This window comes from Cucumis sativus, chromosome 3, assembly GCF_000004075.3.
Source record: "Cucumis sativus cultivar 9930 chromosome 3, Cucumber_9930_V3, whole genome shotgun sequence".
NCBI classification, from domain to species: domain Eukaryota; kingdom Viridiplantae; phylum Streptophyta; class Magnoliopsida; order Cucurbitales; family Cucurbitaceae; genus Cucumis; species Cucumis sativus.
Genome location: NC_026657.2, coordinates 4,472,718 through 4,533,669, shown reverse-complemented (window position 1 = coordinate 4,533,669; position 60,952 = coordinate 4,472,718). Strand labels below are relative to the sequence as shown.

The window sequence follows — 60,952 nt, the reverse complement described above, 5'->3', positions numbered from 1 at the left end:
AGACAATGAGAGTGAGATGGAAATTTGAGGATTAAGATGGAATAGGGATGAAAGTTAGGAAATAAAAAAAAATTGGTGAATTATTATAAAAGATCAGAAGTGTTTGAACAATTGAAATTAAGTTTATATGTATGTTCCGAGAGCCCAACACCTTACAATACCTCAACACCCCACAATTCACTATTTTTTAGTGGGCTTCGTGTCAACACCATATGCAACCACTTACCCCACTAGGAGTTAACGGAATTATTCAACAAAATGGTGGATTTTTCTACTAGGACATCATGGTCTTTTCATATATTAGTTAACAAACTTTAACTTTTCCAACCAAAAGTCAACATTTTGATGTTTTACCATTTTATCCTCCTTGACAAATGTCAACCTCCGGAGCATAAATCTACTTTCATTTTTTTCAAAATTCAAATCACATTTGAATATAGATTCACTCAAAGTTTGACATTTCTTAGTCAAAAGTCAACATTTTATCTTTTTACAACTTTGACAATTTCCATCATTTTTTAGCTTCCGAATATGAATCCTCGGTCATATTTTTTTTATATTCAAATCACATTTAAACATGAAACTTTATCTCTTAAATGGTAACAAATAGTTATATCATATATACTTGTCAATTTTTTTCTCCTTTACTAACTTGAACTATTCAAATTAATTCAACATATCATTATAAGTTTATTCTATATGAGCTAGTAGAGGAACCTAATGAACCTATAGATCATAGACTCCAATGATCTAAGATTAATTGGCTAATCTTTTTTAGTTTGAGCTAATCAACATTCATTAAAACATGGGTCATTTTACTAAAGTCTCGTAGTTTTACTCCTCTCTCTATAGATATATTTGTGTCCATCTGATATAACCATGATTAGTTAGTTAATTCTTCACAGGTTCTTTGTTATCTCGGTTGGGTTAAATTACTGTTTTACCTTAGATATTACATTTTGCTCCTTAAGTCCCATTGATCTTCTAATGAATAGTTGGTTTCATGTCCAACTTATAAAACGAATCCCTTTCATATTAATGAGAGCGTGGTGCTCCTTGTTCAAGACCAAGAATTCAGAACATTAGGAAATAACTTATCTACTAATTCTAAAACGATCAGAAGTGAATTCTGTTTTGCACCCTATGTTTCCAACTAATGCAGATCTACGAATAATCACGTGTGAACAGGAGTTCATAGTTAACTTAGAATTAAGATTAAGTTAACTAGGTCATCAATAGAAAGAAATAGTTGGTCTTAAATACTAAATGGTGTTATAACAAAAGAGTGACTATTTCATGGTTCCAGTCTTATATAAACTCTTTAGATGCCCCCACTTTCATGTCTCTTCATGAACGATTTAGGATCACCCCGTTTGTAATAATTACAAAAGGGCGTATTTATAGTATCCTCAAAATAAGATGTCCAACCTTATTCATATATTATAGATCGTTTAAGTTGTGTACTCAAACTTGATCGATGTCATGTCTCTAGATAAAGTTCAAGTTCATACAAGATAGCATTGGGACCTTAGTTTATTGAATTCAAGATTATAGTATTCATTTACATTAATAATTCCTTAATAACTATTTTATTGAATAGAATATGATTTTAAACTTACAAACTACGAGTTTATGATCTAAATTCCAAAAATATTCGTGTTGGAAATAGAGATTACCTAAGCTAGATGTAACGTGATTGGTTGCACTACTGTGCATATAGCAAGTGGGATCTTGGAGAGTTTTAGGGTAGGCAAGAAGAAAAATTGGTTTTGGTGAAGTACGGTTGGTAGATGGTGGTTTACTTGCAGTTAAATTGTTATCCATCTTGTCTTACTAATGGTAGAAAATAATAGTAATGTGCCTAAGTTTCACCTAAATTTGGCACATGGGACGATTTGTGGAAGGTGAATTTCATCCTCTTCACCTATTGTCTTCTCCTTCTCGATTGGGTGGATACTGAGGTGGTCTATAGGGTTGGTTAGAAGAGGACTTTTCAACTTGGGCAACATTCATAGGAACAGATTCTTATAGGTTTGAAGTCGTTTACAACGTTGTTTGAAAGATAACAACTTAAATTGTATCTTGCTCTAAGAGATTTATTGACTTCTTATAACGCATATTATTAGGTTGTATTCATGATCAAGCCTACCAACAACATAAGAAATACAACCTCTCATATCCATAGGATATCTTGCAAGTTGCTAATTATCAAAATAAGTTTTCGTTGTAGACAAATAACCAAACATTCTCATTGTACCTTTGCAAGTTTCTTGAAGAAGTTGTCGGTTATGATCTTCCTGAGATCTGGATTGAACTTTAAAGTACTCTAGAATATCATACCTCAAGGGTTTTGCTTCATCATGTCCTATAACTTGTGTGGCCAACTCCCGGTGTCATCAAGTTACAGAGCTAACCAACAAGTAACTGGTCTGCAGTAATCTATATAACATGCTCTCTATTGAGCAGCAATAGCACTTCCGGTTCATCCTTACAAGGTGGAATGATGATAAAGTGATCTAGGCAAGGTGTAGTTCTAGTTAGGTGGCCTTTGAGCTTATAACTTTTCAGAATAGGAAGAACAATGCTTTGTCACAAAAGGAAGTTACCTCTCTCTAATTTTATGGAGGTGGCTTGGTTGAATAGGTAGGTGAAGCTAGGGATGCTATCAAACTTGGTAACAAATACCTTCATCCATGGTTTTGCTCATTTAAGCTCCGTTGGTTGATGTTTGAAGATTAGAGTTTTCTTTTAGTTGGGTTTCTTTGGGAAGGATTTGGTTTCAATGTAAGCCATTGTGGCTCTAATACCAAAAAACAATTTGAAGGTATTCTAAAAGAGTGTATTTTAGAGTGAATGGAAGCTTGTTCGTTACATTACTTGTTACACCCCATCCCGGAGCCTCTCCTCATTAAGCCCGAGAAAGAGGCGTGAAGCCGATCGACATGGTTCTTCTTCTAATAATACTTGTCTGCCCTTAACTTGAATCTAAACTATCTCTTTGTAAACATACACACTGCGAAAAACATCTAAAACCTAAAGATATAAGACTTCATAATAGTTTTAGCATCCAACCAATTGGACAACTTGTTTACTCAAGTCTCTTATGTAGACATAAATGAAATCAGAATCCTCAACAATATAAAACTATAGCTTTACGAACTCAGTTCAAGTATTTCTTACTAATCTATTACAGCCACAACAACTATATATTCAATACTAATTTTAACTACAGACCATCATAACGCAAAAATGGAATAGGTCGTGCTAAAAAATTTTAAATCCAACTTCTAGCAGAGTAGGCAGATTTATGTTAGGCGTCAAAACTACAATCTCTACCTATAAGAAAAATAAAAAATTTAAAGGTGAGCTATAAAACCTCGTGAGTGACCAACTTTTAAAACAAAACATGTTTACTAAAAACTATAAACAATAAGTAAAGTTAGCAAAGCAATTCTTTTTCTCAAGCTTAACTTTCAAACCTTTCTCTTTTACTTCTTGCTATACCTTGACTTTTCATGTATCGACGAAACGAAACTCTAGGCGCCAGTAGTATCCTACCTCTTTGAAGCTATTATGATATGAAAAAATGTAGGTGTCCATAGAGGCCTTCATCTCGATCTAGTCTATGTGATGGAAACTCTAGCCATCTATGGATACCCTCATCACATGACTTTTGTGCACAGAACAATTGTACCACCCCAAAAAACTAAGATAATTATCTTATTTTTGTTTAATTAGAATTAACTTATTGGACGTTATTTTCATTTCACATAATGAGAATAATTTGATTTTGTGATATTGGAATTAATTAGATATTTGTTAGATGAATATGTAGTCACCTTTTTTTATCCTACCCATATTTTAAAATAAAATAATATTAGTAATAATTGCTAAAGTTTTATTTATTTATTTTTAAAAAAAGGTAAAAAATTAGTAATAACATAATATCTTATAATATCTCATTTTTATTATTTTAGGAAATAAAAATAATCAATTTATTTTAAATAAAATATTTTAATATCACATTTATCTTATTTGTACTACCTTAAGAAAAAGTAAATGAATTTGTTTTAAATAAAATCTTCTAATATCACGTTTGACTTAATTAAATCATTTTAGGAAAAAAAGAAAATCAATTTTAAATAAAAATATTTTAATATCCATTTGATTTATTAATTTATTTTCACAAAATTTCAAAATATCTTATTTAATTTATTTTAGGAAAATGAAAATTTATTTTATTAATGTAATATCAAATTTTGATTTTATTCTTATTTTTTTTTTCCTAATTTGTGCTACAACTCAAGTTTACAAATAGGGACCCTTCTAATTTGGAAAGGGGAGAGTTTCTTAAAAAAAGAATTATTCTTTGAGAAAGAAAATGGCTTAGGAAAAAAATTAGTTAGAGTGAGTATGTAGGAAGAATTTTTTTTAGAGAAAATCTCTCCAAAATGTGTGTTTTTCTTATTCATTTCATTACGTTAGTGTTTTTACTTTTTTTTTTTTTTTTTTTTTGTTCCTCTATAGAAAATCAAATCTCATGTAAGAATTTACTCCCAAAGATCTGCACCTCATCGACGAGTAGTTTTATTTAGGATTTGAATCTTTCTTTTCTCTCTAAGAAACACGTATATGAATTTTTCTATTATTTTTTGACTTTCTTTTACCTTCCTTGTTATTTTTTTTTAAAAAAGCCTTTCGGTCTTTTTTTCTTCTCTCTAAAAAATAGGGAAAAAGAAAGAGACATAAGATTGTTTTTTTGTTTTCTCTCTCTCTTATCGGGTTTTGTTAAGAAGCACAGCCCTTCACAAGGATGATGGTTTTGAATATGCTCCAAATGGAACTCTCTTTGAGCATCTCCACAGTAAGTGCTTTATTTTTTTTCTTATAAACATGTTGAAGAGTTGTGCATTGTTCTTCCAAAGTTCATGATATCATCCCTCTTGTAGTAAAAGAATCTGAGCACCTGGACTGGGATATGAGACTGAGAATAGCAATGGGAGTAGGATACTGCTTAGACCATATGCACCAGCTTGATCCGCCCGTCGTACACAGACATCTTTGTTCTTCTTCAGTATACCTCACTGAAGACTATGCTGCCAAGTTGTCAGATTTTAGCTATTGGATTGAAGCAACAGCAGCGAAGTTAGGATCAGCAACAGTCGAGGAACATAATGTTTTAAAGGTGCATACCTCATATAATGTAAAGTTAGATATTAGAGGAACATAGAATAATTTTTACAGAGCTAGAAAAGAAAGAATGGTGTACTCATTTAAAATTCTTCAAGATCGAAGCTCCTTCTCATGGATGTAGCCTCTAGGCATCATGGAAAATTTTTCTACGTTTATAGGAATGTTGAATATTTGGAAAATATTCACTAATTTATTTTCAGTATTTTCAGTCTCTTACTACATAAATGTACTTTTTTCATTTTCCTAAGGGATCTTATAGTTTACGAAACTGCTAAGATGAGAGCTTCAACATTGTTGTTGAAAGGAACAAGAAACGGATGTCATGACTAACCCACTTAAGTTGGTAATAACAACAGTAATAGTAGTGGAATATTTATCAAAAATAATAATGAAAGCTAGTCATATATATAACTTTGAATACCAAATGCAATTTTTTCTTTTTTAAAAAAAGAATGATATAATGTTACCTTTATATAGAGTGAGACAAAGAAAAAACGTTGAAGAGCGTATTAAAAAATAGAGGACAATAACAAAAGTCTCAAGCATTCAAAGGCAAATTAATTCAAATTTTTTGTCGTTTTAGTTAAGTAGTCGAAGCCTTGCAAGGAAATGCCTAGAAGAGCACTGAGAGAAAGCTGGTTTCGTAGCAATGCGAAATGGTGAACTCTAGCTCCGACGCTCAGAAAAATTGCAGCCTTGCTGGAGGGGGATCGAAAAATGCCCCTAGTGACAAAGGAAGCCGTCAGTAAATCTCAGAGTCTGCGGGATAAAATTATGGACAAAAGGGGAAGAAATGAAACAAGGGAAGAAGAAAGGAAAGAACAAACAAAACGTGAAAAATAAACTTTTTGAAGAGAAAAAGAACAAACAAACTTAAAAGTAATAAACAAAATGGAATAAATGAAAAAAAAAGTATCAGAAAAAAATTCTCAATAAGACGAGTGATGAACACAACACTCTCATTTCTCCATTTTCTCTCCCATAGGTCATCCTTTATAAGTTTTTTATAATGCATATTCGAATAAATCATCCTAATACCCTATTTTGTAAACTTTAATATGAAAAAAAAAATCAATTTTCATTCCCTAAATTTTGAGTTGTATTATTTTTAAATCTGAACTAATAATGGTATCGATCTAAATTTTGACATTTTGTAGAAGTATCAATTTACACCTTTAAATAATAAGCAATTTTTATAATATTATCAATTAAACTCCTATAAAGTGTAGTAGTTGAACCCATGAACTATTTTCAAATGTAATCTCAATAAAATCAAATTAGAAGTTTAATTAAAATAATATATTTTGTATGCTATTTGTTAAAGTTTGAAGAATGTGTTAATTGATCCACAAAAAAAGAAATTGGGTGTACATAAAAAAGTATGGAAGTGGAAGATAAACCTTTGAAACTTATAGATTTAGTTGAGAAATCTAATAATTTGTTGTTACATTCTCATGTTAATTTTCAAATTTGTTACACTTCTTAAATACAAAATTTAATTGAACCAAATACATACAAACACAAAAATTAGGAACATAAAATCTAAATTCAAATGAAATTTATTTATAGAAAAATTAGAACAAAAAAAAAGAAAACGAAAACGAATCATAAGGTTTTTTCTTCTCTTTCTTTTTTCACATCTGACTTTTGAGAGGTGAATAAAGCAAATTTGAGCTGTTCTACTTTATCTTTTGAAAAATTGGAGATAAACATATTTTAAAAAATAGCTCGTGCCATTTATTATTATTATTATTTTATATATTAAAAAATTAATAATATCATATGATAATCATAGGGCTATGACAATTATAAGGGTTGTCGGCTTTTAAATTTATTATTTTTACAATTTAGAAAATGTAACCTTATTGTCATAATTTTTTTTCTACTCTGTTCGTGTAATCGTATAAGATGGAATATTTACCATTCCCTTCAAAAACCAACCAATATGTTACAGGGAAGTAATCAACGAAACATGTCATTTTTCCTATAGAATATTATGGTTATTCTTGATTAACAATAGTCGGCAATTTTAGGTATAAACATGTGATTCTCGAGCCGTAATTTTCCATGCAGACTCATTTTAGGTATAAATATGTGATTCTCGAGCCGTAATTTTCCATGCTTTATTCGTCTTTTGAAATTTGCTTAACCGTCTCAAGGTTTTCATCTTTTCATTTTTTTTTCCTCTCCTGCTCAATTAATTTATGTTTGAATTCATTTTCGTAATTTTTGTGAAACCATGTTACTAATACGATCCATGTATTCAATTAATTGATGTTTGAATTAATTTTCGTAATAATTTTTGTGAAACCATGTTGCTAATACGATCCATGTATTCAATTAATTGATGTTTGAATTAGTTTTCGTAATTTTTGTGAAACCATGTTACTAAATACTACTAATTTTCTAAATGGTGTCGCGACGTGATCGCTACGCGGAGCGGCCGACCTCTCCGTTTATTTTATTTTAATAAATAATTTTGGAGTCGCCACCAACCATATTAGGGTGTGATTGGTCACCAAAAAAAAAAAAAAAAATGGTCTACGTACATTCAGAGATTTAAGTTCGGGAGTCAATTGTGTGTAGGGAAGGTGTTAGCACCCTACAACACCCAAAAAATGGTTACCCAATTTTATCTTTTAAATTAAATTATAGAGGTTCACAAAATAAAATTTTTATTTAGGTTTTGTTTAAATGTCCCATGTTTATCAATTCATATCGAAGAAAGTAAAACCTAAGCATGAATTGATTGATTATGACTGGCATAGGAGCCATTAGAAAAATTAAGTTTATTTTTTGTTTTAAAATATTTTTATTCACCTTAAGAATATTAAGATACCAACACTTGATATTTTAATCTCTATCATAGGTGTTTAATGAAAAATTTCATATATCTAGAATTAATAAATTCATAGAAAATACTACTCAGTCTCATTTAAAATATGAAATGTGTTAATTTAAAAAAAAAAATCTATTAATTAAATTTCAAACGGAAAAATTTCATGTATTTATGGATTTTAAATTATAAAATCCATAAAAAACAATACTTTTTCTCCAATTTACATTATTATAAAAAAATAATAACAATGACAAAACATTATGAAATTTGAAAAATACTTAAGTGTAATATGCTGAGATAAAATAAATACATTGATAATATATGCAAAATGTAAAAGATATTAATGTAGGATGCAAGATAATTAATTAATACAACACATGCAACATAATTAATTAGTTCAAAATGATGCAAAATAATTGATTAATGCAGGATGCAAAATAATTTATTAATGCATAATTAAACGAGGCCAAATGGATATCAAATAATAATTAACAGTTGAATGCTAAAGTAGGTTTGGCCCAATATGCAAATAAATAATATTGCGAATAAATAATCACACCAAAATAAATATCAAATAATTATAGCCACATATGCATACTGATTAATTAATACATCATGCAAATAATTAGAATGAGGGAGTGAAAATGTCACATACAAGTTGCTAATTAATTAATAGGCCAAATGAAAAATGGTTGTTGCCAAAATTTAATTATATCATGCATAATTATTAACATGGATAATATATGGATAACAGTAATTATTAACAGAGTATGCCATATGGATACATGGATAAATAAAGTAATTAACAAAAACTGTAAAATGGATGCCAATGAAGAATGAGTATCCAAATACAAATATATGATGCTAATTAATTAAAAAGAAATTAACACAGAATGGATGCCCAGTAATAAAAGAAAATTAACACATAACAGAATGCTCAATATTTAAAAATTAACACAGAATGGATATACATAATGGATACACAGAATGGATACCCAACAATTAAAAAGAAATTAACACAGAACAAAATGTTCAATATTTAAAAATTAACACAGAATGGATATACATAATGGATACACAGAATGGATACCCAACAATTAAAAAGAAATTAACACAGAACAGAATGTTCAATATTTAAAAATAAAAAATAAAAAATTTAATATAGAATGGAAGGTAGAATGCTCAGTATTAAGAAAGATACAAATAATAAAATTAACATGTTAAATGATGGTAAAATGATGAACACGATAGTTCATAATTAAAAGCAGTATATCAAACAAGAAGAAAAAAAAATCATTAAACAAGAATAAGAATAAAAAGAGGAAAAAGAAGAAAAAACTTACCAGCAGGTCTGCCCTTCAATGCCAAAGGTTATTCCTTTTTGATCTTCTTTCACTCTTCCCCTCTTTCTAAATCCTCCAATAATAAAAAAAAAAAGATCCCCTTTTCTTTTTTCCTCTTTCCTTTTTATAGGGCAAGCTCCATCGTTTTTTTTAGATCACGAGATGGAGTGCAGACTACAGAGAAATAGGAAGAAAGTGGGAGAGTGGGAGAAAGTGATAGAGTGGGAGAAAGTGGGAGAGTGATGACGAAGAAAAAGGGATGGTTGAGAAAAAATAGGAAGGAAAATCAAACATTTTATTTTTATTTTTATTATTTATTTTTAAATGTATTTATTATTATTATTATTGTTTTTTAAAATATAAATTTAAGATTCAAATTCAAATTCAAATTCAAATTTAATTTCTTTTTCTTTTCTTTTTTCTTTTATAATAAATAAATATAGGACAAAATACGGTATCTACAGTTTGCCCCCCTTTGTCCATCCTGTCAATATTTAAAGGTGGACAAAGGAAATAGATAAAGTATTTGGCCGATCTTTTTTATTTTTAGAGAGAGAAAAAGAAAAAGAAAAAGAAAAAAAAAAAAAAAAAAAAAAAAAAACATCAACCTTAGCTCTAGGACTAGGTTTGATAAACGAGAAAGGACCTGATAGACAGGCTTCGGCCTCAGCTTCATATCTGGGCTCGATTTAACCAAATTTGTTTATATATATATATATATATATATATATATAAAAAAAACATCAACCTTAGCTCTAAGACTAGGTTTGATAAATAAAGTAAATGACCTGATAGACAGGCTTCGGCCTCAGCTTCATATCTGGGCTCGATTTAACCAATTTTTTTTTTTTTTTAAAAAAAAACATCAACCTTAGCTCTAGGACTAGGTTTGATAAATGAGAAAGAACCTGATAGACAGGCTTCGGCCTCAGCTTCATATCTGGGCTCGATTTAATCAATTTTTTTTTTTTTAAGAAAAACATCAACCTTAGCTCTAGGACTAAGTTTGATAAATGAGAAAGGACCTGATAAACAAGCTTCGGCCTCAGCTTCATATCTGAGCTCGATTTAATCAAATTTGTAAAAAAAAAAAAACCAATCTTAGCTCTAGGGCTAGATTTGATAAAGTGGACTCATACTTCTTTTAAGACATATTTGAAATTTAATTTAAAAATATTATGCTTTTCAAGGAATAAATAGCTCACTACTCCATTTTACCAATACCATTAACAATCTATCTGCATAATCGTCGTAGGATAGAATAAGACATGTATCACGAGAACTTTTTAAGCTGTAGAACTCGCCTCTCTTCGTATCAAACAAATGAATCCAAACTGCGAAAGATTGTACTATGTTGTAATGACATAATGTTGTTTTCGTCTTGGACTTCACAAAACATGAATCCTTTAGGATTCAGACTTCCAATTGCAGCAACTCACAATCATAGAGAAATTTGTCTGGACTTGTAAACACTTACAATTCCTTAAGTCTTAACAAGAGAAAATCATAGCTTTTACTTGGTTTGCAAATACAATAAGTTGTACTGAATCATTGTTAATTAACAAATAGATAGAACAAATAGACTAATGAATAAATTGATGTTTACTATAAGTTGATGATATTTAAAAAAAAAAGATGAAAGAATGGATTGACAAATAAAGAAGTGTTTGATAAATATGATAAGAAATGAAAAGATAACAACGATTCTTGGAATAGGAGTACAAAGAGAGGAGGTAAGGGATAATTTATACATATGAAATAACATTCTAAGAACTAAATGTAAGTTTCCTATAAATACCCTTGACTTCTTTCAACACTACGAAATTTTCTATGAAAAGGCCTCACGCATAATATCTTCGAACATAATCTGAATTCACATGATTTTTTTAGCTTAACACCATCCATATTGGTTAAAAGCAAAGCTCCTCCTGGAAAACTCTTTTCACCACAAACGAACCTTCATAATTAGGAGTCCATTTTTCTCGATGATCCTTTTCAAATGAAAATATCCTTTTTAATGCCAAATCTCCTTCTCAAAAACTTCAAGGGTGCAATTTTTTATTGTATGCTCGTATTAGTCTTCTTTGGTAAAGTTGTCTGTGACTTAATGCTGCCAAACATTTTTTTTTTTCAATGAAATTCAACTGCTCATAACGACATTCAACTTCATATAACTTAGCTTCCATGATAACTCTCAATGAAGGTATCTTAAGTTCTAAAGGTAGGACAACTTTTATACCATAAACCAAATAAAATGGTGTTGCCCCTGTTGAAGTACGAACTGATGTATGATATCCATGCAGTGTAAATGGTAAAATTTCATGTCAATCTTTGTATGTTGTTGTCATCTTCTCAATAACTCTTTTAATATTTTTGTTGACTGCCTCAACTGCCACATTCATCTTGGGGTGATATGGAGTCGAATTTCTGTGATTGATCTTGAATTTCTCACAAAGTTCGTCCATCATTTGTTATTAAGGTTCTTGGTATTATCTGTAATAATACCCTCTGGTAGACCATAACGACAGATCAACTCTTTTTTGATAAACTTGAGCACCACTCCTTTTGTAACATTGCAGTAAGATGTTGCCTCTAATCATTTAGTGAAGTAATCAATCGCCACAAGAATAAAATGTTGATCATTTGAGGCTTTAGGATCAATAGGTCCAATAACATCCATTCCCCATAAAGAAAACGACCATGGTGCTGACAAGACATGCAATGGAGATGCTGCTGCATGAATCTTATCCATATAAATTTGACACTTTTTACATTCTCTTGCATATTTTATACAGTCTGATTCCATCGTTGTCCAATAATAACCAGATCTAAGTATTTGTCTAGGCATAATATGTCCGTTCGCATGTGTTCCACATATTCCTTCATGAATTTCTGTCATAATTTGTTTTGCTTCTTCCACATCAACACATCGAAGGAGTACCATATCATGGTTTCTTTTATAAAGAACTTTACCACTTAAGAAAAAGTTCATGGCCAACCTTCTTATTGTGCGCTTGTCATTCTCTGAAGCTCCATATTTCTCTACAATTTATGTATTGCTTGATATCAAAATACCATGGCTTATTATAATACAGGTGGGCTCTGCAAATACTGCTTAATTTTGTTGAAAGCTTCTTCACAATCCTCATTCTATTTTCTTGGATTGTTTTTACGTAAAAGCTTGAAGATTGGTTCGCAGGTTGAAGTTAAATGCGAGATAAATCTGGATATGTAATTTAGTCTTTCAAGAAAATCTCGAACTTCTTTTTCTGTTTCAGGGGATGGCATGTCCATGATAGACTTCACTTTATCTGGGTCTACTTTGATCCCTTCTTCACCGACAATGAATCCGAACAGTTTTCCCGAGGTTGCCCCAAATGTACATTTGGATGGATTTAATTTCAATTGATACTTTCTCAACCAATTAAATAATTTTTGGAGTATAGTTGTATGATCTTCATTTGCTTTGGATTTTGCAATCATATCATCAACATACACCTCTATTTCCTTATGCATCATATCATGAAAAAGTGTAACCATTGCTCACTGATATTTGCCCCAGCATTTTTTTGAACCAAAAGGCATTACTTTGTAGCAGAATGTTCTCCAACAGGTAATGAATGTTGTTTTTTTTTTTTTATCTTCTTCAGTCATTTTAATTTGATTATATTCTGAAAAACCATCCATGAAGGAGAAAGTTGAGTATCCTGCAGTGTTATCCACCAACATGTCGATATGAGGTAAATGGAAGTTGTCTTTGGACAAGCTCGATTTAAATCTCTATCCATACACATTCTCACTTTTCTGTCTTTTTGTTTGCTTTTTGGATACTGGAACAATGTTTTCCACTCGTTCAGGATATTTGGAGACTGTGAGGAACACTGTTTCGAATTGTTTAAGTACTTCCCATTTTATTTTAAACAATATATCAAGCTTCATTTTACGTAGCTTTTGTCTTACTAGGTTGCATTCTGGCTTCAAAGGAACACGATGTACTACAATATCCGTATTTAACCCCGGCATATCCTGATAACTCCAAGCAAAATATCTGAGTACTCACGTAACAAATTGATTTTTTTTCGAGTTTCACTGGTCATTGATGTGCCAATTTTTACCTCTTTTAATTCCTCCTGAGAACCCAAATTGATTACTTCAACTAGCTCTTGGTGAGGACCTAAGACCTTATCTTCTTCTTCTACTAATCTTAACAGTTCTGAGGATATTCTCCCAGCATTTTCATCGTCACTCTCTTTGTCAGATTCCATAGTGTATATTAAGGTATCAAGGGTAGAACTGGAATTACTAACATCTTCGTTCTTATGAATGTTGTCTATGAAAAAGTTTGGACTTTTGTGTTTAATTTGCAAGATGCAAGAAAGAAAGCAGAGAGAAGAAGTTGGAAAGAACGAAAGGAAAATGCGAAGATTTCATTAAATAACAAATAAAACAGTACATTCATATTGTAAAGCAAATAAAACATTGTGGCCTTGTGTAGAGCCACTATAAAATAAAAGGAATTTGACAAATAAAAGCTTAATCATTACTCTTGAAATTCTTTTGAAAATGTAGGTATATCTACAACATCCCAAGTATTAAGCTCGAAATCAGGTGGACATGCATAAACTGTTTCTCCTTCATTTTTGCACTTTTGAAACAAAGCAATCTACAATGTTCACTTTTGGATTTTCATGATTAGGCAGTGGATTGTTGTTGACATCCGGCTTCTCACCAACTTTTTTGAAGCTTAACCATCCATCATTAATCAAAGATTGCACATTCCTTTTTAAAGCCAAACAATTTTCAATTGAGTGTCCTGCTCCTTCGGCATAATAATCACATCGAGCATTTGAATCATATCATTTTGGATAAGGAGATTGTATAGGATTCATTGGGATAGGAGCTAACTGTCGATTTTGAATTAGATGAGGTAAAAGTTCTGTATATGTCATGGAAATTGGATCAAATTGTCATGTATCTGAGTTGGTCTCGCTACTTTGACCTTGTACAAATGGTTGAGAAGAGTTTGAATTAATAGGCTTTTGGGCTCTAGAGAAAGAGTGAGTTGGTACATAGTTGTTATGTGGGACATGAGAAACATTGCTTATATATGAAGGAAAACTTTGGTCATGTTTTCTTTGGCCAAAAGTTGATTTGTGGTTCCCTAAATTAGGAAAACCAAATGCATGAACCTTATCTTCTTTCTTCTTAGATGTTGTTCCTTTCTTTAATCCCTCATACTCAGCTGAAGCCTCTGCTAATCTCCCGTGCTTTATCGCATATTCAATTCTTTCACCAATAACAATAATGTCACAAAAATTGGTTGTAGCATTACCAATCATTCGATCATAGAATGGAGCCCGCAAAGTATTCATATACATAGACGTCATTTCTTTGTCTGTTAATGGTGGTTGAACCTCCGCGACCATATCTCTCCATCGTTGAGCATATTCTTTAAAGTTTTTTGAATTCTTCTTCTTCATACGTTGCAAGTCTAAACGATCTGGAGCCATATCAATATTATGTTTATATTGCTTTAGAAATGCATCAGCTAAATCCTTCCAAACATGAATGTGTGTATTATCTAATTGAATATACCATCGAGTAGCTGGACCAGTCAAACTGTCCTGAAAGCAATGGATCAACAATTTATCATTACCAATATGCATTGTCATCTTTCTACAATACCTTATAAGATGACTCCTTGGACACGATGATCCATCATATTTGTCAAATTCGAGAACTTTAAACTTTGCTGGAATGATCAAGTCTGGCACTAAGCACAACTGTGTTGCTTCTATATTTCCATAAACATCAGTCCCTTCAATTGCTCGCAATCTTTCTTCCAAAACATCTAGTTTTTGCTTAGCCGAAGTGTTCTCATTTTGCCTTATGTCTTGAATTTTAGCCTGAGCTTCCAATTGTTCTATATCTGGGACAGGAGGTGGAACATCAAAAAGTGGATTCATAGCAACATAGTGTCGAGCAGTTTGAGACTGTGTAACGTTCATGTGGCGTGACATAAATCTTGGGGGATAAATGGGATCATTGGTGTCTTGAATTGGATTGCTTGATTGTGCTGTTTCTATGACGACTTTTCCTTTTCCTATTGAAAGCAATTCCAGTATTTTTGAAACTTGTTCCCCAAGACTATTAATATCTTGTCTCATTTTATCCATGTCTTTATCTTGTTCTTCTTCGATTCGACTTTTATGCATCGTATTGTAAGGATGATGAATTGGAGTAGGGTGAGCTATGTTTTACTTTGATTATTTTGAAAACTTTGAAGACTAAAGAGCAAGGGAAGAAAGAGAAAGAAAAAAAATTAAAAAATTAAAAATTAAAAATTAAAAATTAAAAAATTAAAAATTAAAAATCAAAAATCAAAAATCAAAAATCAAAAAAAAAAAAAAAGAAAAAACATGAAAAGAAAAGAAATAAGAATTTTATGTACTTTAGCTTAATTGTTTTTTAATATTTAGTTAATTTTAGAATATATAAAGGTTTTCATGTACCTCTACAATGTAAACATTACTTTCTTTAAAGTATTGCATGAAGCCAAATGACCCAATTTCTAGGGAACTAAGATAAATAAAATTTAAATATCAAACTCAAAATAATAATAATATAGAAAATACTGTTATTGAAATTCTTTTTTTTAAATGAAATATGTATTATTTAAAATTTTAGGAAAATGTGAAACTTTGTTAAAATAAATAAATAAAAATAATTTGAATATTTGACTTTTGGATAAAATATGTCAAAAAGAAACTGACATGGTGTTGGTATCATCTAAACTCTTAGAAATTAAAGGTCTTCAAACTTATTCTAATGTTATTTAAGAAATAACAAAAGAATTAATCTGAGCGAGGATTTTTCATGTGCCTACACGGGAGTCGAAACCCCTCGAAGGTCAACACTACTCCATCCTCAATTCTAGTCCTATAAGGTTGTAGCCCGGGTAGAGGGCTTGTGAGTGTGTGTAAATGCATGTTGGAAAAAAAATGTACCAATAACATAGTACAAAATATTACATATGAATCAATAAAAAAAAAAATAATTAAGTGAACCAACATATTATAATATAATAAGAATAAAAGATAAAAATGTACTGGCTTGACTCTCTTACACATTGCAATGTCCCCAGTGGAGTCGCCAAGCTGTCGCGACGTGATCGCTACGCGGAGCGGCCGACCTCCCCGTTTATTTAATTTTAATAAATAGTTTTGGAGTCGCCACCAACCATATTAGGGTGTGATTGGTCACCCAAAAAAAAAAAAAAAAATGGTCTGCGTACATTCAGAGATTTAAGTTCGGGAGTCAGTTGTGTGTAGGGAAGGTGTTAGCACCCTACAACACCCAAAAAATGGTTACCCAATTTTATCTTTTAAATTAAATTATAGAGGTTCACAAAATAAAATTTTTATTTAGGTTTTGTTTAAATGTCCCATGTTTATCAATTCATATCGAAGAAAGTAAAACCTAAGCATGAATTGATGATTATGAGTGGCATAGGAGCCATTAGAAAAATTAAGTTTATTTTTGTTTTAAAATATTTTTATTCACCTTAAGAATATTAAGATACCAACACTTGATATTTTAATCTCTATCATAGGTGTTTAATGAAAAATTTCATATATCTAGAATTAATAAATTCATAGAAAATACTACTCAGTCTCATTTAAAATATGAAATGTGTTAATTTAAAAAAAAAAATCTATTAATTAAATTTCAAACGGAAAAATTTCATGTATTTATGGATTTTAAATTATAAAATCCATAAAAAACAATACTTTTTCTCCAATTTACATTATTATAAAAAAAATAATAACAATGGCAAAACATTATGAAATTTGAAAAATACTTAGAAGTAATATGCTGAGATAAAATAAATACATTGATAATATATGCAAAATGTAAAAGATATTAATGTAGGATGCAAGATAATTAATTAATACAACACATGCAACATAATTAATTAATTCAAAATGATGCAAAATAATTGATTAATGCAGGATGCAAAATAATTGATTAATGCATAATTAAACGAGGCCAAATGGATATCAAATAATAATTAACAGTTGAATGCTAAAGTAGGTTTGGCCCAATATGCAAATAAATAATATTGCGAAATAAATAATCACACCAAAATAAATATCAAATAATTATAGCCACATATGCATACTGATTAATTAATACATCATGCAAATAATTAGAATGAGGGAGTGAAAATGTCACATACAAGTTGCTAATTAATTAATAGGCCAAATGAAAAATGGTTGTTGCCAAAATTTAATTATATCATGCATAATTATTAACATGGATAATATATGGATAACAGTAATTATTAACAGAGTATGCCATATGGATACATGGATAAAGTAATTAACAAAAACTGTAAAATGGATGCCAATGAAGAATGAGTATCCAAATACAAATATATGATGCTAATTAATTAAAAAGAAATTAACACAGAATGGATGCCCAGTAATAAAAGAAAATTAACACATAACAGAATGCTCAATATTTAAAAATTAACACAGAATGGATATACATAATGGATACACAGAATGGATACCCAACAATTAAAAAGAAATTAACACAGAACAAAATGTTCAATATTTAAAAATTAACACAGAATGGATATACATAATGGATACACAGAATGGATACCCAACAATTAAAAAGAAATTAACACAGAACAGAATGTTCAATATTTAAAAATAAAAAATAAAAAATTTAATATAGAATGGAAGGTAGAATGCTCAGTATTAAGAAAGATACAAATAATAAAATTAACATGTTAAATGATGGTAAAATGATGAACACGATAGTTCATAATTAAAAGCAGTATATCAAACAAGAAGAAAAAAAAATCATTAAACAAGAATAAGAATAAAAAGAGGAAAAAGAAGAAAAAATTTACCAGCAGGTCTGCCCTTCAATGCCAAAGGTTATTCCTTTTTGATCTTCTTTCACTCTTCCCCTCTTTCTAAATCCTCCAATAATAAGAAAAAAAGATCCCCTTTTCTTTTTTCCTCTTTCCTTTTTATAGGGCAAGCTCCATCGTTTTTTTTAGATCACGAGATGGAGTGCAGACTACAGAGAAATAGGAAGAAAGTGGGAGAGTGGGAGAAAGTGATAGAGTGGGAGAAAGTGGAGAGTGATGACGAAGAAAAAGGGATGGTTGAGAAAAAATAGGAAGGAAAATCAAACATTTTATTTTTATTTTTATTATTTATTTTTAAATGTATTTATTATTATTATTATTGTTTTTTAAAATATAAATTTAAGATTCAAATTCAAATTCAAATTCAAATTTAATTTCTTTTTCTTTTTTTTTCTTTTATAATAAATAAATATAGGACAAAATACGGTATCTACAAATGATAAAAGTAATATTTTCTAAATTTTCAAGGGGATAATCCTCCACGCATCATTAATTTTTTTAGAAATTAAAAATTAAAAAAAAAAACAACTATGTTTTGGTTATCATGATTTTTTTTTTTCTTCAAGATTATTTATACATGCACTGAATCTGGTTACTAGAATTATGTTCTTCGACAGACGTCTTTGATGGCGATATTTTCGATTTAGATTGCATTGTAGGAAATATGATTTGGTACCTGAGTAACGTTTTTCCAGAGTAATCTTGATTACGTGACCTATATTCAATTGTTAATTGACTTCGTTTGACTGGGGTTATGACAGATGCAAATCTTTGTGAAAACTCTCCACAGAAAGACACTAACCCTTGAGGTTGAAAATTCTGATACTATCGAAAATGTAAAGGCTAAGATTCAAGATATAGAGGGCATCCCACCATACCAACAGAGATTAATTTTAGCTGGTAGGCAATTGGAAGATAGTAAGACTATAGCCGACTATAACATTCAAACGGAATCAGATCTCCGCGTGTTGTTGCGTCTTCGTGGAGGAATGCAAATATTTGTGAAGACCTTGACAGGAAAGACCATCACATTGGAGGTTGAGAGCTCAGACACCATTGATAACGTTAAGGCTAAAATCCAGGACAAGGAGGGTATCCCTCCTGACCAGCAAAGACTAATTTTCGCTGGAAAGCAATTGGAGGATGGACGTACACTGGCCGATTACAACATTCAAAAGGAGTCCACCCTCCACCTTGTCCTTCGTCTTCGTGGTGGTATTTGAAACTCATCATTTCAACATGCTTATGTTCTCTGTTTTCTCTTCATGTTGCTTGTATTCTAGTCTAATCTTCTCTGTTCTACAACTCAATTTACAAATAATACTAAGTTCTATCTGCTTCTTTCCGGCTTATGATTATTCTCAATTCATTACATAAACAAGTTCCACTCAAAAACCGTAGCTCTTTTTATTTAATATAAGTAGCAGAGAGAGAAATAGTGCGATTGAGATTGACTGAATTTACTAGTCTTTTTTATTTATTTTAACATAAAGACAAAAAGCACACGACGATGTACTGCTCTCCTGTTGTTTATTGGGGTGGCGTGCGTAGCTTAAGCGCTTAGAAGTAGCATTGTTGTGGGCGCATACCGCACATGGATGGTAAGTTCTTAGCTGTCTGAAGCATCTGCGTTCTTTCTTGGCCTCGTGCTCTTCTCTGTTCTTCCATGGCAATCTCCTGCAAGAGTTCGCACCTGCACTCCTCTTCCACATTCGTGAGCTCACTGCAGCACTCATCGAAGAGCTGTCCTCCTCTCCTCCTTTGGTTGTCGATTCCACGCATCTGCAAAACATACCTGCTCTGCTGCGACAGGTACTGCCCGCAGCTGCCGATCTCCTCGCGCGCCCGCATCTGACGGCACCTCTCCATCCGCCCTGGGTTTTCTTCGTCCACTTCGACGGTGGTGATGGTGGTGCGGTGAGCATCTGCAATCACCAAAGCCAACGCCAAGAGGGCAATGATGCTTGTGAGTCTCGCCATTGTTGAAGAGTTGTATGAAGTAAAAAGAGGAGTGTATTGAAGAAGTTGAGTGAATAAGTGAGTGGTGAATGTGATTTGTATTTATAGGGGATGAGGAGTGGGTGCATGTAGGGAACGTGGAGAGAGGGAATCTGTTGTGGGGTTTTGAAGCTTGTGAAAGTACAGTAATGGTGGAGCTTCGTGATCAGTTTTGGTTGAAGTTCCACGTATGGGTTAGGCATGCAAATGAATGGGAAATAGCATGTGTCATTAGATTGGAGTTGGAAGCAGGATTTTGAATGCAAATGGCTAATTGATTTAGTTTGGGGTGGGTACGTGGTCGTTTTCGAGCAAATATAATGTTGTGAGAAGCCAACGTGTGAAACCCAGTTTTGTTTGTTGTTGGGAAATTGTTGCGTTCAACTGAGGCCGATTATTTCTGTTTCTCTCGACGCGTGTGTTAATGTAAAAATGGCTTCCATAATGGTAGGATTGGAGTGTTTTAAATGTGGTAACAATACGTACCTTTCTATAATATGTTGGTTACCTTAGTTGGGTGGTACAAAATACATACGCCCAATGTACTTCTAAATCAAAACAATACTATCTACATCATTTAGAACTTATCATTTTCTTCCAACCATATATGGATTCAATTTGCAAATTTTGTAGTGAGAATTAGGATAATTATAATGGAATATCAATTTTATAAATAGCAACATTTTAGAAAATGTTAAATATAACAAAATCTATCGATTATAAAGGGTAAAATACTTTCTTATTTTTAAATTTCGGTCAATATGTAAACTTGGTACATAAGTTTTAGAAACCTCTTTAGTTTCCTCATTTAGTTTTTGAATTTCGATGATAGTACACTTTAAGTTAATTTATATAAATGTAACAAAATTCAAAATATATTTACGATCCATGTAACAAAAAATTAAAGTCCATGAAGCTACTATTGTTTTTTCATAAATTTCCAAACTTATCTCTTGTTGGTTCTAAATATTGTGGGATAATTCTTCACTTAACATTTTTTCTTCTTTTTTGCGATTTATTTATCATAATTTCTTCATATTATTTCTTCTCATTTTTCATATTCTTACTTTTTTTGTTCGTGATTTCTAAATTTTCGGTTCGAGAATTTCTTCCTTCTTCTTCATCTCTTATTTTATTTTTTTCTTCTTGGAACAAAATTTAAATAATATTGGTACAAGATCTAAACGATAAGTTGTCTATCCCCGATATAGATAGAGATAGGCCACTATTACTAATAGATCGTTTAGATTTAATACAAGATAGTTTAAATTGAGTACAAGATTGTTTAAATTTAGTATAAGATCGCGTAGACTGGGTACAAGATTGTTTATACTAGATACAAGAGTACAATTAAGTTTATTTAGGTTGAGTGCAAGGGTACAAGATCGTTTAGGTTGGGTACAAGGGTATAAGATTGTTTAGGCTTGGTACGATATTGTTTAGTCTAGGCACAAGATCGTTTAGACTAGGCACATGGGTACAAGATCGTTTAAGTTTTGTACAAGATTTTCTAGACTAGGTAACAGATCGTTTAGACTAGGTACAAGATTGCTTAGGTTGGGTACAAGGGTACAAGATCATTTAGGTTTAGTACAAGATTATATTTAGATTTGGGTACACGATTGTTTAGACTAGGTACAAGGGTACAAGTTCGTTTAGGCCGAGTACAAGGGTACAAGATCGTTTCGATTTGGAACAAGATTGTTTAGACTGGGTACAAGATCGTTTAGACTAGGGTACAAGAGTACAAGATCATTTAGGCTGGGTACAAGGGTATAAAATCGTTTAGGTTTGGTACAAGATTATGTTTAGACTTGGTACACGATCGTTTAGATTAGGTACAAGGGTACAAGATCATTTATATTGGATATAAAGGAATAAGATCGTTTATAGTGGGTACAAGGGTACAAGATCATTTAGGTTTGGTACAAGGTTATGTTTAGAGTGCGTACAAGATCGTTTAGACTAGGTACAATGATACAAGACCATTAAGGTGTGATACAAGATTATGTTTAGATACAAGATATCGTTAGACTGGGTACAAGATCATAATTTATACTTGCTACAAGATTGTTTAAACTGGGTATAAAATCGTTTTTCATACGTGTGTGATCAATTAATTGCAGGGATATTTTTGTTATCTCACGTTGTGGGCTTGTGGATTTTTTTCTTGTTCAAAATTTTGTATGGTGTAAATATTTTTGCTTTTTGTTTTATTTTTGAAAAAAAATCCAAAAGTCCACCACTTGAAATAACAAAACTACCTCGCAATTAAGTGGTCACACACACACATGAAATAACGATTTTATACTTACTCTAAACGATCTTGTATTCAATTTAAACGATCTTGTACCCTTATACCAAGTCTAAACGATCTTGTACCAAGCCTAAACGATCTTGTACTTAGCCTAAATGATCTTGTACCAAAGCTAAACGATCTATTAGTGATAGTGATTTATCTCTGTTTATCTGTGATAGACAACTGATCGTTTAGAAATTGGTACACGATTTTTAGATCATTTAGATCTTATACCAAGAAAGAAAAAAGAAGATGGGAGATGAATAAGGAAAAAGAAATTCTGGAAGAGGAAATGAAGAAATTGTAAACCAGAAGTGGAAATATGAAGAAGTAGTAGTATGAACAAATTAATAATATGAAGAAGAGAATAATAAATCGGAAGAAAGAAGAAACATTTATGAAATTAGAAACAAAAATAAATTAATTAATTAAGTCGAACGTCTTGTTTACCATCGAAGAAACATTTATGAAATTAGAAACAAAAAACAAAAATTATCGAACAAATTTCTTTCTTAAAAGATGGGAAATAAAAACACTTAGTAACTATAAAATTAAAGTTAGCCAAATTAAAGAATTTTTGGACCTAAAGTTTAACAAACAAAGACAAAGTCATGTCATTTGTAAATGCCATATCTCATTGATACCTTTCATTTGTATTTTCTAATATTACTCTCCAATAATAATTTGTTCTTCCTTTTGTTGTGAATGCACATAATACTCTTAGCAGCAAAATCACAATAACATACAACTTTTTAAATGTTATATCCAAACTATGTATTATGTAATTCTTAAAATCTTTAGCGTAAATACTTTTTCATAATGGTATGAATTTCTTCAATTCCAATCTAGGTCTTCCAACTACCAAAAGTAATTCAGGATGATTATTGTATCATTTTTATATTTTGAAAAATATAAAAGATATTACATAACAAATGTTGGTTCGTACTAACATTTAGAATGAGAGTATTGACAAAATGTATTGAGAAGATCTAAAACAATCGATAAGTTAGAAAAAGTAAACTTTTAAACTAAATTTGAGGGTTGATCTTGGGTTCGGATGCATCTATAGAAAAAATTATTTTAACTAGCTTTTTTTCTAAAGGAAATGCTAATTTTGTAAAGTGAAAATTTGGATGGGTGATTCCCAACAATTCTCCTATCTTTTCATTACAACATAATTACTGTTATTCTTTTTTATTGTTTGGGTCTTGGAGACATCTTTTTATAGAATTTTGAGTATTATATTTTGTATGTACTTCCATAATTATTAAAGAAATGATTTTACCATTTTTATTTATAATGCCACTTTAAGATCTATTATTCTTCAAGTTGATCTGAAATTTAACCGTTTACTATGGATACGACTCACTTTGTATTTGATACAAATGTAATAATCCAAAACATTTATGTAGGTGACATGCGAGTGAAGGTATTCTATGAAATGTGTTTGCATAAGACTGTACCATTAAATAGTAACCATTAGATGTAACTTTCTTAACTTGTTAAGTTTCTATTTCATTAGAATGACCTAGGTAAATTTGTCTTAATATTAAGTGTATTATGAACTCTTGTTTGCCAGAGATTATCCTTTGATTTGTACAAATGAGAGTGACCAGTTTGCCAACTCAATGTGCTTATCATTTTGGAGACACGACTGAGTGGGAAACTGCAAACGTAATCACACAAAGATGAAATTCACTCATTTTCGACTTTATGATAAGTAGTTGAGTGTTTACTTAAATGATATCTATGTGACTTAAACATAGGGTCTCACCCTCTCAGAGGGTGTTTGACCCCTTGGCATGGCATCACGTGGGTTTGGCATTTAATGCCAAGCACATGTTTGGCTCATGATGTAAAACCATGGGCTTAACATGTAGAGTAAATTGAGATTTTATTTATTTATTTTAGTTTAATACTTTCATTTCCATTTTAAAATTATTACTATAATTTTTTGGATAACAAGTCAAATAAATTATTCGTTGAAATAGTTTAAGTTGGTTTAACTAAAAAAGATTAAAAATTTGTTTATAATTTTATGTATTAAATAAGATTTTTTTAATCAAAATAGGTAGTGTAATTTCTTATTGTTTTAAGCGAATAAATATAGAATTTCTTTATATATGTAAATAAAAAGAATTTCTTTTATTACGCAAATAAAAATTAAAAAATGGTACATTTTGATTCAAAGAATAAAAATAAATAAACACGTTATAACTTTTATTTTTCATATTTGTTTTATCATTTTTTGTATATGAAAAATATGAATCCCCTCCACACTAAAACTTGAAGAAAATAAATGGCAAAAGCATAAAGATTTGAATATGTTTGACATATAATTAAATTTTAAAACACACCAATATACATAATTATTAATTATTTAAATTAAATTAAATAAAGGAAATTTTTTGAAAGTATTAAATTTTACAAAATATTTATAACCTAAATTCTATCACGATGAGAATTGATATATTATAGAGATACAATCCAAAATTTTGTTATATCTTGTAAATATTTTAATTTATTTTACTATTTTTAAAAATGTCCAATTTTTATTTTCATTTGAAGAACTTTTAAAAAAAAATTCAATGACATTTAAATTAAAATATTAAAAAATCTCATATTTGTTATAAATTAACTTGAAACATGGCCTAAGGCACTATTTTTGAATGACTTTGTATCATGTCAAATATTTACTAATTACACTCAGTGAAAATATTGCATTCAAACTAGTTTTGAGTCCGTGAACCCTAGTTTCAAAAATTGTAATTACATATAAGAATTCCTTTTTTTTCAAATTCTTATAAAAAATAATCTACTTAACTTGAAATTTGTGAATTATTTCAATTAATATAATGGACTTAATCAAAAGAAACCCAAGGGAAGAGAGAAGTCAAGTACTAAAGACTCATGGACTTCTTAATATTGATATTACTTCAAAAAAAAAATTAAAAACAGTGCTTATTGAATGTTGTTTAACGCCATGCATCAAGACACTTCTTCCCATTTCTTTGACCCCTCATCTTCCCACTCTCTCTTTCCTCTTTATATATCATATCTCTTACATCCTCTTTCCTAACCCTTCCTCTCTCATAAATTTTAAACAAATAAAAGAATACTAAAAAGTGGAATTGAAGAAGAAGATTAAGTCATGGCAACTGATCAATATACTTCATCGAACAATAATGTCGATATGCCAACTATATTAGCAGCCATTGAAGCTGTGCAAGCATTATCCGGCATCTGACGAAGACCTTCTTTTTGAAGTCTTTGATTTTCTTGAGAAGGGAAAGAATGCCGAAATGTTTATTGCTATGAATGCAAACTTACGAAGCAGGTGGTTGAGGAGAAAGCTTTGGCCAGAGCCAACTGAAATCTTCGTGAAATTAACGAACGGCAATACAATAGCAATCAAGGTTTCCATTTTCATCAGAACTGACGGATTGAAAGTTAAACTCTATGAAAAGGAAGGATATCTTCCAAGCAATATCAGATTCATTTATGCTGGAAAGATGCTTGAAGATGGAAGAAGTCTAAGTCTATCAGACTATAACATAACAGATGGTTCTACTATTCTTGCTTCCCTTCGATTATGTGGCTGTTAATTAGTATTTTTTATGTTTTGTAGTCAACGTCAATTACCTCTTAATTTCTTATATATCCACTACAAGAAAAGTGGTCTACGACGACAGTTATTTTCTGTCACGATTAAAATTCGTGACAGTTATTTACAGTCATAAAAGCGGAGTCATGGAAAGTCATTCCAGGACAGTTTTCTAAAACTATGGCAATAAGTTTTTTAATGACAGAAAATAAATGTCGTTAATTACTATTTTATGACAACAAATAACTGTCATATTTTATATTATGACAACAAGTAACTGTCATCATTTGCGTATTAACAACAATTTAAAAATGTCGCAAATTCGTTTATTATGACATTTTTTAAATGTCAAGAATATGTCAATTGTGACAGTTTTTTTTTAGAAATTAAATGTCATTGTTTTGCTATTGACGACATTTTTTTTCCTGTCAAATATAGGGCAATCGTGACAGTTTTTCTTATAAAAATGTCATTGTTTTAATATTGACGATAATTATTTCCAGTCAAATATAGTGCAATCATGACAGTTTTTCTGAAAATTTAAATGGCATTGTTTCGCTATTGACGACATATATAAGCTATAATACACTTTGTAATATTCATACATTTCTAATCAAGTTTCTACAATTTACTAGTACATAATTCTAGTCCTTAATCAAAATCATTGTAAAGAGCATAAGAATACATATAACAAGATTTTCTCAACAAGCATAAACGATCAACTAGTAAGCCTTCATCTCTGAAAATATTCTTTGAAAGGAAACTCATGAAGTTGTAGACTTCGGTTGAATCTACAAAGACAACATGAATATAAGCATCAATCACAGGAAAAGAGAGTACAACTCCTATAGAAAATTTCAACATTGAGCCTTAACTATCACTACATGCATCGATAACATTACATGCATGACAAGGTTACAAAAGAGCTACCTTATTATCACATATATAAGAATTCTTTTTTAGTGTAATCTATCTCTTATAATGTTGGTGTTTATGAAAAAGATTTCCAATCTTGATGAAGTCACCCACCAAGATCTTGTTGTAAAAGTCACTCATCATTGGGTTGGTTTTGTGGCCTTGTTGCTATCATGTTGACTTTCTCATCTTGCTTTGCACTCAAATCATAATGTGGCAAGTATGTAACCTAACTGAGCTTGAAACAATTGAATGAGTTTGTTCTCTCTTATTTTATTCATCTGTCAATGACATTGCTCTCATTATAAAAATAAAAATAAATAAATAAAAAGCTTTTGTCTTCATTGTTGTCTTTGAATTTTCAAAGGCTTGATTTTTTTTTGGTTTGTTGTTTTTGGTTCCTCTATTTATTTCTTAGGCTCTTGTATTTTTTTTTGTTCTATTGTTTCTTTGGGTGTTTTACTTATTTTGTCCCCTTTCAGAGATTCAATCCTTGAACATTATTTTTCTTCCTTGTCACCAACCAATGAAAAGTTAGAAAAAATGAAAGAGCATGCATATGAATAAGAATTTTAAGTGTTACATGCATAAATTCATATTAACATGAGAACATATGGTAAGTATAAATAAATTCAATCATATAGTAATATCTATATGTCTATCTCTATATATATATACGACCAAAGAGTTATATACAACACAAATTTTATTCTACAAGCATAGTCTACACTATCAGTCAAACCTTCCCAATCATGAAAACATGAAGAAAACTACCTACAAAATGTTTTTTCAAATTTACATATTAAGGGTTGCAAGCCGATGAAAAAGAGAGAAATAAAGTTTTGAAACTTTCCAATATAAGTCTAACAACATTCGCTGTTCATGGAGTTCAATAACATAATAATGAAACTTATCCACTGCCTTTGCAACAATCCATATTGAATCATAGCAAAAACTCTAGGCAAAGATTTAAAATAATGCATTAAAATACCTAAGCATAATTTTACATGTCCACAAGAAGTAAAACTTGCAGAAACTATAATCAAATTCAATTTATCTAGGCATAATTCAGTACAATATACAAAGAACTTCTCAAAACATTATGAAACACCGCCCAATAGAATCAATCCTCTACCAACAAAACCATCTCCAAAACATTATCTAGATCTCAAAAAATAAAATGGTTGTGCATACCAATTATATACATACAAAGTTTTATACACATACAAATTATATACATACAAAGTTTTATATCAAACATGAACTTACAGATTTTTAAAAATGAAAAATATAATTACAAGTAACATACCAAGGTAGAATCCCAAACAATTATGCATTGGATATCGACAAGCTTGTGGGTTATTGATAGGAGGGTCGAATTGCAGCAATTCCTACGAGTTGTAGGTCCCCAAACAAAAGGTTTCCATGAACATGAACTTTTACTTAAAAAATATCGAACTCTTCCTAAGAAAAAAAAATAAATACACACATTCATATTTATTTAATTATAAGCCAATCACATATATATAAATGTGATACAATAACTATGAACTTACCTCTGTGTTGCTTTACTTTATGTACAAGAACTATGAAATCTGCTTTACACATTCATATTCAAATATATTGAAGTAAGAGAACTTTCTGCTAATCCTCAATTCTCAATTATTCAAAATGTCATAAGGTAGTCATAGGAAGAAAATATAGTTTCATACAGTTAAAGGACTAATTTTTCAACAACAACCATACTTCTTAATTGATAACTATTGAAATAAGCTCAACTAGCTAATCACAAAATAGAAATGAGAATCGTTTTATATTTATTCAAGACATCAAATTTTGGTCTCCACAGTAAAACTATAATAAGCAACTAAAAGAGATCACCAAACCAATTTAGATAATGCTTTCCTATGGAGTTTAATTTCCACAAAAACTGTTGGAAATATTCATGTGAATTTCTCTCTTTTTCTTTCATTCCTGGCTCCCCCCCTCTCTCCTTTGACGGTTGTCTCTCTCTCACCTTAATCGATTTAGTACCTCACCTCAATGCTACAAAAACTTCCTCTAATTAGCCATAAATTATTTGAACACATTATATACTACTATAGGTAACACATGCTTAGACTTATTTGAACTTTACTTTAGGTACTGCGTGTGTGTCGCTATGTTATGGTTTTGAAGGTGAAAAAGGGGATTAATAAACAGAAAAAAGGTAAAGACACGGAACTGAAACTGAAGTTATAAGCAAGTACATAAACACCTCCTCTTATCTTGCAAGTTTAAAGTAACTTCAAATGGGAGATATCCAAAAACTAGTTTACCATTGGATATATCTTTTTTTTGTCTGCAAGAAAAGATTAACTTCTACTTCCTAATAAATCCAAAAAAAATCATAAACAAAATTTCATTACAGAGGATAAACATCCATTTCCAATGTGTATAACATACACCGCGATTTATGTTTCAAGCAGTGGTGTATTTCAAAATTTTCAAATTTACTCCTCTTGGAAAGATCTAGCATGATAAGTGGCAAATAAAATTCTACCATACAAAATAAATCTTAATTTACCACCTTTTGATTTTTTTTTTTTTTTTTTGTCTTTCCTTTTAATATAGAAGAACATGTAGTAATTTTTGTTGCTACTATCCTTATTGTAAGAAATGGAGAGAGAACATACCTATAATTATCAATAATCACTTCCTCTATCCTTCAATCAAAGCAAGACATAATTTCAATCCAAATAAAATAAAAGAATTTTATATTATAAAAGAAACCCTAATGCTTCCAAGATTGCAAGATCATAATATAGACAAAAAGAAAAAGAGAGTGAAGGTTATGCTTCTTTTTCAAAGATAATAACAATGAAAAATGGAATCCAATGATGCATTTAGGTTTAATAGCAAATGTCTTACCTCACAAATATCATCCTCCTCTCTATCTAAGAGGAGTAGGATCATAGTGAAAATGTTCATAACTTTTTTTAATCTTTCAATCATTAGTAAATCAAGAGTAACCAAATTACAATAATTTAGTAATGAGTTAGATAAAAGTACTTGTGTTCAAGTTTATATATACAGTTTGTTTATACTATAAATATCATGCAATTAGAATAGAACTGAATAGCAACCATAAACAAAATATCAATAGAAAAATCAAGAGTACTTAAATTCACTTGGAAAATTCATAGACAAACAAAAAGACCCTATACACCATAAAAGTTTAAAATCTCACATTTTATTTTTCATTCTCTTTTTCTCAAAGCTTGAGCCCATAGCCATGAAATCTCCCTTGGCCTTGATTTGCTAATTAGAACAAACAAAAATCAATTAAAAATCAACCAAATGCTTCATTGAGGCATTTCATCAAACACATTGTAAGCTACCAGAATGCTTCATCACATAGCCAACCATAAAGAAAAAAATTAGATTCAAATTAGAAAAATGAACATAAACAACAATATTTAATATGATGGTAGACAAAACAAACACATCTTCTATAAAAACAAAACTATGAGGGATGTTTTTCATAAATAGAACCATCAATTAATCACATTGAGGGTAAAATAAAAGCATTTGAAGTTAATATACTGTATAAATACATAAAATAGAAATAATAGTTGAGATTCACCAATGCAAGGGGTGTTGGGTGGTGGCGTCGGCTGAAGGAGAGAAAGAGGGGGATTTCGGGCGTGTCATTGACGAAAAGTCTCGTCGTTTTCAGAGTGCATGAGAGAGGGAGACAGATGGTTACCGGAAGGGAGGAAAAATCTAAAAGGAGGGGCGACTCGTTGATCTTCCACCAAGAAGAAGAAAAAAAAAAGAAGAGAAGAAGAAGAAGAGAAAGGGTTTTGGAGATGTTTTATTTTAATGAATAAATTGTTTAATGTTTTTAGAATTAGGAAAAAATTTGATTTTAATAAACTTTGGATTTAAAATAAATTTTATTTTAATAAATTAAATAAATTATTTTTGTATATTTTATGACACCAAATAACTGTCGCGGAAGACCAAAATAGAATAAGTAGTCGTGGAGGTAAACTTTTTTTTCTATTAAGTGATCATGTTTTCTTTGTTTTGTGTCTTCAAAACTTTGAATATTTTAAAGTAGATTTTAATTCGAAGTTTTGAATTTTCTTTATTTTTATGATTATTTAGTAAAATCGATATTCTTTATCCCACGCTTCAGCTTCTAACTACACGTTCTTGGAATTTCTTGGACTCTATCTATGGCCTATGTCCTCGATTGCCGCATTCTTATCCAAGTTCATTGTATGTCATCGCCGACGTCATTAACAACCAATAATTTCTACTTTCCTTTCTTATTACAATACGAATATAATCCTGAGTTTTCTCCAATTTTCATCAGATTAACAACAAGAATTTCTAAATTCCTTATTGCCAAATGAACTTCCACCACGTAAACTTATTTTAAAGATTGTCCTATAATACTTCTAAGAAATTTAGACCCATCAAATGGTCTTTGTGGGACAAGAATGGTGTGTCGAGACTTTGAAAAACATGTGATTTTTGCTGAAATAGCAATGGGCCAACATATTGGCGCAAACATGTCTTCATACCGCATATACTTTTAAGTCCGGCAAATGATGAAGGGTATCCATTCAAATTTAAGAGGAAACAATTTCCAGTACGCCTTAGTTTTGCAATGACCTTTAACAAGGCACAAGGACAAACAATACCACATGTTGGAATTTATCTTCCACAAAATGTCTTCTCACACGACAATTATATGTTACACTTTTCAAAGGCATCTCGATGAAAATGATGAAAATTCGGTTGAATACAAATATTGGAAATGTAAGAAAAAACATTGTATATAAAGTACTCGTTTAAGTATATCTTTATACAGTAGTACTATTTTTTAAAATTTACCATTGCATACTATTTATTCATTTTAGCAAAAATATATACTAACAAGGTTTTTATGTTCAACGCATATTTTAAGTTATCTAGTATATATAAAGGAGCAATTGCAAAAATGACAACAAATTATAATTAAGTCAATAGCACACACATTTGTTATTTGTAAAAATGACAAAATCAAAACTCAACTTACATATGTAAGATTTAAAATGTCACAAATGCATTCGTTACTAACACACATTTGGTACACTTAATACATATACGATACACTTAATACTCCATGATACATTTGACATAATATACATAATACACATTTGATACATATAATATTCCTTCATACACTTGATATGCATTTGCTACTTTTTGATAACCCTTGAACTTTGATACACTTGATGAACCATGATACTCTTTTGATATACTCGACATCTTTTGACATTTTGATGCATCTAAACTTGAATTTTGAAGTAACACCTGATACCTTAAAATGATATCAGTAATTTGCTTATCCTTCACAAAAGCCAGTTGGTTTTCAGAGATGGTGCCAGGAAGCGTGCACTTCAGTTTAGTTGCAATTGTTTTTGGTATGATTGTGTAGAGGGAGGTGGTGAGGCTTATTGCCTAAAATGTGAGATAATTTTTAATTTCTTTTTCTTTTTTCGTTTGAAGTTTCCCAATCATCGCCGTATTGATAGAGAGTATTGGGTTAACTACTTTTTACAAATGGTAATCCTTGGCAAAAAAGAGTAGTAATCAATAGACTCTTAATTAACACCACATTAAGAATTTCATTTTCCAAAGAGTTAGAGAAACCAAAAGTCATGTACAATTTCGTTTATGAACTTAAATAAACATTTGTTAATTAGTTCCCAATAAAATAAAATAAAAACAAATCGTTTTCTTCCATAAACATTAATTAATTACTAGAAAAAAACACCTATCGCTGTCTATCTTTTACCACTATAAATATATCATCTCTTTCAATTGTAAATCAATCACTCAAACAAAACTACACAAATCAATCGTATCATAATATTTCAAAGGTAAACCCATTTGAATTTCATCTACAAGTTTAAGTTTTTGAATTAATTTGATTTACTAATTTGTCGGTGTTCAAATTTTAATAACAATTGCAGATGTTTGTAAGGACGTTTGCTGGGGAGACATTTAATTTAGAAATTGAACCAACAGCTACGATTGTGGATGTGAAGGATCAAATTGAAGATCTTAATGGAGTAGCCTCTTATTCTCAAAGGCTAATTTTCGGTCGCAAGACTGTTGAAGATGATAAGACTCTTGAACATTATCAAATTAAGAATGATTCTACACTGTATTTGATTTTTCGTGCTCATGGCGGCTTTTGATTTAGTTTTAATTAAATAACACATTTTTTTGTTATCTCTTTATTATTGTTATTAAAAGCCAATACCCACATTTATTATCTATCTATATATGTGATATCATTACAATGTTAGTTGTGAATTTGGTTAAATTACGTTCTTTTATACTCCTCTAAACAACTCTTTCTTTCTCTCTCAAACATCTTATACTTTATAGGAAATTCATTCTTTTTTCATACAATCAACGGGAGAGATTAGAACCAAGAACGTCTTTTTTTGTTCAGAACAAAAAATTGTAGGTGTTGATCTTAACTAGTTGGTTTCCTAAAAAAATAATCTAAGCTTTTATTGAATTTTGTTTCAATTGTATATATTGTGAAATAAATGTGATGATCAATAATATCCTCTTAGTTATATCAAAATAATTAACTATAAGAATAACAAAAGTGCACATATGTAGAATCACCCTAATCACATAAAACAAGTATATAATTGATTTGACACTAGACATTTGAAGTTTGGAAGTTGTGAGATGATTTTGCGAGATATCTGCGAAATGTTTACAAGATGTCTGTGAGATACAAAAAATGGTAGCTAAAAATTTCCTAAAAGATGTGTAAAAGTATATGTACAATTGTTTTAGAATTGGACATTTGAAGTTTGGAAGTTGCGAGAGAGATATTTAAGAAAGATGTTTGCTAGATGTTTGCAAGATACAAAAATAGTAGTTAAAATCTTCTTAAAACATGTGTAGTAAACTCACCATAAATCACATGAAACAAGTATATAGTTGATTTGGGATTAAACATTTGAAGTTTATGGAAGTTGCTAGATGTTTGCAAGATAAAAAAATAACCAAAAAAGTTTATCTAAATATATATCAAACAACTAGAGATATCTAGAACAATTATAAAATTAACTATGAGTTATACTTGAGATTTATATGTTTCAGTAAGAGGAGAATAAATGAGTTAGAAACATCAAAAACCTAAGAGGACTATCTATAATCAGAAAAAAAATGACATAAACACTTAATAAGAAGGGAGTTTATTCAAGAGATAAAGCCACAAAATTCTAAGTAATTGTAAGAGAGCTTTGGGAGAAAATAAGTTAGAGAAAGATGAGAGAAAATGTGTTTTTTCATAAAATAAAAACAGAAAAAGATTTTAAAAAATAAAAAAATAAAAAGAAGAAAATAAGTTTTTTATGTAAGGGTTATATAAACGTTTCATACTCATATTTGTCCTTAAACTCAACATTTCAAAAAGCAATTTCAAAACTCTTTACACCCCTAATTAATTGTCTTACTTTTGGCATTTTTTCAAGTAGATTTATATAGTCACATTAGAAAATAATAAAATGAGAGAGAATTGCAAACTTGGGAGGAAATCGGGATTTGCTTACCAATTCCTTGTGAGAATAAAGAGATGAGTAAACCAATCTCAAAACTCCACAATCATCTTCTTTTCACTGTTGCCTCTTAAAACAAAGCTATACATTATTCTTATTTCAATTCACACTACAAGAAAAGAAAATAAGGATCTTCCGACGTACAAAAGTGTTGGAAGAAAGAGAAAAAATATTTGAAAATGATTTCTCGATGCATAAGTTCGTGCCGGATCGAAGTCGAAAAACATTTGTCTAGAGAGGATATCCCGACGCACGGGATATAGCGTCAGGATATCCTCTATTTTTTAAAAATAAAAATATCTTCCCATCGTCATCAACTTCCTACTTTGGTAACCATCCATTTTATCATCTTCTTCAACTTCCTCCTCTTTTGTAGCTGCAGTGTGCAAACAAACATATGCAAAAAATTCAAACCACAAAGACACACTAAGCAGTAAGTAAACAAAAATAAAATAAAATCATACTTTACCTTCTAAGCTCACCATGGTTGCCAAGAACATAAAGAACAATTACAACACATTTCAAACGATTGAATATAACAAAAACAGAAATCAATAAGAATATTCAGATACTTAGAATAAAAGAAACCTGATGATAGAAAAGAAAATTAAGAACAAATTCAAAGATGTTTATATTTACGGTTTATTTTTAAAAATAGCTAACATAAATTAAAATATTTACAAGCTATAGCAAAATTTTTGATCCTATGAGTGATAGTTTTCTATCACTATAGCATATCAATGACTACGAGTGATAGAATATGCTATAAGTTGTAAATATTTTGCAAACTCTATTATTTTTAAAAATTCTCATAAAAAAATTAATACAAATATCACTAATAGTCTTCTATCACTATTGCATATCAATGACTATAAGTGATATAATTTGCTATAGGTTGTAAATATTTTGTAAAGTCTACTGTTTTTAAAAATTCTCCTAAAAAAATTAAGACAAAAAATAAAATAAATATTTAGTTTCAATTAACTAAAAAATTAATAATTTCAAGTCAACGTACAATTTATTTTAAAATATATTTCTGAAAAAAGATTTAAAATGTGTATTTTTTTATAAAATTAATTCATAATGTTTAATAGTCTTTTATGATAATTTAAGATCTAACTATAAATATTGTTAGTATAAATTTTAAATTATTTTGCATATAAACATTTATTTTTTATCGTTACTAAAATTAAACTTTAAACTTTTGGGATTCCGTAGCAAAGCAGTGCCTCTTTGAGTTCACCTATCTTTATGTTAAATTTAACAATATGGAATTTTATTTCAAAACTAATTGATTATAAGAGGATAGATGAAATATGAGTTTTCTTGGTTTTTCGAACGTACGACTCTTAATATCTCAAATATTCAGTTCATAATTATTCTTAAATAGAATAAGGAAAATGAAGAAGGGAAACAATTTTTTTTAATAGTTAATCCATTTTATCTTTTCTCCCTTATCATTTCCTAAATATTATATATATATTTTTTAATATTACATTTATCCAAACTCGATATGATTATTGACAAATTTGTTTGAGTTTAATGGTTGTTTGGGAATCCTCATCCCTAGAAAAAAAAATTGAAATGACTTTTCATTAACACCAAACATTTTCGTTTTTCCCAAGAGTTGAGGATAGAAATCAAAGTTTAGTTTTTTTTTTTAATGACTCATCGTTTTCATCCATATGAAGCATTAATGCAAACTCATAGTATTTTCCACTATAAATATACAATGTTCTCAAATCTTTACATTCAAATATACAAATCAATCAAATCATAAAGCTGCATCAACATCCCTTCGACAACTTGGAATTCATAACATCCCAAGGTATAAACATTCTCATTTGAATTTTGATGATTCTATAAGGCATAAAATTGGGAATAACTTAGCTCATAATTGGTAAAATCATTTTGTTTTTGGTAAAAGCAATTAATCAATACCATTACTCTTCCATCTCCAAATTTCTTCTTGAACACTAAAAAACCAAATCACTACCAAATAGAGCCTTGATATGTTGATTTGTGTTTGTGAATTTATTTTCAAAAAATGCAGATGTAGATCTTTGTGACGACATTTTGATAGGAAGATAATTAGCTTTAGATGTTGAATCAACGGCCACAAATGCATAAATTTGAATGCTAAAATAGAAACTAAGCATGACATAGGTGTTGAATCTCAAAAGCTTGTTTATGCAGATGCTTCAAGATCATCCAACTCTTGCATTGTTTTTGCTTCTTTTTACTCGTGGTGGCTTTTAATTAAGTCTTAATTAAATAACACATTTTAGTTTTCTTTATTATTATTACTATCAAAATTATGGCTACTTCTTTTTTGTAACTTTTTGATCTTGTCAACTTTTTCTCTAAAGAGCATTTGAGATTTTTTTTGTTATATCTTGGAAATATTTTTAATTTTTTTTTCTATTTATGACAACTCCTCTCCTAAAAATCTATTTTCCAAATAATCTTTATATGCACAAAAAAAATCAAATCAAATCTCTCTTTTTATTAAATATCATATTTTTTCTTAATAATTTTTTATATGAAGTTTTTTTCAAAAAAATAAAAAGTACAAATTATTACCCATCATTTAGAAAAACTATTACACTTTAATTTTGTAAATGTTTTGTTCAATTTTTCTATTTTTTCTATTTTAATTTTTTAATAAGAATATTGTAATTATCCAAACTACTAACTAAAAGAAAAAAAAAAGTATTATTCTCAATTAATTTATTAGAGTTTTATGGCTGTTTGAGAATCTTCGTCTTAGAAGAAACTCAACCCAAAGAAACCCAAAGAAACAACGACTCTTAATTAACACCAAATTAAACAACTTCGTTTTCCAAAGTGGTGAGAATAAAAATCGAAGTGTATGTACATTTCTTCGTTAATTTTTCTTTTTTCTTGAAAAAAGCACTCAATCGTCTTCTTCCACAATAGACCATTAAATACAAAAACTCATAATAATTTCCACTAAAATTATACGTCCTCGCTACTTCTCTACTTCCAGTAAAATAATAATAATAATTAATCAAAGCTTCATATCAAAATCAACAAAACTTGGAATTCATAACATTTCAAGGGAACAATCCCATTTCAACTTTGATGGTGATCTGTAGTATGAAATGACAAATTGATTAGGAAATGGGATCCTAGTTACGTTAATTTGTGTTGTGAATTTGAAAAATAATAATGCAGATGCAGATCTTTGTGAAGACGTTCGATGGGAAAGTATTAAGTTTAGATTTGGAACCAACGGCCACAATTGAAGGTTTGAAGGCTAAACTAGAAGCTAAATATGGAGTACGTGCTGATAGTCAAAATATTGTTTATGCAGGAAAGGTTCTCGAAAATCATAAAACTCTTGCAGAGAATAATATTAAGAATGATTCTGCACTGTATTTGGTTATTCGTCTATCTGGTGGCTTTTAATTAGTTTTAATTAAATAACACAACTTTTCTTCTTTGTTGTTATTAAAAACTAATTACAAACCACAGTTATTAGTATGTATATGATTAACGACTTGTTCTCTCGTCTCATCAACTTCTCTCTCTCTATTTGAATTAATTTTTAAATTAATCTCATTATTTAGAAAATAAATTAAATTATTGAACATTATATTAAGCTTTTTTAAGATCTAAAAATAGAAACCATGGCGATTTAGCACACATGTCAAATTGTGCTTAATTGGACTTTGTTTGATAATAATTTTTTCTTGTTTCTTAAGTTTATGTTTATTTTGATCTCTTAGTTCTTTGTGTTTGAGTTTTTTAATGCTTAATCAAATTTTAATGGCATAAAACAGTTGTAAAAACTACTAGAAATTTATATTTCTAAAATTTGTAGAGAACAGGTTAAAATCAATTGATTTAGTTCCATTTAAACATATAATACAAATGTATATTCAATTGTTTTTTTTTTAAAAAAAGAAAATATATATTAGAACAAAAAGAAACCTTTAGTACAAACCCTGAAAAATAAAGCAAAATTATCTTTTTAGTATCCATGTTTTGACGAGTAGAGTGTTTCGTCCCTGAGTTTTTAATAATTATATCTTGGTAGTTTACACAAGTTTTTAAAAGAGAAATTGTATTGGATGACAAAATAGTTTAGGTACTTTGCCAAAAACGTTTAAGGTTTGTGATTTTCTATCAAATTCAGACTTTTGTATTTTTAATTCCCATTTTTACCATTTCTTTTTCTTTTGGAGCATCACAGTTTTCAATACCATGATTACCCTAAATTCGATTGACGGTGAGAAAAATGTTTTGACGTTGTGGATGAGAACTTGACCAAAAAGGACGACAACAATGAGAGCACGAATAAGTTTAATTTGGAAGCATGACAAAATAGGAGTTTCAAAATGATGTGTAAGACTTGCATGTTGAATTTGTGTTGGAGCACCAATTTTGACGACAGTAATACTAACAAAAGGATGGTAAAACAAGAAGTTTAGGAAAGAAGCAGAAGAAAAGAAAGGGAGGATAAAGAAGAAGGAAAAGAACAAAGGAGAAGTGCAGAAAGAGAAAATGGTAAAAGTTACGTTGTAGAATAGTGGATCCTACCATTTTTCTTTTTATTACTTTATTATTTGTTATTTTTGTGTTTTTCTATTTTCTTTAAAATTAAAAATAGAAAGCAGTTTTTATTTACTTTGCCAACTTTTTATTCAATCTCATGCAACATTACGTTACAACAAGTTGGGAGTTTTTCGATGCAAGATGGCATCGGGTAAGGTTACAAATTGTGTCGGCAAACAGTCTCCCGACGTAATGTCCCACATAGGAATGGTTGTCGAAAATTCCTATCAGGAGATCTATTCCCGACGAAAGAAGAAACACGCGTTGGTAATGCCCTTCACCCGAGGCACGTTGTGCCGACGACGTAATCGTGTCAGGAAATAGAGAACTCTTCTCTTGACGTAGATTTCTATGTCGAGAGAAGAGTTTGGCCGACGTTACATCATGAAAACTATCTCTGATGTCATTATGCATTTTTGGAGGGAAGACCTATTTTCCGATGCACTATTTGCGTCGGGAACGGTTTGAGGATTTTTTTTAATTTCTTATTTTGATTGTGCACTATTATGTTCAATTCCAATTCGATTTAAATTCAATAAAATTACAAAAAAATGAACAACCAAAATTAGTAAATAAATATACAAAATGCCAAATCAAAATTACATTGTAATTAAAAAATATTACATTGTCTAACACTTCTCAATTTGTTAAAAAATTATATAAAAAAAATTAATATAACTTAATTGGGAATGCCATAATTAAACAAGTCCACACCTACACAATGAAAAAAAAAAAAAAAGATATATATATAATGCAACGTAAACAACGATACTGCTCAAAAATACGTACCGCAAGTAAATAATATGTTTGATCATTAGTCCTATATTCCTCCCATCAAACCCTAAATTTAATTAGTTCATGAATAGCTATTTCCAATCCTCCCAATCTTTTAACCTAAGTTTAAACTACAAAGGCTACCATAACTGTAGTTAGAACAAACTAACCAAACAAACTACTATCATCTAACAAATTCAAAACTAAGTTTGCACTAAAGAGAAGAGGTTGCCATAACTCCATAATAACCATAAGAAATCAATAACAAATTCCTAATAGTTCTAACAAACAAAACTATTAAAAAATAAACAACAATCAAGTTTGAAATAAAGGTAATCATAACTTCACAATAGCCAAAACAAAATTTTCAATTCAATACAGTCTTCTCTCATCCCTTTCAACCCCCTCTTACAAACCCTCTCTCTCTCCAAGTTTCAATCCAACCCTCCTACAAAATTTCAATTCACCTGTTTCAATCCAACTCTCGTGAAAAATTTCAATTCAACCAAACTCAACCTTTCCCTCTAATTTTCAATTCAACCCCTTTCAATTTTTAATTTAACCCCCTTACGGTTTGAATTCATTCAACCCCTCACTCTTTCAAACTTTGAATTCAACAACCCCTCAAATTTACACTAATTCATGAATCCCAAAAACAAATAAAATTCAAATTGAACTCCAAAAACTAATTCAAAATCCAAATCTAAAACCAAATTCAAAATCTTATTCCTAAATCATCATTTATAATCTAAATAAAAATAAACTAAATCTAAACTAATATAAAACAAAAGTACTTACCTAAATTAGTAGAATCGATAGAAGACAACGATGATAGAACGACAACGAGCGACGGGGATCGACGACAACAGGACGATGAAAGATCTCTTCTTCTTAGTCTCTCTCTCTCTCTCGTTTTCCTTCTTCTCTTTCAATTCTGTAATTTACATCATGAATGAGAATGAGTTTATTAAAAGGGAAATACTCGACACATCTCGAAAGTGTCAGGGAAACCCTCTCATTTCTGACATATAACTAATGACATTAGGAATGTGAATCCATTTTCTTGATGCCTCCGACATCACGTTGGAGGAAAGCCAATTATGCATTTAATTCTTTCACCTCTTTCGATGCCATATAGTAGACGTCGACAGTAACTAAGGTAGTTCCGATGTGTACATGAATCACGTTGGGGCTTGGCCACATTTGCTCGATGTTCATTTGGCAGCGTCAGGAGAAAGGCCCTCTTTCGAAATTATTCTTGTTACGTCGGAAGAAACTCCGTTTGTCGATGTTCCTTTGTCCGACGCATTTTTCTTCATCGAAAAAACTTCGATTTCTTGTAGTGTTAGTTGAAATTTGATATATAATAGTTGTTGATATGAAAATTTTAACTTTATATGTTATTATTCTCTATTTTCTTTGGTGTGAATTTTGGAGTTAAATCTAATTTCTAATTATTATTATTTTTTTTTTATGTTGGTTCTATTTTGGTTTTATTTTGTTCATCAGTTTTGTATATCAGTGTTGTGATACACTTATATTATATGTATTATTTGACTGATGTACATACTATCTATTTTTTTCTTTAATTTTTTGCAGTTGATCGTAGTCATGGTTAAGCTTGCAATAATTATGTTTCATAGTGGTTAATGGGATGAGTGACATACTACGTGGATTGCAAAACAATTGTGTTTTGGTTGATGGAGTGATGTTGTTTGATTATTTTGTGAACTTGATATTACGTATTGAAACTCGTGTTGACAATTGAATCTATTGTTGTCAACTTATTGAACTTTATTTTCAAGGTTCTCTTTAGCATTAACCTATTTAAGTAAATTGAAATTGATTCATTTAATCAAGTTGATCATATTACAAATAATGCATAATAATCAACATGATATCAAGTGTATATCAAACATATAATATGTATCGAAGTGTAATAGTGAAATATATTAAGTGTATCGGCAGAACCATAAGTGTATCAAATGTATTTAATCAATCGAGTGTATTAGTAATATAGAAAGTGTACTATCAGTACATCAAGGGTATCAAACATATGAATTGCATCAAGTTAGTTTTATAAAATCTGTCGAGGATTTTAGTAAAGTATAAAATATATTTTCGGTAGTGTATTAAACCCATCAAGTACTGTATGAACAAACCATAATAGCTAAGTGTACCGACAATATATTAAATGTATCATACTTAGTACATCAAGTGTATTTAATTGATTAAGTGTATTTGCAAAGTTTAGCAAATGTATCAATAACATATCCAATGTATATTCAAACCAATGATGTGTATCAAGTATTATTTAATTAATTCATCAGATGTATTAGCAAAGCATAACAAGCGTATAAAAAATGCATCAAGGTATCAACAACATATCAAATGTATCAAACAAATGATGTGTATCGATGAAGTATTAGTGAGACATGAAGGGAAGAAGAAACATGTAAAAAATGTTTAATGTGGCTAACTTAAATGTAACAAACTAATGATTTATAATTTTATAGGGTAGGTTTGTAATTTTGCATTTCTCAAATGTGACTGGACTTATTTTTACAAATTTACAATTTGTGTGGTATAAGCCTAATTTATCAAATTAATTTTGTCATATTTGCAAGAGCCCCTTTTTAAAAAGTAAGTTTAAGATGTCCTAAGTGGGGTGTAAGAATAATCTGAATAAGTCGAAACCCGTAACACCCAACCCATATTACATGAGTTAAGTTTGGGTTGAAAATTTTGATTTTTTTCGAGTTGGGTTGGGTCTCGGATTGAGGTTGAAAAATTCGATTTAACCTAATCCAACCCTTATTACTCATAATATATATATATAGAGAGAAAAAATTGTCAAAAATAGCAAATTTGACAAAATATTTATAAGCTATAGCAAAATTTCTAATTCTATCAACAACAAATATTTGATAAACATTGATATTTTTGTATAGTAACATTTATAGTCGGTGATAAAAATCTATCAGTTTTTATCATTGATGGAATCCAAAATTTTTTGTTATAGTTTGTAAATATTTTAATTTATTTAGTATTTTTAAAAATGTCCCTATAAATTAAATTTATTTATATCATATATTTTTGGAAAATTTTTAAAAATAATAGATTTTACAAAATATTTACCACCTATAGCAAATTCAATCAGTGATATGTTATAGTGATAGAAGACTATCCGTGATAGAATCCAAAATTTTAATTTATTTTGCTATTTTTAAAAATGTTTATATATTTATTTAATATTTATGAATAATGTTTGGAATGTTAAACTTTTATGGATGTTTGAAACTTTGAATTTATGGATGTTTAAATTTTTGGATGTGTGTATTTATCGAGGTACAACAATTATAAACTTTGCAAACATTAAAAATGAAAAAAAAATATATATATATACAACCTGCCAACTCAATCTAACTCGAGATTGGATAGAAATACAATTGAGGTTATTTAAGTTCCAATTCAACCAACTTGAAAATATGGGTTGGGTTGAAAACGTTCTCCAACTCAACTCAACCCGAGTATGTTGATTTTAAAAAAAATAGTTACTTGATATTTAAAATTAGAAAAAATAGTTTGAAAGAGATGAATTAAATGAAGTAAACAAAAATAATTAAGATTCAACCAAATTAAAAGAAGTAAACTAAATAATTAAGATTCAACGATATTTATTCCCAGTAGAGTCTAAGACTTATTTTGATTTATTTCGATTTCAGCACACAGAACAAAACAAAAACCCCAAGAAAAAAAGGTAAAGAAAAGAAAACTAAACCAAAAATAAAAATAAAAAGAAAGAAAGAAGAAAGAAAAAAAAGAAACTAAGTGATGTTTCTTTAAAACATTAGTACACAGATCTCCCTCTAAGTTGGGGAGCCTTCATATTTTATTGATTATTACTCCATTTTTCAGATTGTTCAACCTCAATGGGCTCTCTCTCTCCTCTCTCTTTTCTTTCCTCTTATTCTACAATGGAGTGGTTGATCGGAGGTCACACCGGCGTCGGCTGAGACGGCAGACCGACGGTAAGTTTGTAGCTCTTTCCAGCATTTGTCCAACATCGACCCCCTGCAGCTGGCCTTGCTGCCTACGGCGCTGCACGATCTGACGAAGCCCCTCGCACCGGCATGCATCGTCCATCCCTTTCAGCTGCTGGCAGCATTCCTCCAGATGTTCCACTGCGTCTTCCTCTTCCTCCGCTGCTAACAGCAGCCGGAAGCGGCGGGGCTGTGTCAGTAACCTCTCACAGTGGCGCAGCCGTTCGCCGCTTCGAATCTGTCACATTTTTAGCGACATGGTAGGTGTTACATTTGATTGTTGGTAAACATAAAGTAAAATAAAACATTTGTGTGGTGAATAACAAGTTATTTTTCCTCTTTTTCAAAGAGTTAAGAATTGTTAGTTAAATTCTTAAAACAAAATTATTTTTAAATTTATGTGTTTTCTTAGTTTTCAAAATTTGGGATTTAAGTAATCTTGGGTTTGGGATTTAAGTAATCTTGGGTTCTATATGAAAAGTGACGTTTGGATTTGCTTACATTGGTTGGATATTTTTTTTTTGTACATTTTTGCCAATATAACTTTAGTATGGTATTTAAAAAGTTATATATATATATATATATATATATATATATATATAATTTAGTTAAAAAAGGAGTCATAGTTTTTTTGTTTTTAGATTTTTTGAAAATTTTATAATAACCTTTCTTTCATGTCTAAATTTATAATTTCATTATTTATTTTTTCACCAATATTTTTTAAAACCATTTTAGTTTTTTGAAAGTTAAGAAAATATATAAAGTTCTAAGCTAGTTTTGGTTTTTAGTATTTAGCTAAAAATTCAACATTTTAACGTAAGAAATTGGAGAAAAGATAAGCTTAACTTTTAAAAATAAAAACAAAAAAACAAATAGTTATTAATAGCAAATGAAATCTAAATAATTTATGAAATATATATTTAAATAAAGTATAGAAAATACCAAAATAATTAATTTTGAACAATATTAAAGTAAAGTAGTTATTTGTTTAAAAATAACAAAAACACAAGCAAACTAGTTGGTGGATTGTATGCATGTTCTCATCCCAACGAATACAAATAAAAATAAAAAATAGCAATTAACCGAATAAATGAAACTATAAATAAAAGAGAACTGGAAAGGCGAGAACCTGCTGACGGCACCTTTGCAACCAAGGGCGTTGGCTTTGGTTGTCATCGTCGAACTGGTGGTCGGAGGCAGCAACGGCGAAGAGGAAGAGGGAAAGGAGGAGGATGGAAACTAGTGGTTTAGTAGACATCATTATATGGGCTTGAGTATAATGTTTAAAGAGGAGAGTAGGGGAGAAAAGTGGTGGCTGAAAGGATGAGTATTTGAAGGAATAAGAGAGCAATGCATGGATGAGACGTGGAATTTTGAAGGTTGTATGGTGTGGCTTTTAATGGCTATGGAGATTTCTATGTTTCTTCCACGTTCATCATCTTCTTTGCCATTTGTTTTTCTTCTTTCTTTGTTTCTTTCCTTACAAACTCAGTTCCAAGTCTTCCAAACGTGTTCAAATACTTCTAATAGAGCACTTGATCTTTAAAAACGTGTCTATAATAATACCATACTGTATTCAGCTTTTGTTTTGTTTTTTTAATTTATGAATAATATATTAAATATAAAGTTGAAGAATAGATATTTGTTGAACGTAACCTTTGAAATTAGATTATTAAAGACCGTTTAGAAAGATATATATTTATAGTAGCTATTGAAAAAAATCTAATTTTTATCGAGATTATTAAACATCGTTACAAAATGATATACATTTACCAATATGGAACATTAAATACCTCTTTAAAAAAATATATTATATCCTTTATATCATGATTCGTGATTTATGATATACAAAGTTTAAAATGTTCAGTTGTAGTACTCGTCAAAAGATATACAAAATTAAAAATCAAGAATATTTATCTAACATTTATTTACAAATTTGAGATTTATTAGTCACAAAACTTCGATTTAGAGGTTAAATTTAGCTTTAATTATGATATTTTTTTACTTATAATAATATAAAAAGTGTATGTCTAATATGGTACGACTAGTTACATACAATTGTTCACTTAACATTATTTATGTGTTCAGGAAAAGTGGGCACTGCCCTCAATGTACACACAAATATCACATCACATTTGTCAAATATATAACTTTACACGGATAAAATTAGTTAATATAAGTATAAGAATTTGGTGTAACATGTCTCAATTCTACTATAGCAATAGGCTGCTTCTCTCAACAGTACTTTATAATTTCTTCCGTGTCACGTACAAAGTAATATATGTATTCCTTATTACTTGCACTATTGCCTCTATAGTTGTTTATTATTGTTTTACTCATTTCTATATTCTTTTTCTTCTTCACTCCTCCTGATATCCTTAGGGTCATTTCTCTCCTAAAAGTCAGAGTTTTGTTAGAAGTTTGGACGGGTGAATCTAGAGTTGACGACACATGAGTGAAGAAAGCAACCACATCAATTTTTTAATCATAGTTCAAATGTGGTATTCACACTAGTGAGTGACTCCTCACAACATTTGAGGGCTGAAACCAACTTTGTACCTTGAAATGATCTAAAGGGAAATACATTGTGTTGGCTCTCTCTACCGCCATAAGCCATAACTTGCTCTATGGTCTAATGAGCCACCGTGGTGAAAATGATCATCCACGGTGAAGACTAGAGGTGTAAAAATATGGGTTGAATTCAGATAATCCGTACTACCCAACCCATATTGTAAGGGTTAGGTTGGATTAAAAAAAATTAATATTTTCGGGTTGGGTTGGGTCTTGGGTTGGACGATTGAAAAATTCGGGTCAACCCAACCCAACCTAAATTAATATAATATATGTATATATATTCATATTTATATATTATTTATTTAATAAAATAAAATCTAAAAATTAAGGTCTTCCTCCCTCTTCAATTTTCTTTCCCTTGCGTCCTGTTCACCCTTTTTCATTGTGTTCGATTCTTCTCTTCCATCTCACCTCAGTCATCTGTCTTCTCCCTCACAATCTCGTTGTCCACCTCCATTTTCGACGGTCGATCTTCTCCCTCTTCGGTCTTCTCCCTCACAATCGTGCCATCCACCTTCGTTTTCGTTAGAAAGTAGAAACGAAGAAAGAAAAAAAAAAAAAACAACATAACCCAACCTAACCCATATTTTTACTGATTGAGTTGGAAACTAAATTCGGGTTGCCAACCCATATAACCCAAAAGTATGGGTTGGGTTGAGAATGTCTCCCAACCCAACCCGATTACACACCTAGTGAGGGCAAACATCTCAAAATGAGTGTGCTAAGAGATTTTCCATAAGAAATAGTATATTAGTTAAGAAACGCTTGTCAAGTGGCATGAGTGTGCAATATATATCTCTTGCATTCTTACAAAAGTCGAAAATTGTTATTTGTATTTAAACTTTGGTACGAGTATGATGATCTGACATAACATGATTGCATGTGTTTTGTAATGCCTCGATTATATATCTAGATTATGAATGTTCAAAAATCCCCAACAAGTAGAATTAAGGACATAAAGTTTGATTATTGATAAATATAAATGCACATTCAGCCTAAATTACATTTAAGTCCGAAATGACACCTTAAGATATTTGTAAGCACCCAAAAAAGCTAGTCTAGTTGGCCTCGATAATATCCTTCACCTAAGCAGCTAAAAGAATGATTCTAAATTACATGATGTAAATTAATATAGTTAGCTAGTAGGGACCTAGCCATTTGGTAAGAAGATGTGAGATCCCTAGTTAAAGAATAAAAGGAATATTCAGTTGAAAATTAATATGGTTATTAGTTGGGAACATATATATTAGTAAATAGTTAGAAAGTTAGTTAGTTCTTTTTTAGTATAAATAGATCAAGGAGAGGGATTGTAGATCAAGGAGAGGGATTGGGAAAGAGTATGAAGAATTTTATGTGTGGATCAATTTTCTTGTGGGGGATTTGGGAGAGTCTAGTCCTCGCAAAGAGCAAGTTACTTGTTCTTTGATGTTATAACATTTATTTCAAATATGCTTTTCATAATTGATTGTTCTTGAGTTCCGTTTGTGTGTTCTTGAGTATCTCTTGTTAGGTTGAGATCCTAACAATTTTTACAAAGCCATTGCTCATCTTGGAACATCAAATTTAATAGTGTTTTTTTTTAATGAAGTATTGTTAGAGGTACAACAACGAGGAGGAAAATGGGAGAGGCACTAAGGATTTTTTTTTTTTTTTATTAACAATTCACGACTAAGGATGGGGAATACATTCTCGGAACCTGGTCGCGACCCTGCCTCGAAAGAAAAAAACGCACACACACACATGTATATTTCTATTAATCCCAGGCCATCTCGGTGCAATTAAGGCCCGAGATCGAATAACTAAAGACAAAAAACTTTCATTCGATGACATTTCGAGGCAAGATCAAATAAAATAAAGGCAGAACTCTTTCATTTCAGGTCATCTTGATGCAATTAAGGCCAAGATCGAATAATTAAAGGCAGAGGTCTTTCATCTCAAGACATCTTGAGACAATGTACGCCTGAGATTGAATAAAATAAAGGAAGAATTCCTTCATCCTGAGTCAACTCAGGGCAATGTATGTTCGAGATCGAATAACTAAAGCTAGAAGTCTTTCATCCTGAGACATACAGGCATCTCAGGATAATGTATGCCTAAGATCAAAAAATAAAGACAGAATTCTAACATTTTAGACCATCTCAGTGCAACTAAGGCCAGAGGTACAATAACTAAAGGAATAATTCTTTCATCTAGGGGCATCTTGAGATATGGTATGCCTAAGATCTTGTATTAAAATCTACACAATCGTGTATCATGCACATGTGACCAATTTGTCATGTCTTGACTGAAGTAGTTTTAGTACTTTATATTGTGGACCTTTGAGCTTTTTTCATTTTCAAAATTTTTCTATACAATGTAAGTATTTATTTTTTTAAAAGACCTCTATATTTATTTTTATTTCTATTTATTTATAAAAACATAAAAGCGGGAAATATTTTCCCATGGGAAAATTTGTGGGAATGGGGAATGGGGAATGGAATAGGGGGTGCAGATGGGGACGAGGGAAAAGAAATTTGTAGGGACGGGGATAGGGAGTGACATCCCCTCATTCCTGTTCCATCTAGTGGACATCTGTAGGTTAGAACATTGCAACAAACACTTATTGAATCATTAAAAACAAATAGAGAAAAAGAGGAGAAAAGACTAGCAAATATCAAAGCAGAGAAAAAGAAAACAATAAAGAAAATATCAGAAAAACAGAAAATGATGGCAATTGAAACTCATATGTGGAAGGATCTACGCAATGTTGGAAGTCATCACTACTACAAAACTAGCTTTACTTGACGCTTAAAAGCTGTCTCACATTTCTCGTTCCTTTTCATCAACATGACCAATAAATAAAGGATTTTGATATAGGAAGAAATCTTTATAAAATAGGTGTTTTGATAAGTCGCATTATGAAGATCTTAGCATGAGGAAAGAATCTGCAAGTAAGGGATGATAGGCATTTTGAGGGAAAAGCGTGAGATAAGATCAGATGTTGAAGAGTTAGGAAATTTTTGGAAAATTTTCTAATGGTACTTAAGCTAATCCACATGGTTTGAAAAGCATATGGATTACTTTAAGTAGGAGTTGTCAAGCTTAAAGAAATTAGTGATGACCAATCCAAGTTGGGATTAGTATAAATAAGAACAAAGGTTTATGGTAAAAAGGGTTTTTGTTGAAATATTTGAACTTATTCTGCTAAGAGGAAACTCACTAGGCGAGAATAATGTCTTTGGGAATCCACACGTTTTAAAGACAGAATTTGTGTTGTGAATGATTTTGTTTAAAGATTTTAAAGCTTTCTTATAATTTCTAGCTGACTTGTAACGTTTCATATGAAATAAACGATTTCTAAGAAAGTTGTGTTTTGTTTCAAGTAAACCTATTGTTATTGATTGTGTGCTATGTTGTGTGCATTAGTCTTATTCCTCTCAATGGACTAACTATTATGTGGACGTAAGGAGCAAAGACAACCATGTAGAAAAGAACTGCATAGTGGAGTGAAGTTGGCCGATGCGTAAAATGAGCATATTGAGCTTAGCGGCTTGAGCAACGAGAAATGAATTAGGATATATATTCTCCAAAGGATGATGTTGATGAAAAGGACATCACAGTAATCTATGCATGAGAATGGTTCATGTTCTTGGTGGAAAGGAATATGAAGGACTAATGAGTATTTCTGTTTTATGAAATGAGGTGATGAAAGTCGTGTTTATGAAAATAATTTCATGTATTTATATGTCCAAAAAGGTTTTCCAAAACTATCACTCATTAAGTTTTTACGTACGTTTTAAAGTTTTTCCTTCCTTAGGTCACCAGCTTGTAAGGCCAAGGTTGGAATAAGGAGGGCGAACTACCATATTGTGAAGCTGTGCAAGGCGTTTTAAGATTATTGTTATATATTTGTTATATTTAAGGAGCGTGTAAATTGTATTGTAGAGTGCATGAAGATGAATTAATAAAGAAGTTGTTTAACTCAATCCACTGCGTTAAGATGTTATTGTCGCCTAAATTTTAAAGTACATTTTTTTTTTAAAGAGTTAAGTTGATGAGCATTCTGGCGTTTCCTTTGAGGTGTTGGGGTTGCTCCAGTCGCGTCGCATACCATATAACGAGTTCAGGATGCATACGGGTTGGATTCCTTTGGATTTTCCTTTGTTGGTTTTATATACAACAAGTGGCTTTGATGATTTCATGAAAGATCAAGCTCAATAGATTGGAATGCAGAATTGATCTTTTCGAATCTGTCTTTCTCTCTCGTTTCCATTTACTCTTCAAGAAAAATTTGTTTTTTTCCTTTTACACTTTCGTATAAAGAGCGATTGAGTTTTTTCTTGGGAACTTGAAGGGTTACAATGAGGATAAAGAGCTTCCTCTTCTGAAATCTATTGAGGAGACTTTACTGTCAGAATCGAACCTAATAATCTCCATTGTCATCTGAGTATACCATTCTATTTCCCATTCTTTTTTATCTTGTATTAGCTAAGTTCTTGGTTGAATCTGAAGTTTTATAAATGTTGAAATGAGGTTGGATTGCTTAGATTTTGACTCTCTTTTTGTTCTCTTTCTCTTTTATCTAAAGTTTATATGCTAAAATTATTGCTAAAGTTTATCTGTTTGGCCCAACATTTTAGAAGAAAATATGAGGATATTGTTTTTTTGCTTTTTTTTCTTCTTTGTTTGGTGAGTTTCAAGAGCTTAAAAAATGTAATCTTGAACCATAATTTTGGAATATAGCACCATTTTTGTATAAATTCAAACATTTTAACTTTCTATTAGGTTGTCTTTGTTCTTTTATATATAAAACCAAAGGTGGTATTAAGTATTTTTTCGTATAAATATAAATGTAAGGATTAAAGATGTTTTCCATCTCAACTTTTATAGAAAGTTTCATTCTTTCAATTTCAATCTCATATTCAAGCTAATGTGTAAAATGTTTAGAACTTATACAAATGACAAAATACCGTTGAAATCCAAAAATGATTTATTGTTGGTAAATATCGTTAAAGTTAGTGAGGTAGATTTTAAAGAAATGAGACATTGCCCTCAAGGTAGAGAAGAAGTGTTTAACTATCGACATATATTTTTGTTAATATTTAATTGAATTAGATGTGAGTCGACAAATGTAGGAAATAATTAAGAAAACAAGAAATAAGAAACTGGAAACAAGAAATAGTTATCAAACACATTCTTGTATCTTGTTATCAAAAAAGAAGAAACATGGAACAAGAAATAGGAAACAAGAAATAGGAAATAGGAAACAGGAAACAGATAATGGGAATGTTACTCTTTCCACGATAGTTCTTGTAAGTATTTTGACCACCCCATTTTGTTGTGGTGTGTATCTTATTGTCTTAAGTTTTGTAATTCCATTTTTCATACAAAAAGCACTGAAATCCTCTCCACAAAACTCCAAACCATCATAGGTTCTAGGATATTTAATATCTTTTTCTTTTTGTTTTCCTCTCATCAATTTCCATTTTAATTTTTTTTTTCAAGACTTCGTTTTTAGTTTTTCGAAAATAAATCCAACTTTTTCTAAAGAAATCACCAGTAAAGGATAAAATGTACCTTGAGCCACCTAGGCTTGGAGTTGAGGATAGTCTTCATAGATCCAAATGGATGAAGTCAAGGATTCCTTTAGTAGTGTGTTGGGCTTTGGAGAAGTATTTTTTTCTTGCTTTCACCCTAACACACAATGTTTACAAAAAGACAGCTTCTTACTGGTTTCATCAGGTAGGATGCCTTGTTTTGATAGAGATTCAAGTCATAGCATCTATTATGACACTTCATGAAATAGAGAAGGAGTACATGATCTATTGTGACGCCTCGAGCCCAAGGATTAGGTTATACCCTTATGTAGGAAGGGAAGTTAATAGCTAAGCTTCAAGACAGTTGAAGAACAATGAATATAATTACCCTAACCATGATCTTGAGCTAGCACTAGTTGTTTTAGCAATGAAAATCTAGAGAAATTATTTATTCGATGAGAAGTGTGCCACATTTTTACATATCGGTAAGAGTCTGAAGTATATCTTTGATCAAAGAGTTTAATTTAAGATAGAGGTGATGGCTAGAACTGATTATAAGTTGTGACTGTACCATAGAATACCATAGAATAACATAGTAGCAAATGCATTCAATATGAAGTCTAGACTTCCAAAGAGTGCCTTGTATGGCATTCGAGCAAGTTTGATAAGTGAGTTAAGAGGCTTTAATAGGGCTATGACTGTAGAGAGTACAATGAGTCTTGTAGCTTAATTTCAGGTTAGGTCTTCTCTAGTAGTAGAGATTGTGAGAAGATAACTAGAGGATAGTAACTTACATAATATACTTGGAAAGTCATGAAAGTAAGGCTCAGAGGTAGAGTTTGAGTTGAGAATATATGAAGTCATAGTTAAGAAAAGAAGACTGTGTGTTTCGAGTATTAGTGAGCTTATGGATGTTGTACCAGAGGAAGCTCACAGTTCATCTAAAAAAGATCAACATAGTGGAGATGAGATTATTTGTCAAAGGAAAGTCTCATATTATCCGACCACTCAAACTTAGCATTCTTCTTGTCAAAGTTGTTAAGAGTAATGCAAATGGTGAGAAATCCTCAATAAAATGGTTGTAGTATCCTGCAAGGCCTAGGAAACTATGTACTTCTGTTGCACTAGTTCGTCTCTCTCAGTTGACAACATCTTTCACTTTCTACGAATCAACACTAACTTCGTTTGTTGAAACTTCATGCCCTAAGAGCACTACTTGTTTCAACCAGAACTCACATTTGTTGAACTTAGCCTACAACTATTTATCACGTGATGTCTATCGAACAATCCTCATATTTTCCTAATGGACTTTCCTATCAATTGAGTAAACTAATATATCATCAATGAACACTATCACAAACTAATCTAAATAATGATGGAAAATATTGTTCATGAGGTCTATGAAAACTGTAGGTGCATTTGTTAAATCGAATGGCATCACTAAAAACTCATATTGCCCATACCTCGTTTTGAATGTTGTCTTAAGAGTATATACTTCCCAAACCTTGAATGGATGGTATCTTGACCTCAAATCAATATTAGAGAACACTATTGTTCAGGATTTTTAAATGAATTTTGGTTTATTCTATTTTTTTATCCCAACAAAATATCCCAAAAATGTTGCGTTTTTTAGATAAAACCGCTCTAAAATCTATATAAAATATTACTAATATAAATTAAATATTTTTCCTTAAGATGGTGAAAAATATGAAGTTAATAAAATCTTATGTTTTAAATACAAGAAGATAAAAATGCAGGATGAAGTACTTCAAATGGAATTGTAACTTGCAAAATGGAGGGTGGAGATTAGGTTTTGCCTGCTTGGTGAAGATGGAATAATGGAATTGTAATTTGAAGATTAAATATGTAACTTGAAGACTTTGATATGAATAATTATCGAAAAAGAAAATGGAAAATGAAGATGACTGCAAGAGTGCTAGAAAGTGAAGATTAAAAGGATTCTAAGTTTGATTGGACATGTAAGGATAATTATGTTCGAGAATTTATTAGTGTAATTAGACTTTATTTTAGCTTTAGAAAGTAGCTGGCATTCTATATATCTAAGGGCATTTTGGATTATATTTCTATTTATTGTATTTTTATTCGTTTTGCCCTTTTTTAAAAGAAAAAAAAAAACAGTTTTGCTATTTTTCTAAATGACAAATTGTAGATTGATATTCTTATGGTTGACCCTTATTACAAAACCTACGTTCTCTACCTTTAGGTATATTAATTATTTTCTTCCTTTTGTTTTGCATGTTACCAAGAGAGAAAAGATGGATGAGAGTTTCAACAATGGCCTTCCAAAGATCAATGGAGCACGAAGAGAATGAGAAGAACATACAACTATGGTTTGTTCAACAAATTTGCTTACATGAACTCTTCAAAGTCTCCAAGCACACTTTTATTCAACAGATTATTTAAGATGAAAATGTTTTCAAAAAGCCAAAAAAATACAGATGAGTTTTTCTTACATCACTTTTTCTACTAAGCTTCCTTTTTAAGCTACAAGAATTAAAACTGTTATTTTGTTTATGTTTTTAACAAAATAACTCACTCTCAAACAAGTATCAGTTACAGTAGTTCAAAGTAACAAAAACAACTAATTTTTTTATTGTTTTAACAAATGCGAAGGGCTTGCGGGAGAGTTGAATTTAACTTCACAGAATCACAACACAGCCCATTATTCTATTTTGATGCAGCCAAAGGTGGGTTATTACTTAGTAAAATGTAAATGGGAGGGAGGACAAGCGTTACTTTGGAGGAGGAATATGGAAAGGAAAAATTGAGTAGGATGTTGGGCTTGAATATGGACTACAATTTGTAGAAACTCAATGTTACTCTTTAAGGAAGACAAATAAATTATGGGCCCATAGCCACATGCTGGGTTATAGGCTTGAATTGCTGGAATCCCACTCTTTCATTTAAGAAAGATAGTGATTTATAGGATTAATATTTGAAGAGTTTTTCATTTGGGGCAAGCTAAGTTAAAAGGGGTTGTTAAACTTATTATCTTATATATGGGCAGAGGAGGTGAATTAAGCAAAGGTTGCTATAATCATTACAGAAGAACAACGTCAATGGAAATGAAGAAGGAAAAATGGGGACTCATGGGTTTGCTTATTGGGCAGAGTCTAAGAGTGGAAGTTGAAGCCCCAATTCGGGTCAAGGCTGAAGAGAAGACATTTGTGAGTCCAAGGAAGATAGTAGTTGAGTCCCGTGTTTTAAACGCATGAGAAGGATCGCTGCCCAATTTTGAGATCTTGCTTTGTAACTCACTCGCTCTGTTAGTCGTCTTGCAACACTACCAATCAATTCAAATCATTACAATATATTGATGCATAATCTTGATCTCCTATCTTAGCTCAGAATAGATTTCTTAAAACTTTTGTTTTCTTTTGTTTACTTCTTAACGTTGTTGTAATAGTCACTTGGCGGGCATTTATTGAAATGATTTATGGACTTATGCCCATAAGTAAAGGATAAGACAGATTTTTGTCCCACACATTGAACTGTTTAGTACTACGTAGAGGGTATAAATATCACTGCATGCTAATTGTAAAAGTAAAGTGTGTTTCTAGTGATAGGATTATTCTCCTTTTTGTTTTTTGTTTATCATATCTATAGGATTATTCTAGTCGTTTCTTTTTTTCTCCTTTTATTATCGTCGGTTCATCTCAACTTTCATCCCTTGGCATAATTTAGCTTCTTGATTCTATTCCTTATTCCAACAAGTATACGTTTAAGTTGAAGAGTTGTGTTAACCTTGAAAAGCAACCGACATCGTGTTTAGTACCATGGTTGTACCGTAATTGTTTTTAGAACAGTGGTTTGTCACGGAACAACAATTCTTTTGGACATCAGTTCTAACAATATTTTTTCATAATTAGTTGTTCTTGAGCTGTCTGTTTATTCTTGAGTACCTCTGGGTAGGTTGGAATCCTAACAAAAGATTTGACGGTCTAACATTAAGCTACATGGGGCAAGAATGGTTCAACCGTACAAAGAAACCAAATCACCAATTTGTGGGGATATTGGAAAATATTTTCATATATATATGAAAATAATCTGTATATTATTCTTTGTAATTAATGGCCTTTCGTATATTTATTATTTCTATTTCTTTTGTGATGTAATTTAGGCATGTGAACTAGTAGTTTGTAATTTAGGCATGTTAGGGTGGTGCGTTGGACGATACCACATCTCTGATGCCATTTCTTCTGACGATTTAAAACTAGCGGTGGAAGATCGAGAATTTATTGTACTGTGTTTCATATATAATCCATCCATCAGCTGCAGTTTTCCTTCACTTAACCCAACCCAGATGATCCAATTTATTCCAAACAAAATTTTGGTCTTCTCAAGCTCAACCTATCATCTCCAAACCTAGATCAATTTTGAAGTCCACTCAATATTACTACAAGGGCGGACCAGAAAAATAGAAAAATATTGGGTTTATTTTGAATAAATGACAAATTTTTATTTAAATTGATAAAATAACCGAATCGAAAAAATATGGAAAAATAATTGCTATAACAATGTCTCGAGTGCTCCTACCTAACTGAAAAAATTGAATCATAAATACAATTATTAAAAGAACCATAAATACCCAATTATTAAAATCAAACTCCCAATACACAATTAACACCTATCAAAATCAAACTTTTTCAAAATCTATTGGAGCTTCCAACTCGTCTCCTTTAAACCCATCAAAGTTTTCATACTTGGATTTTCTTCTTGTTGGCTCCTCTGACTGGAGACTTTAGGATTTTCATCTTGCCGCCTCCTCCGACCAAAGACTTTGAGATGTTCATCTCGCCATTGACGTTGAAACTGTGATGTTTTCCTCTTTGTTGATTGTACTTTTCTCCTCTCTTGTTTGCACAAAAACTCTCTCTCACTATGTTTGTCACTTGCGTCGATTGCCCCAAGAAGAACCCACGACTAAACCAACCTCTGTCAGCTCGAAAACCATAGTTAACCAGTCGTTAAACCCATCGCGAAGCTATCGAAACAAACGTTGTAGCCGTTGTAAAGCCACAAAATCGTTAGCTTTTGTCTGCCTCAAAACCCAATGGCTAAACCTCTGACGTCTTCCTCTCGGTCGACCAACGTCTCTCTTTATGTTGGAACACCGAAAATCGCCGCACTGCACTCTTCTCTATCAATCTTTTTTGCTAGAAAAAACTCTCTCTACTGTGTTTTTTTAGCTTGCAGCCCCCTCTTCTTATTTGTCCTACTTCTTTTCTTTTCTCTAATTTATAAGACCTAAAGAAGGAGATGAAGTATAATTACAATTCTGTCCTAAACATAAAAGCCATTTTGAAAGCTTTTGACAAAAACTGTAACACAAAAAAGAAAACATCTAACGAAGATAAACATGAATATTAACGTAATTTAAAAACACAATGTCTCAACATAGTTATTCAATGCAATTTGCACGATAAAATAGTTTTTTAAAATAAAAACCAACCAATTAGCATGATTTTAGGGGATCATAAAATTTTAAATTCAAATTGTTATTAACAATATGTATTGTTGAGGTATTTAAATTCAAATTTTTATAAATATTTTAAAATATAAATAATCCAAAAATGTTGAATTTATGTTTTCCATTATTTTGGGACATCAACCACGAATTTAAGGTTGATAAAATTTTAAATTCAAATTGTTATTAACAACACATATTTTGGAAGTATTTATTTTTCAACTTAAATGTCTTTAAGATTGGTGATTTGTTAAAATTAAACTATCCTTAGTGATTAACTTACAAGATATAATGCTTAATGAATTGGTAAAGAAACAAGGGAGAGGAAAAAATATATTTAAGGTCATTTAAGAAATTGTAATAATTACTGATATTACTAATAAATGGTTTAAAATATAACAAACCTCAAAATCTGGTAGATATATTTGTCATTATTATAGGAGAGGTTGCTGCAATCTTGTCGAGCAACAAAATAACAGATTTAGTTAAGTCTACCAAATTTGAATGTTGTTTGCAAAATACATTGTTTTCGTGCTATTTTTAATATCCTGTCTCTTTTTTTGAGCTATTCAAATACACTCTATTTGAAATATCTGATTATCTTATACCCAATGGAATGATACTATATCTTGATGACCAAAATTTTACTTTTTGTTTGTGTCCCAAGTTTGTTGTTTATAACATCATTCATACTCAACATATACTATGTTTGGAAAATCTTAATTCTATGGGTTATTATAAAGTTCGGTTAATTAAACAACCATGATTATGATTCAATGTCAATATTTAGGAAATAGTTCTTATTGTTGGTTTTGTAACAAATTATCTTAATGGTAACTTTTTTGGATTGCAAAAGTACATGGTTATAGGAGCAAATAAATATTAATATTTGAACGTGTGATCGTGATATAGAACGACTAGTTTATCGCATTAATTAAAAGTACATTATTATAATGGTAACTGTTTTGAATTGCAAAAGTACATTATTATAGGAGCAAATAAATATTAATATTTGAACATGTGATCGTAATATAGAACGACTAGTTTATCACATTATTTAAAAGCATAAAATTACATTGTAATTTTGTGAGCAACATATGCTATACATTATGTCAAATATTGTGAAACTAATCTAGAAAGTATGTATAAGTACATTGTAACTCTATAGAAAATCAACACAATCAAACCTGACCAACTTAACCAATAAATCAATTTGGTTAAATTAAGAAAATTGAAGTTCTTATCAAATTGGTAAAAATAAATTAAATTGATTTGGTTAAATTAAGAAAATTGAAGTTGTTATCAAATTGGTAAAAATAAATGGACAATCGTAATTGGCATTATTTTGGGATCTAAAATTTGAATTTAAAATATTATTAAATTGTTTGGAATATAAAAATCCTAAAAATGGTGTATTCATTTTTTACATTATTTTAGAGGGTTGATGTAAAATTTAAATTTAAATTGTTATTAAAAATCAACCAAAATAAGTTGATAATAGAAATTATCACGAATAATTTTTTTAAAATTCAAACTATTATTAAAAATAGAAGCATTTTTTAAAATAACAAAATAAATTAAAATATTTATGAGCTATAACAAAATTTTGTAAATGACTATGAGTGATAGAATTATAATTTTCTATAGCTGTAAATATTTTGTAAAATCTACTATTTTAAAAATTCCCCTTAAAAATATGTATCATGTATTATTTAATAAATGTTTTATATATTTTTTTAAATATAAGTTGTTAAATTTTAAATTAAACAATTTTAATTTTAATTTTTAAATTCAAATTGTTATTAAGAATTTTTCCTCGCCAATATTTTAGGGATATTATGTAACATTTAAATTCAAATTGACAATTTTAGCGGATGGTATAAAATCTGAATTTAAATTGTTATTAAAAATATGTATTATATATTATTTAATAAAATTTTGATAAATAGTATGAAATATAAAGAATCCAAATTATTGAATTTATCTTTACTATTATTTTAGGGGTATTATCCAAAATTTGAATTCAAATCGTTATTAAATATATCTATTATGAATTATAGAAATAAATTGTTAATTGATTGATTTAAATGCTAAGCATCCGAAAATCTAAAAGAAATTACAGCCATATTTTTTAAGAGATGTTAGTGCAATCTTCTTCAGCAATAAAATATCATATTTAGTTAAGACTTACCAAAGTTGAATGTTGTTAACAAATACATTGTGCTAGTGAATCTGTGATCTTCTGTCTCATTTTTTGATCTATTCAAATACATTGTATATATGTGAGAAATAAACTGTCTTATATAAAAGAGTATAATTGGGTATAAAAAAGTAAAAAAAAAAAAATCAGCAACCGGCGTTTTTGATATAAATCTTAATATTTCTTAAATTTGCTACATTTTAGTTTGTTATTTACTATTTTGCTATTTACGCGTTATCTCTTACTATAATCTATTTGACCCAAATTGAAACCTATTGAAGAATTAAAAACTCAACCACAATTGAACTTTCATCACAGTTACAAAATGAGTGATAGTTTATTTTTTTGATAAATCTGCATATTCTTTGACAATGGAGTTCTTCTTTATCGTATTAGTTCTAGAATTGATTGTTAGGTATCACAAAATTGGGATATTATTCGACTAGTTTACTTATTATTTTCACATTCATTTTCATTTTAAAACTTAAGGACGAGTTTTTTTTTTTATAGAATGATGTAGTAGGAATAGGATATTATGATAAAATCCTTAATCTATTAGGATTAGGCTTAGTTTCTTTTATTTATTAGGATTAAAGATTAGTTTCTTTTATTAATTAGGATTAGGATTAGTTTGTGTTGTTGCTTTTTGACTCGAAGGAGTGATGCAATGAGAAGTCTTAACGCCTAGGCAAAATGTCTAGACAAAATGCGTGCTTCTTTGCCTTGTATCTCGTGTAATGTACTGGTATCTCGTCTGACCAAGTCGCCTAGTTATCACCTCCTCAACTTATCTCGCTTACTGACTATCTCGCCAATTGATCAAAACGCCTAGTGGTCAAACGCTTGGTCAAAACGCAAACTACAAAACAAAAACTTTTGAGAAAATGGTTGAGTCGCGAATCTCGCTCTCTTTAAGACGTTTTGCGTCTCTGCTCCTTTGTCCAAAACAGTTTGATTGCCTCGACGTCCCCATGATAAAATACATCGTTCTTCAATTAGTTTTATATCAAAAC

At 30.3% G+C, this 60,952-nt stretch overlaps 2 protein-coding genes, 1 long non-coding RNA gene and 1 pseudogene across 3 annotated transcripts; 2 read left to right on the top strand and 2 right to left on the bottom strand.

The window, feature by feature from the left end:
* Window positions 1-4,505: 4,505 nt before the first annotated feature.
* Window positions 4,506-5,392, top strand: LOC116402620. The gene is made up of 2 exons (XR_004215064.1): window positions 4,506-4,864; window positions 4,950-5,392. It is a non-coding gene; the product is annotated as an uncharacterized LOC116402620 (long non-coding RNA).
* A 1,880-nt stretch (window positions 5,393-7,272) lies between these two features.
* Window positions 7,273-38,195, top strand: LOC105434793 (annotated as a pseudogene).
* Window positions 19,708-20,787, bottom strand: LOC105434792 (2S albumin). The gene has a single exon (XM_011652232.2). It carries the CDS (start codon window positions 20,300-20,302, stop codon window positions 19,883-19,885), a length of 420 nt encoding a protein of 139 aa, XP_011650534.1. The 5' UTR covers window positions 20,303-20,787; the 3' UTR covers window positions 19,708-19,882.
* A 5,895-nt stretch (window positions 38,196-44,090) lies between the features above and the next one.
* On the bottom strand, window positions 44,091-45,419 carry LOC116402769 (2S sulfur-rich seed storage protein 2-like). The gene is made up of 2 exons (XM_031882947.1): window positions 45,291-45,419; window positions 44,091-44,399 (listed from the first exon to the last, which is right to left on the bottom strand). Exons 1-2 carry the CDS (start codon window positions 45,417-45,419, stop codon window positions 44,091-44,093), a joined length of 438 nt encoding a protein of 145 aa, XP_031738807.1.
* Between the last annotated feature and the right edge of the window lie 15,533 nt (window positions 45,420-60,952).

Bases quoted from the DNA above. Each gene is read 5' to 3' on its own strand.
- LOC105434792 (XM_011652232.2), bottom strand. From the start codon at position 20,302: ATGGCGAGACTCACAAGCATCATTGCCCTCTTGGCGTTGGCTTTGGTG.
- LOC116402769 (XM_031882947.1), bottom strand. From the start codon at position 45,419: ATGTCTACTAAACCACTAGTTTCCATCCTCCTCCTTTCCCTCTTCCTC. The intron at 44,400-45,290 runs GTTCTCGCCTTT...AAAATGTGACAG, and splicing joins TGCAAAGGTGCCGTCAGCAG to ATTCGAAGCGGCGAACGGCT.